At 36.5% G+C, this 72,089-nt stretch overlaps 3 protein-coding genes across 7 annotated transcripts in view; 1 reads left to right on the forward strand and 2 right to left on the reverse strand.

The window, feature by feature from the left end:
* Nucleotides 1–18,256, reverse strand: part of LOC129260853 (protein argonaute-2-like) — a 24,026-nt gene extending 5,770 nt beyond the window's left edge. For both annotated transcript variants that reach the window (XM_064100179.1, XM_064100183.1), the window contains exons 1-18: nucleotides 17,925–18,256; nucleotides 16,799–16,919; nucleotides 16,153–16,334; nucleotides 15,212–15,348; nucleotides 12,807–12,941; nucleotides 12,086–12,173; nucleotides 11,582–11,665; nucleotides 10,633–10,696; nucleotides 10,079–10,150; nucleotides 9,699–9,746; nucleotides 8,861–8,983; nucleotides 8,224–8,360; nucleotides 7,511–7,695; nucleotides 7,169–7,328; nucleotides 4,627–4,717; nucleotides 2,605–2,799; nucleotides 1,910–2,044; nucleotides 541–642 (exon numbers count right to left, since the gene is read on the reverse strand). In XM_064100179.1, coding sequence (XP_063956249.1) covers nucleotides 541–642; nucleotides 1,910–2,044; nucleotides 2,605–2,799; nucleotides 4,627–4,717; nucleotides 7,169–7,328; nucleotides 7,511–7,695; nucleotides 8,224–8,360; nucleotides 8,861–8,983; nucleotides 9,699–9,746; nucleotides 10,079–10,150; nucleotides 10,633–10,696; nucleotides 11,582–11,665; nucleotides 12,086–12,173; nucleotides 12,807–12,941; nucleotides 15,212–15,348; nucleotides 16,153–16,334; nucleotides 16,799–16,837 — 1,977 coding nt within the window. In that variant the 5' untranslated portion in view covers nucleotides 16,838–16,919; nucleotides 17,925–18,256. The remainder of the gene's footprint in view (nucleotides 1–540; nucleotides 643–1,909; nucleotides 2,045–2,604; nucleotides 2,800–4,626; nucleotides 4,718–7,168; nucleotides 7,329–7,510; nucleotides 7,696–8,223; nucleotides 8,361–8,860; nucleotides 8,984–9,698; nucleotides 9,747–10,078; nucleotides 10,151–10,632; nucleotides 10,697–11,581; nucleotides 11,666–12,085; nucleotides 12,174–12,806; nucleotides 12,942–15,211; nucleotides 15,349–16,152; nucleotides 16,335–16,798; nucleotides 16,920–17,924) is intronic.
* A 14,361-nt stretch (nucleotides 18,257–32,617) lies between these two features.
* Nucleotides 32,618–54,382, reverse strand: LOC129260865 (solute carrier organic anion transporter family member 4A1-like). Of its 4 annotated transcripts, none has more exons than XM_064100194.1 (12): nucleotides 53,483–54,382; nucleotides 44,936–45,214; nucleotides 43,767–44,075; nucleotides 43,227–43,425; nucleotides 42,484–42,583; nucleotides 41,688–41,809; nucleotides 40,830–41,087; nucleotides 40,082–40,277; nucleotides 38,444–38,606; nucleotides 36,992–37,170; nucleotides 36,519–36,583; nucleotides 32,618–36,100 (listed from the first exon to the last, which is right to left on the reverse strand). In XM_064100194.1, exons 2-12 carry the CDS (start codon nucleotides 45,152–45,154, stop codon nucleotides 35,790–35,792), a joined length of 2,121 nt encoding a protein of 706 aa, XP_063956264.1. In that variant the 5' UTR covers nucleotides 45,155–45,214; nucleotides 53,483–54,382; the 3' UTR covers nucleotides 32,618–35,789. The 4 variants fall into 4 exon arrangements, with proteins under 4 accessions (XP_063956264.1, XP_063956279.1, XP_063956284.1 ...); XM_064100209.1 differs by having other exon boundaries at nucleotides 53,871–53,958; XM_064100214.1 differs by having other exon boundaries at nucleotides 53,774–53,853.
* Nucleotides 54,383–64,898: 10,516 nt separating this feature from the next.
* Nucleotides 64,899–67,315, forward strand: LOC135155297 (CMP-N-acetylneuraminate-poly-alpha-2,8-sialyltransferase-like). Its single transcript, XM_064104248.1, has 3 exons — nucleotides 64,899–65,422; nucleotides 66,010–66,172; nucleotides 67,307–67,315. Exons 1-3 carry the CDS (start codon nucleotides 64,899–64,901, stop codon nucleotides 67,313–67,315), a joined length of 696 nt encoding a protein of 231 aa, XP_063960318.1.
* Nucleotides 67,316–72,089: the final 4,774 nt, after the last annotated feature.

Consider the following 72,089-nt stretch of genomic DNA (forward strand, 5'->3'; position numbering starts at 1 on the left):
CATCAATTTAGAGCCTCATACTACAACCCTCCAGTCCTTACGTAAATCCACACCAACTTATAAAACTTTCTACAGCATAGAAATGTTCTTTTTATTGTAACCTGGGGGTGTTTCACAAAGAGTTAAATGTGACTAAGAGTTATGCTTAAACACCGACTCACCCACTGTATCTAAACTGTAAGCTCATGACCCTGAACATGATTTGACCAATGCGGTGATGCATTATATACCGCTCGTGACTGGGAATTTAAGTGCAAATTCTACAATCTTAGTGAAACACAATAATTTAACAAGGATAACTCAGTCAGTAGACCAGGGGTTTCAGATTCCGGTGACCTGGGTTCAATTCCCAGTTGGTGCACTAGTGCCCTTTGGTAAGGCATTTACAACTTATACTCATTACCTGGTCCTTTGGGAAGGATCTTAAGCCTTTGTTTCTCTGGTTACTTGATTACAGAATTCATTCTTTCTTGCGGATCAGTTTTAAAAATTATCATTACCCCACCATTTGTCTTAAAATGTAGATGGATAATTTCATACCTGTATACCGGCGTGACTACAAAGGAAGAAGTCAAATTCTAGAGGATGGGTGATGCCACTGTCAACAGTAGTACCTGCTGGAATATTACCACTCCTTCCAATCTATAGAAAGAGAGAAAGACAAGCAAAATGAGACATACTGACAGAGATGACGGACAAAAAACAGGGTAAGAAGAGGGAATGCCACTGTCAACAGTAGTACCTGCTGGGATATTACCAGAACAGAAAGGAAGAAAGAGCAGCAAGATAATACATACTGAATGCAAAGACAGACAAAACAACAGGGTATCGAGAGAGAGGGGGGGATACCACTGTCAACAAAAGTACATGTACCTGCTGGAATATTACCACTCTTTCAAATCTAGAGAAGAGAAGAGAGAAAGACTAGCCAAATGAGACATACTGACAGAGATGACAAATCGGGCAAGGAGAGAAGGCGGGGGATGGTGGTATACCAACTGTAAACAGTAGTACCTGCAGAGATATTACCACTCCTTCCAATATACAGAAAGAAAGATAAGCAAAAGAGACACAATGACAGAGATAAGTGGCATATAAGGTACAGAAAAAAATGAGGGGGGGGGGGCGGGCAAACCAGTGAAAGTAGAAGCATCCAGTGAGATATTGCCACTCTTCAAACTTTTTTATATCAATCCATCCATCAATCTATCATTCTACCTTTCCCCTCACCTGTTCTCTTCTCTCAACACAGTAGAGCCTGGTATGTCTCTTCTGAACCACAATGAACATATCAAATTCCACTGATATCAGCTCTACTATCCTTCAATCCAATCCTTCCTCCATCCATCTATCATTCTATCTTTCCTCTCACCTGTTCTCTTCTCTCTGCGCAGAAGAGCCTGGTATGATGTCTCTTCTGAACCACAATGAACGTTATATCAACTTCCACTGATATCAGTTCTACTATCCATCCATCATTCTATCTTTCCCCTCACCTATTCTCTTCTCTCTGCGCAGAAGAGCCTGGTATGATGTCTCTTCTGAACCACAATGAACATATCAAATTCCACTGATATCAGTTCTACTATCCTTCTATCCAATCCATCTTTCATTCTATCTTTCCACTCACCTGTTCTCTTCTCTCAGCACAGAAGAGCCTGGTATGATGTCTCTTCTGAACAACAATGAACATTATATCAACTTCCACTGATATCAGTTCTACTATCCTATCCAATCCTGCCTCCATCCATCTATCATTCTAGCTTTCTACTCACCTGTTCTCTTCTCTCAGGACAGAAGAGCCTGGTATGATGTCTCTTCTGAACCACAATGAACATATCAAATTCCACTGATATCAGTTCTACTATCCTTCTATCCAATCCATCTATCATTCTATCTTTCCACTCACCTGTTCTCTTCTCTCTGCACAGAAGAGCCTGGTATGATGTCTCTTCTGAACCACAATGAACGTGATACCAGGCTCATAGAAGTCTTCCAAAGAACGGCAGGCATTCCGGATGGCTGTCATTTCTTGAGCTAGCACCTGTTGGAAACAATGATTAATAAAAGTGCTTTAATCAAAACAGTGTCCACTATACCTTGCAGATATATTTGTACCCAGGTCATTGCAGTTGCAGCCTCAGTGATTACTTCACCAGGTCATATTTTTATTTCAAATTCCTCACACTATGACATTCAATACATGTAGTATTTTATCACTCCAAATAGGGTAACAGTTACTTTTTCATTCTCTGTTATTAGTCAAAATGATTATATATGTATAAAATTGAATCTGTTGTGTTCAATTGTGTTTATCTATAGTAGGATATACAAAAAAATATCAAATGATTTGTGTATTATGCCATGAACTGTATAGTAAATGTTTCCAAAATATTAGATATGTATTCACCACATTAATATTTGCAATATAATGATTCAAATATTTGTTCCTAAATTATTTGCATTGCAAAGTAATAAATATATTGTTAATGTTAATTAAAAATAAGATTTGAAATTAACATATGAATGTTCATTTTAGCGACTTAAAAAAATACTCTGTTTTATGGCTAATGACCTCCATCTGAAAAAATAGCTTATACCCACCTGTAAAAATTGACCTTCGCTGACCCCATCCCTGTACATAATGATCCTAGCCGGTTTAAATCTAGTTGACCGGTAGAATTCCATCAGGAGTTCCCTGACCATTCCCATCAGGTCCTGGATGATTTCCACACGGTGATTCTGGACTCGAACGCTGGCACAATAACGGCTTGGATGGCCGTCCATACTACCAACAACCTGTCATGAAAACATAAGGGACATATTACAGCCTCAAATGTTTGCACAATGATGGCTTGAATGGCAGTCCATACTACCAACAACCTGTCATGAAAACATAAGGGACATATTACAGACTCAAATGTTTGCACAATAACGGCTTGGATGGCCGTCCATACTACCAACAACCTGTCATGAAAACATAAGGGACATATTACAGACTCAAATGTTTGCACAATAACGGCTTGGATGGCCGTCCATACTACCAACAACCTGCCATTAAAACATAAGGGACATACATGTATCAGAGACTCAAATACTTGCACAATCACGGGAGTAAATCTGTGAAATCATGCTATTCAAGTGAGGGGGGGTGTGCACAGTAATGCTTGGATGGCCATCTATACTACCAACAACCTGTCATGAAAACATATCAAGGGACATAATTTATACTCTGTTTGCCCAATGGCTTGGATGGCTGTCCATACTACTCATAACCTGTCATGCAAAAATGAGGGACATATTACGGTCTCTTTATGTATACACAATCATAGGTTGAATGGTTGTCCATACTACCAACAACTTGTCATGAAAAGATAAGGGATATATTATACACTCAAATGTTTGCAAGGTAACGGCTTGGATGGCCGTCCATACTACCAACAACCTGTCATGAAAACATAAGGGACATATTACAGACTCAAATGTTTGCACAATAATGGCTTGAATGGCAGTCCATACTACAATGGCCGTCCATACTACTCACAACCTGCCATTAAATCATAAGGGACATATCAGAGACTCAAATACTTGCACAATCACGGGCGTAAATCTGTGACATCATGCTATTCAAGTGAGGGGGGGGGGTGTGCACAGTAATGCTTGGATGGCCATCTATACTACCAACAACCTGTCATGAAAACATATCAAGGGACATAATTTACACTCTGTTTGCCCAATAATGACTTGGATGGCCGTCCATACTAGCCACATTCTGTCATCAAAACTAAAGGGACATATCATACTCTCAAATGTTTGCATAATCATGGCTTGGATGGCTGTCCATACTACTCATAACCTGTCATGCAAAAATGAGGGACATATTACGGTCTCTTTATGTATACACAATCATAGCTTGAATGGCCGTCCATACTACCTACAACTTGTCATGAAAAGATAAGGGATATATTATACACTCAAATTTTTGCAAGGTAACGGCTTGGATGGCCGTCCATATTACCCACAACTTGTCATAAAAACAGATATATATGTATAAAATGAGGATACAGTCTGTGTAGTTCCAAGTAGTTCAATACAAGGAATGACAGACAAAAGAGCTAGGAGGAAGGCGAGGGCAGCATCTTTATCAGCATCTGATTCACTGCCAGCCTCTTTCATCTGTACTTACTGCTCTAGAGATGGCCAGTCTAGAGTGGGACTCCACAGCCACTTTAGAAAATGAATCACCTAGTGCTACATCATCATCTCTCAAGACAAAAGGATGCAGACAATGACAACGAATATAACAGACCTTATAAACTCAAACGTTTGCACATAACAGCTTGGATGGCATTTATTATACCCATGGCATGCTGGAACATTCAGAGAATATATTCAGAATACAAATCAAGACTTATATGTTTGCAAAGTAACCTGTCATGAGAATGTATGGATTGAATGAAGGACATAATCTTCACTGATTACACAATGATTGCTTGATTACATTATTATTGCTCAATTATACTATGATTCATAAAATATTTCCTGGAATATCCCATCAATAAAACTGAAGATGAGCTTTCAGCTCATTAGTGAACCTAAAAGACTATAGACCATGACAAAACTTACAGCAGCAATGGAAGGTTTTTTATCATCACCGGCAGGTGGATGAGTGACGTCTGCTCCAAGGAAGATCACCGGCTCAGCAAATACACGAGGTCTGAAAAATACAAATATCTAAAAACAATTAATTCTGCCTACATAATAATAATAAAAGCTGGATACACAAAGCGCTTTTTGCCTGATACAAAGCGCTGCTATTATAATCCCGGCTTTTATAGCTCGAGCTACCATCACCAGCGCTCAGTGCATGCAAGGAATTACTCCTGCCGGGTACCCATTCACCTCACCTGGGTCGAGTGCAACAGTGTGGATAAATTTCTTGCTGAAGGAAAACACGGCATGGCTAAGATTCGAACCCACGACCCTCTGTTTCAAAGGCGAGAGTCAGAACCACTAAACCATGACGCACCAAAATGTGTTTATTGACTAAATTTTTTTTTTTAATTTTCAAAATCATGTTCCAATGCCAATTCCATGTTATTCAGTGATTAAAACATCAATTCTGTATACTTTAATGACCTGTACAAAAAGCAATAGTTGTACATATAGTGAAGATCTCTCAGAAAAAATATTGAATTTTCCATGCACATAAAGGGCGATTCCACACTAGAACTTAGTGTAATATTTTACTATGATACCTAAATTTTATGAAAATAATGAATTTTAACCAAAAGTGAAGTCAGATATAGTTTTTTTAGGGGGAACAATGGAATTTTCAATTTTCAATAATTTTGCTGATTAAATAGTCAAGTACAAACACTGCCTGAAACAATTATTGGCAAAGCACGAGAAGATTGAAAATATTGCAGGTAAATGGAATAATGTATCATTGAATGTTCCAAATAATATCTACAACATTTCCATGATCCATAATAGGGGCAGCCCTGATTTTTCCGAACTTATTTTTGGCAATGTCCCATACGACACATGAAAGTGCAAAAGTTTTTCCTACAATTTTATTTTTGATGATGCAATTTCACAAAATCAGTTTCTCTATCTTTGACCAATGGGTGATCGATTTATCCCATAAGGATCTAATTACTGCCCTTCATTTTTCAATAATTGTCCTATTAAAAGTTGTCCCGTACGACACACAATATATAATGCCTTTAATTACAGGATTTGGATTCAGAAACTATGAATAGTAGACCTATTTTAATTCAAGTAATTGATTTGACATAAAGTGAACTGAAAAAGTACTTTTTTTTAATCTCCATAGAACATGAAATAGGTGATTCTAACCATTTTAATTGATTTCATGTAGGCGTATTCTTTTGTGAATCCCTCCAGCTAAACTGGTGATTTTCACTGGTCAGAGCAGGTTAATTTCTTTGTCATTGAGCATGAAAAGAAAACCTTTATAATTGATTCAACCTAGCCTGGAAGATGACTTCCTCTTGCATGCTAATGTGGAATTATTATAAGATGTAAAAAAAAATTACATATCGATCATCTATTTGGACTTCCCTTGATGATCACTTACTTTTTTATATACAGTATTGAAACTCTTTACTTTTTTCAAGTTGTAAAAAAAATCAGGAAAATAAGACAAACCATGTTGTTTACTAAAAAAAAACAGGAAAATAAGACAAACCATATGGTTTCATGAAATGCAGAAAGGTTTGAAAAGTAGAACCGCATTTCTTTAGAAAAAAATATTTTGTGGAATTACAAGTGACAGTTGTCATGTATATATACATTTTATATGAAAAATTATAACAAGTGTCCTGTACGACACACAAGTGTCCTGAACGACACATTATTTTGTTTATGATAATTGACAGAAATATTCACCAATAGCGGTTTCTAACATAATGAATGTCTTTAGTTTGATAGGATTATCATTATCATCAGCCAAATAAAGTGATTGAAGAAGTCAAAGAGACATAAAGTAAGAAAGTTTGGCTTCAATTTAGAGATGTCCCGTACGACACATTTTGAGTGTCCCGTACGCCACAATGTTCTCGAAAATTGCAATTTGCTTTATTTATTCATGAAGGTTTATTTTGCTTTCTTTCATAGATGTGTTTGCTCTTGGGTAATTGAATATCAATTTGAGTTCAGTTTCTATGAAAATTATCTGTCCAACTCACAGACTTTAGAGTACAAACTTGAGGTTTCTAAAAAAGCCACTTTTTCTGCGTCTGTACGACACATTACTAATTTAAATTTGTATTATACAGGATGTGAATTCAAGTCATGTTCAGTCTTGGTTTTTCTAACACTCTGGTAGTACTTGATGATCAACATTAGTTACTGGAATATTTTTTTGTTTTTCTTGTAAAAAAACTGTCAAATGTTCTCTAAATGTCCCGTACGACACGTATGGAATCACCCTAAAGCGTTAATGGCATACACATGTTACACACTTGAGCCTGTAATAGTGTAAGAGGTTTCTGCTCCGATCTTCACGTTTTTACACTGTATTTTGTCATAATTCTTCTTTTTTTCTGCCTGAAATATTTTTTTTTCGTTAAAATTATTTTATTTTATGAAATTTCTCAATTTTCTGTCTTGCTGAAAGTTCAGGTTTCTAGAGAGCACCTACCTTATATTGGGAACCAGAATGTTATTGATACCACCCAGTTTGACGTTGATCTTGAGACAGAGATTGGAGAGGGTTTGTGCCGTGGTTCTGTTCACATTCTTGACTTGTACGCACTGCGTTGCTATACCCAACAGAGTGTCACCGACTCTCTTCACTTCAGCTGTAGAAATGAACAACATTTGAATTCACTAAACATTTGGTGATTATTTCAGAGTTGTAATTTTGATGCCACCATTACCATCATCATCATCACCAGCATCACATCACCATCAACATTACATCATCATCATCATCATCATCGTCATCATCATCAACTCAATTGTAAGGGGTACATAAACTCACCATAGACCGGTGTTTTACCAGGCAGCACAACCACAATCAGTTGCAGTCCTTTGTACGTTGACTTGAGATGTCTGAACATGGGTTCCACCTGATCGGCTCCAACAGCATACTTGCAGAAGCATGGCTGCCCCATGATGGGCATCCCCGCATCGTTGGAGATCTTCTGGAGTTGTGCCGTGAATGTCCTGCAAATGGATAAATGGTTCAAGGCGTGTTTAGTTAACTTTATACGCCGTTACTGTGTAAATCAAATCTGATCATGGTCTATGAAAAGGTGTCTAATGAAAGCCAATGTTATTAAGGTGAATTGTCATAAAGCATCTATAAATCTCAAACTTTAAAACTTGTATGATTGTGATCATTTTTAGTATCACCACCATCACTTTCAGCAAAAGAAGTAGCAGTACCGCCATCAATATTGAGAGCAACATAATGGGCATATCATCAGGATTATCATCTTTATCAGCATTATCATCATCATTACCATAATCATCATCACCATCACCATCATCACCATCACCATCACCATTATCATCATTATCATCATCACCATCACCATCATCATCACCACCACCACTTCCATCACCACCACCACCTCCATCACCACCACCAACATCATCATCATCATCATTATCATCATCATCATAATCAATACCATCATCATCATTCTCATTACCATCATCATCGAGGCCACACTATATCGAAGGTCTCACCTGAGAGCTTCTTCCCTACACTGGTGCTGCGGTGCGAAGCAGGCAATGGCCCAGACACGGATCTCAACCCCTGTATGGAACTGCTTTCCTCTCATATCCCATACCCCCTGGGCAGGGATCGCCTGTGTCTTGTTTTGCTGTGACATCAATAGACATAAAACACACCAAGCACAATAATTCTGATCTTTGCCAAAGTGCTGCATTTAGAATGGTGAATTGTGGTACATTTCCTTTGGCAGGGTTTGTTTTAGGAAATCTTTGTTATTAAAATGCAAAGCAACTCTATAAAATAATTAACCTTGGTATTCATCCAAACTCTATTTCTAGTCATTATAATGTACTTCAAGAACTGCTCAATTCATAATGATTTGAGATCATTATGATTTTTTATAAGAAAAAAAAAAACAGACACAAATTATGTTACGTATTCTTTGGATAATCTTCATTTGCTGAATGAATGATGATAGTAAAAATAATAATAGAAATCTTTAGTTTGCAACTGGAATATTCTTCAAATATTATTATCTTCTGTATTACTCACTAACAAAACCTCCACAAGGGCCTTTTTCAACTGGTTTGAAAGAATATATTCTGACTTGTGTGGAATTTCCAAATAAAGCATGTTTTATATAGTTACCTTCCCGCCATATTGGATCTTTGGAGCTGGTAGAACTCTGCCTTCTATGGTGACCATGTCATTACTTATACTAAGGCCAAACTGTCGTACATAGCGATCGTTATTGAAGTTGGCTTTATGCACCTGCAGAGGTGTAACAGAGGTGTAAAAAAGGACACTCAAACATCAAAAGAACTGAAACATTTAAAAGGACAGCACTAAATCATATCAGGGTTTACACTGCACATGGAACTTGATATTCTTTTGGCAAATGACGAACATTAATAAATTATTCAAGTAGTAAACAAATGGTTTATTATTATTATTATCAATATTTATTATTTGTTTGGCGTCACCTGTGCCTGGGAGGCAAAAAGCGAACTGAATCACCGTGACCCGCAGGTCTCTCCTCTCGATATAACTGATTGGGGGAGTGAAGGTGGACCACTACACCAGGGTTTCCCCCTACTCACATACGAATAGTGCAGTGGGTTCTTTACATGCAAAGGTGGTGACTCTCCTCTACACGGGACCTCCATTTAACGTCCTATCCAAGGGCCGGAGTGTTTTCCACTATAACATAGCCTGCATCTATGGAACAGGGGAGAGACGTTTACACACCACGCACTAGCTTCAGTCATCCACCTGGGGTGGACTCGAACCCACAATCTTTGTTTCGACAGGCAGACGCTTCGCTCTCAAAAGCAAAAGTCGAGATTGATCATTCATAGTTCATCCAAAATCACATAGGGATAGCAGGTTGAACCGTCATGTCCAAACTGTGTGGGATAGAATAAGTTTATATGCCACTGTGCATCTAATGACAACAATCATTGCTGTTGAGATTCTATCCACTTACCAAATTCTTGATCTCCTTCTCACGATCTGGAGCAGACCTTGCGGTGGCCTACGAGGAAATAAAAGAGTACAATACTTCAAGTAATAATAAAAACAACGAAATTACAAGATAATATTCTGTACATTCTACAAATCTAAAACGTTTCAAATCTACAAATGTTTAAACTTCCAGTTTTTATCATAAAAATTCACTTCAATTGTAAATGTGTCAATTTTCTGAAAAGGACTTACTGCACAATGTTTATTTAGGGGAGTTTTTAACGAAACATCTCAGCTCTTATTCTCACTGAGAATTCTGCTCTCAGCCTATCAGATACAAGGATTTCAGTAACATGTCAGTGAGTATCAGTGACAAATGGTTTCTGGAAACCCTCCTCATACCTTGATCATTGTAGAGGTCTGCATATCCGTCAATTTCTTGATACAGCGCTGCCCAGCAACGATGTTGCAAACCTGTCCACAGAATAAGAAATATATACATCTATAACTTTAAAAAGCTAAAAGAAAACAGTGGAGTAAACAATTGATTCACAAGAAAGTCGTGATTTGTGACTCTAGTCGAACAAGCGAGCAAAGAGTTAACATGTACCTGAATAATGAAATCCTAGCTGAAAAACAATTGCAGTAATGACACAAACGCAAATAACATGTAGGACAGTGTATTACCATTGCTTGGTACAAGACTTGACATTAGTCTGGAATGCTATGCTTATTTTGTTCATTTCTCAGCAATTACATAATTCCTTCCAGAGTCATTTGGCACATATTTGTTTTATTCAAACACACAAACACTTGAGTGTTCACATGATAGGATTGTATTCGAACTCATTTTCAGACCGTTTTCGTCAACAGGCATTTATCTTTGAGACTCAAAAGTATCCAAAAATTTGGTTTACACGCATTCTGAGTAAACAAATTAGCAGGATATGACATACCTCTAGAGGTAGGTAGGTGTGACGCTGCTCCTGTCCAACCTGCAGACAGGGGAGATGAGGGTATCTGAAAACAAATAATAATGAAAAGAAAAATTAAATATCATAAATATACAAATAATGGATGACTTTATGCAGACAGGGGAGATGAAGGTATCTGACAATAATAATCAAAAAGAAAAATTAAATATTACAAAATATACAAATAATGGATGACTTTATGCAGACAGGGGAGATGAAGGTATCTGACAATAATAATCAAAAAGAAAAATCAAATATTACAAATATACAAATAATGGATGACTTTATGCAGACAGGGGAGATAAAGGCATTGGAAAATAATAATCAAAAAGAAAAATTAAATTATTACAAATATACAAATAATGGATGACTTTATGCAGATAGAGAAGAGGGTATCAAAAAGTGAAAAATTATGCATTTTTATAAAACACTAATAAACAAGTGCTGGCAGATAGAGGGATTACAGCATTATAAAACAAACAATTCATCAGCCAACCTGCCTCATAAAGAATGACCACTATTGAACGATACTCTGAATATTATCCCAAATTCAAGACAATATCAATTCCTATGAGCAGATTGTATGTGCATGCAGCAGACACGCATGTAGCCATATGACCTTGTAATTGCATTGTCTATCTTGATCCAGTGTCTACCTGGTTCTCATCATCTTTCCCACAACTAATTTCCACAAAAGATAAAATAGCATTGATTTCTTAATGCTGCAATTCGTGTTCTTCTGCCAATAAGGAGAATTACATGTACCTGCAAAATTCATAAATGACAAAAATTTGCTTAACTGGAAAATGCAATGGATGCCAGGTAATAGCCAATAGCCAGCTGGCGAAGAAAGACAGACTAAAGAGTTTATTTAAAAAGACCCCACACCCACCAAATAAAGGATAAGATATGACAAATATGAATGACTTACTGCAATATTCTGTTATGTCTTTCTTTGAAGTATTTGGCTACTGTACACTCCACAGTTTGGCCATTCTCCAACTGCCATGGGAATCTATGTAAACAAAACAATAAAGGTGTTAAATGAAATTACTTTTTAACCAAAATTAAAAAGTATGTATAAGATTTCACTTTAATTTTCATTTTATGACAGAGAATATAGAGTATAACATTTCCAGTACAAATGACACATCTTCAAATGCCCTCACATTATAATATGGTGAGAGCTATCTAAAAAGCACAGACCGAATGTTAATGCCAGATTTGAACGCTTAAATATACATGTTCTTGTTGCGTTACTTTCGAACCACGTACCTGGGTGTCATGAATTTATTTGTGTGAAAGAAAAAAGTCATGAATCGTTGCGGTGTGAGATCTCATCACATTAGAGATTTATCACAAAAGATTTCCAGGTGGGGGGGCTTAATAAGCCCCCCCCCCCTCCCGGCTATAGGTCTACAGGGTTAATACTTACGTTTGTGTTTGAGCTGGTCTCTTGGTCACATTGCACACTCTATATTTCCGCCTCATGTTTCCACAGTGCGTTATTTCAATTTTAAGACCTGCAAGATAAATGATGTATATTTTTTTGTATGAAAACTACTCCCTGAAGTGAAAATTCTATGTTAAATTGAATTAAACTTATCTACACCTCCTAGTACTATACAAATTTTTTATTTTTTTTGCATTGACTATAATTATATAGTCGCATCCAGGCTGAACACTAAATATTGTAAGGAATTTGACAAAAACTCATGTTTCAGCAATTTAAATGCTTAAGGTCAATAACTGCATGTAAGGTTCAACCTTTGGCAATTTTTACATAGTAGACATACTTAACTTACGATAATTCCACAATTATTATGAATTTAGCATCACAAATTAATTTGAAACTATCAAATCATACTTGCTATTTTATATTAATTTGACTTCATGAACCTACATTTTATCTTGCAAAACAGCGTTGTTGAATAGAAAGGTAAACTTTCTGCTCATTTTCGTAAATGAGGATTGATTTTCGATCTTTCTGTGACTATACACTTGACGTATTCATTACTATGAATGGTCATTATTTTCTTGACTTGTTATCATTTTTTTAATTGTTATATTTTCAATAAATACTTACATTAATCATAAAGATTTTAAAAATATCAATTACCACATTCTTAATAATTTTTTGGTCATTTTCTCCTCACCTTTGATTTCTTTTGTGAACTTTACCCTCTGTGAGTCCGATAGAGGGCGTCGTTGATCTGAAATATTCTGAATATCCAAAACCTCACATAGGAAGTCGATTACTGACTGGGCATTGTAGAATGCAGTCGCAGATACTGTTATGAAAATAGGGGTATGGAAATACACATTTAATTTTTTTATTATGTACACTTTACTTTAATCCAAAAAAAAAATGTGATGTAATAAAGTAAATATGCACCTATAATGAAGAAATCAAAAGATTACATAGTTTACATGCCAAAATAACAATATTGAACTAAAGAATCTACAGTACAACTGTAGAAAGAAACAATACCATACTAGCTAAAACTGACAGTAAATAGGGAAAATTAAATAGAAAATGTAAACAATATGTAAATTTTCTAAACAGTACAATTTTTATATATCTACAAAGATAAGGACACAGGATCCTCATAGATAAAAATTGCTCTTTCTTTTTCATAAAGGTAGAGACTGATTATGGATAGTGGGTAAGTATGCAATGTGCTCATGCTTTGTACAGTGTTTACCCCAAAATCTTTATGACACATTCCCGCTGTAAAGGAGCCCTGCATCTTTTCACAGAGGTGTACTTGAACTCCCTATTGCTTTGAATATGCAGAGCTGCCAACATTGGGATGATAGAATCCAGTAGATTTCGCGGAGGTATGATTTTGTGAGGGAGCGGCGGAACGTTGTCCCACGGATGGGAGTTTTGGGTAGCAAAACACATTAAGAAACAACATTTGATAGTAACCAACAGCTGTCTAAACCATCAAAAAAAATTCTGATAGATGAAATGCACATTAGAGAGAATTCATGAATTGTCATTGACTAAATATACACTTCAGGCAATACAGTAGATTTTTTAAATAATTCATAAAAGAATGCATTCAACATGAAAATACCTTTGCTTTAATTGGCCAGAGGGGGAAGGGGCTGCAGTAGTGGTAAACATGGTAAATGAGCTTTATATGTGGACTGTTTAAAGTCTCTGAGGGATTCCTGTGAAAACTGTCACACAGTCCCATTCTGCTTGAAAAGTATCTTTATACTTCGATAAGTATTTTGTCGTCTTGGTCTTGGATGACTCCATCTCCATGATCTCCATGGTCACTGGCGATGCGATTGTAGTGTGGATGAATCGGGACGGGGCGTGCTTCGCACAGCTCAGCCAGCCAGCGCCAGGCTAGCTCACTCACGAAAGAGAAAATGTTCGAATCCGATCAACCCAAGTGAAAGTAGGCGAAAAAATCTCCACTTTGCTTCTAATTCTTCAGGATTGTCAATAAAATTATTCCTGAAACTGAAAGTCGAGGTGTAAAAGTAATCCACTTGTTAATCCCATCGTTGATCCACAGTTTCAGCTCGAATAAGGCGCAAGCAAGCTTACGAAAAATGCCTTGCAGTGCTCGTGAACTTTCCTTCTCGGAGTTTCCTGGCGCAGCGCGGCCGGCTGGAGCCCCGCCGGGGCGCAGCGGGGGCCATGTGCATGGAGTACCGCTGAAGAGTTTTCATCACACATTGCAGAACCCGGAAATAAAATGGCTTGTTAGACTACTTCACCAGTCGTTCAGTAAAATTATCTTCATTTACATGGGAAATCAATGTACGATTATACAAAAACTAGTAGAAGTTACTGGGTAAAATGAAAATGTGATAAGGAGGTTCCACGTGGGTGTTAGGGAGTTGAACATGCTAGACTCGTTAAACAGTCGTTTGTATGAATTTTACAATTTAACAGCTAAAAATCCTGATTATCCGGGAGATTTTGGCATGGGGTCGGGAGAACGGGAGATTGGATCGCAATCCAGTATTCTCCCGCAGGATCCGGGAGACTTGGAAGCTCTGAATATGATGAAATGTGAGAATTAGTGATGAAGAGTTGCTTGCAGGATAAGCATTTTCACAGTTGTAACTGCACATGAGTAGTACAAGATCATTGGGATAAACCATCAAGGTGGTTTTCAAAGTCACTATTAACAGCATTTGTGATATGATGATTATTCATACATTCCATAAAATATTATTTTCATCATATCACAGCTGAAGAGTAACATAGTGCTCATAATCATTGGCATTCCAGTCATCCAAACAAGATCCAAAAGGGACAATACAACTAACGATTTCCAAACTTGATCACCAATGTACTATTCTAGTCATCTGGTCTATACCATGCCATTCTTTCTTAGAATTTGAAAGCTTTGATGGGGAAAGCCAACATAACATCTTCATTTGAAAGTATTAATAGTGCTCATCCTAAATGACAAATGAGAAAGGTCATTTTACATAGGTTGATTATGAGCTAGCTGTGAAATGGCTTATTACTGAGGGAAATATCTGACTCTGGCTTTTGACAATTAAGGTGCAAGTAACATTCACTTACCATCTATATTGAGCATCATTTTCCACATAGAAGGCCTGACACTCTGATGGAAACCAAACCACACCTCTCTTCCGCCTCCAAGGGGGTGAAAGTATTCCTCCGGGGGTGAGAAAAAAGACCGCCCTACTGGAGTATACCTACATAAGATTAGTTAGTAATACCCAATCAGATTTTTTATTTACTCTTTTATATCGGGGCTATAATAGCCTTAATCAATAAGCTGGCCCGCTGTGTTGTTTTAAGATTTCTTCTCATTTGTTGAAATGTCTGTCTTAACTTCACATTGTTTACTTTTCATATGTTTGTTATATTTGTATATATGTTGCAGGGCCTCCAAGGAGAACAGTACATGTATATCAGTTACTGATGGAACCACTTACTAAAAGACGACTAATAAGTCAATGAATAAATCAAATAATAAAGCTATATGATTATGAATAAAATGTATTACATGTTCCAGCTTATTGGTAATTTTCTGAAGTTACGGTGTTAGTACAATGTATATTATACATATATACATCATGCCAATACCCCTACTTTAGAAATTACCAGTAAGCTGGAATCTGTAATACATTATATTTATATAATCATAATCTATTGAAATTATGGACTGTTGAACATACTGGTCCATATTCTGAAGTTCAGTTTAACTTTACTAGACCAGGGTCTAAGTACTCTGAGTTGACATGGGAAGCCAAGAATGGAAAAATTATAGAATTTTGGCTTGTATTCTCAAAATAGGTTTCAATTGTACTATGGTTCTATGTTCTTTTCCCATTCTTTTAATGTATTGCATTGTGTGGAGTATCCTTTATCTCTCTCCCGTTAGAGCATCTACTGACTTTCACCCCTCCCTCAGTAACAAATGGTATACCCCAATGTACTCTACATTCACCACACAGTAGGGCCTATTCCATTCAGGAGCAGAGGGGGTGTCTTACCTCATTGATGGGAGATGTCTCATGATAACATCCAATGCCTGTATTGCATCGTACGGCATGTGTTCTATTTCTCCCTTCAGTGCGGATTCCAGTAGGGACAAGCTCACTTTCCCCACATATCTGATTTGAGTCTTGAAAACCCTGTCCTTCCCCTCGCCAGGCAATGTAGCTTCAAGTTCAACCTGTAGAGGGCGACATTGCACTTCATGTCACTCACAAATACAGACAACAGTAATTTCAATTAGAAAAGGCCTAGGAACCTAAATATCATAACATTATCTATCGATTATCACATTCGAGTTCAATTTCATATTTTAAACATCATATTTTTTTGATTTTCTATTCATTAATAGGAAGAACAAAATTGTTAAAATTAGCATCCAAGTATATTGTTACAGAGTTTAATTTCGACAGAGGTCTCAAAAAGTAGGTATGTAATTCTTGCAATACTTTTGGGAAGAGAAAAATACAAAACAGGATTAATGGAAATATAGAGAGAAATATAAGATAGAGCAAAGATGACAATGGACATCAAAGCATGAAATATGATAATCCTCATATCTTAAATGATACCAAAGGATGTTTCATACAAATCAAAACCTGAACAAGAGAAGTAACAATTACTTTATAAAGAAAAGAAACATACCCTTTCATTCTCTAGAGGTAGCTGTTCCTTGCAGTACATGTTTCTTCTGCCATCGAACACTGGAAGATTGTTTTGGAAGTATCTAGCCTTGTATGCAGTCACCAGCGTGTCGATCACATCCCTGTAGCAACAAAAGTAAATCAAAAGTAATTGTGGCTGGGCTGGTAAAAATTTGACAATGTCGAGGGCTGCTTAGAAAAAGCTGTATTTTAGAAACATGTTAATGTTGGCAATCTTATATTGTGTGAAAACATTTTCTGGATACCTGTCAAAAACTCTTTCTAGGCAGAAGAAGGCTACAACCGATGTTATCATAAAACCAAGCTTATTTTGAGCTGTCATCAAAACATTTTGATTTCAGATACAAGATTTTAACAGCATTCTAGACAATTGTGATCTCCAAACCAGCAGCTCTGTAAATAGCTAAAATAATAATTTGGTCTTCAAACAGTAAAATGAAATCAGCTTAGTAACTGAAAGAGCAATTTTTTTTTTGTTGCTATCAAAATTCTAAGTTGTAAAGTTTAATAAAAAGATACAACTCATACAAGAGTTTCCTTGACACCATTTTTTTCTGGACTGCTTGGAAGTTTCACACATATTGAACAGTGATTACATCTCACTGCTCTCACTGAAATTCTTGTGAAGTTTTGTGTTACAGGACCCTGTTTTGGGAAAAATTAAATACAATCATTGTATTAATTTTGAAGTTCTTCAAGATCTTTTATGATAACAAATACACTTTGAACAATTTGTATCAAAATCTACTCTGGCAAACAATTAACAGAGCTGCCAACCTGAACAAGAACATTTCAATATTTTGAAAGGTGAAAAAAGTGAAAATCAGTATTTTGATGAGGAAATTATTATTTTCAAAGAAATACCAAAGGATAAATTGTGATAACCAAAAATGAAATCTGTATTTGCATAAGACCATCAGTATTCTCATTTTTCAGTACTAATTACTGAAAATCAGTACTAGTTTGCAGCTTTATAATAAGCTAAAAAGTTTACGATTCACTGCTCAAAACTGCTCATTTTTTCCCCAAGACTTTCCAGATAAATAATGTTGGTATAACTTTTCAACATATATCATGAAGAAAGAAAGAGCTAAAAGATTGCTTACCTATTGACCCTACGAGGGCATTTATCAGGTGTGATGGTGACATCGTAGTGAAAGATCTCAATTGACGGGATCTTGACCTGGAAGTGGTTAGCCCTCAGCACGATGGGACGCCCGTCCTCTCCGAACCCCGGCCTGGACGGCAGGGCCACCAGGTCCGAACGAGGGGCTTGCGGGCCCCCTGCAGGAGCAGGCGGGGCAGGCGTACCCGGTGGACCGGCAGGGATGGGTGGGAGGGTGGTCTGCTGGGGTTGGATAGGGGCGGGGATGGCCGTCTGACGAGGGGGTTGGCCCGTCTGAGGCCGCTGGATAGGTGCCGGGGGGAACTGTGGCGGCACTCCTGTTTAAAAAAGATTATAAACAAAGACTTTAGATTTAGTATTTAATGATATAACCTTGAGTACCTTGACTTTATACATGTAGGCCTGCATTCTATTAGGCCTATCATATGGTTAGGGATAAACTGTAGTGTATCCCTAAATTGGCTTCATGTATACAGAAAAAAAGTAGCATTCAACTAGGTGATTTGTGCAGTTATTATTTTCTACAAAGTTTTAATGTTGTTCAGTTAACGACAAGAGGATTCATATATGATGGTCATTGTTCATAAGAAATCTGAAAATGATAACTTAAACCCTACCAATGGGCCCTGACAAACCAACATGGCTTCAAACTTGAGCAAATTTGAGCAAATTCTTTGCCCAAATCTGACATTTTTTCACAAAAATATTGCATTAGTATTCAAAACCTGATTTTAAAAAGCCTGAAAATCATTGAGAATTACCCCTTTTCTCCATTAAAAAGTGCTTTTTATGGCGGATAATATGTTGAAAAGTCTGAATTCAGATTTACAGGTGTAGTCTAAAAAATGGCACCCCTGATAATTTGAGTCTGCAAAAAGAAAAATAACATTAATAGTAAAAACCATTAATGACCCAACACATTACAGAGGGTCGAATGAGGATAACATAACTGTTTTTTAAGGCCCATAGTATAAAAGATATTGGTTTGCTACTTTCATAATGGTGCACAATAGCAATACATATATCTCAACCATTTCCTTCCTCAATCAGACAAAGAACAAAGGAGATTACGAGGAACTAATTGGACACAAGTAAGAAACATGTACTGTTATAATCTACAAAGCCGTGCATTGAGTACTTGTTATAAAAAATTGACAATAAAAAGTTGAATATCTGCATGCACCTCTCATGTAGAGGCAGTTAATCGACATTTGCCACTCCATACACAGGACATGATCTTGTTCTCGTCATCTTAATATTGAATGAGAGTAGACCTTTATAGCCATGACAGAAATATTCCTCAGGGAATAGAGAATGTTGGTGAGTGTTGACCAGTGCACAATTGCACATACTGTCATGTTTATGACTTCAATCTAAAGAAATAGGCTACATACATGTATCAAACAGTACGTTGACTATTAAAAAACAAGTCAAATTTTGGACTAAAGAAAGCAAAATGATGTGAACAAACTTATGGAGTATGGACATTACGGTACTACACAGGACCTACAAACTGGTATACCAATGATAACAACAATGATTTATTTGTCAGATTTATGGCCTACAATCAAAGTGTAACAGAAAAACACCTCACCGGCCACCCCTGCCCCCACACCCAAAATGAAATTTGGGGCCCTTTATATGCATGCAAATATCCATAAGCCCATATTCTGAAGTAAGGTTTATCTTAGACCATGGTCTAACTCTGTGCTAAAATTATGGGAAGCCAAAAGTGTCAAAATTTTTATTAAGTTATACGTTTCTTATATTTACTGTGCTCTTTCCCGATTCTTCAATGGTGGAGACAATCATTTATTTATGCTTCCTAGACAATTATGAATGATTTGAGAGCCAAATGAGCTGAAATATGATATCTGTACTGTTAGTGATTTATGTAACGATTGGCTATCCATACTTAAACCAAAACTTTAAACCTGAGTTTAAACCCGACTTCAGAATACGGGCCAGTGTCTCGTAAGATGTGACCTTGGTGTCTGCATAAAGCTGACAATATGGGCAATTCTTATATAAATAGTGCAATGCCATGACTATATTCATCGCTCAATTGCACTCTCTTTTTAAAAATATATCATCTAATCGGTTATCATGGCAACATATTAAAAAACTTTGCCCACAATAATCTCTGACCTAATTCTGAGCTAATTCTGTACATCATTTTATGAAAAACAAAATGATCATTATACTACATGTACTTTGTATTTTTAGGGACCGACATATGTAAGAAATACAAGTTCTGCTTAGATTCCACCATTTTTGTTTTTCACAGAAACTTTTTTTCCAACCTGTAGGACCTACTTAATCATTGAATACTTTACTTTTCTAGACATATACATGTACACTTTTCATATACATAAAAATATCATCATACTGGTACCATTCATATTTTTAGGGACCTAAGAAATTTAACTCCTGCTTTTAATATGGTTCCGTTTTTGGCAGAAATCTCTTTTCCAAATAGTCATTGAATACAGTATGTACTTTGTTATTTTTCTAGACGTTTTGTAAACTTTTTCAACTTATTATTACCGTGTTTACACGTGATCGGCTTTTGGTTTATCTTGGCTCGCGTGGCAAAAACCTGAAATGATCCGCGCACCAACAATATACGTCATAATAAAGACAACGCTGGATCCGTGCGCTTACAAGTACGTCATAATGGTAAAGTAAATGAAATGCGCGCCAATTGCCGATGCAGAATCGGCTTCCTGTTTACACATAGTAAAAAAGCTGATTCTGCATCGGCTCGCGGTTCTGAACCTACTACTTTGGTGGTGCAAAATTGCCGATTCTGAACCGAGAGCCAATGCAAGTTAATCGTGTTTACACGCAACAAAAAAGCCGATTCTGCATCGGCTCGCGGTTCAGAACCGCGAGGCGATGCAACGTGTAAACACGGTATCTGTAATCCCCAACTATTCTGTTTATCAGGTATGTATTAAAAATATGAATTGTAAATGAAAAAAGAGTGGAAAAATATATTCGAATAAAAATTAAATCAAACCTTCATACCTTCCAATGTAGGCCTACATGCTTTATAACAGAGTTTCGTGTAATATTTCACAAAAATGTTTGTAATGTTATGCATGACTGAACAACTGGAAAACAAATTGTACATGTAGGTGCTCAGTCATCTTCGGGGGGGGGGGGCACTTCCATTGTAAGTGGATACCATGTGCGACCATGGGGTCTCGAAAAGCACCCTAAACAAGTATTTTCCATATTCTGAAAACGCAACCCTTAACAGGCATGTGAAACCCTACCCTTAACAAGTATTGGCATTTAAACAAAACTATACCCTTTGCAAGTATTTTTTTAATTGAACCTCTAAACAAGTACAGCGGTATTTTAATTGTTATGTCACGGGTCCATCAGTCATCGGTTTTACCTTTATACATCATTGGGTTTAGTACGACCCCACCTCGCGCAAATCGGACTCTAAACACGTAGTGTTGGGGCAAAAAGGACATCCTTTATAAAACATTTTAGTCTTTTTTATACCCTCGCAAATTTGACCCTAAACACGTACCTTTCCTAGCGAAAAAGATACCCTTTTTTCATTATTTTAGTGTTTTTGACAGCCTTATTACGTTACGTACGTACATGTAATGTGCCCTGTCTTGAAATAAACATCCTTTTTACATGTGTTTTTGGTCGTGCATGGTATCCACTTGTCAATGTAAGTGCCCCCCCCCCCCCCCCCGGAGTCATCTATAGTCATATACTTTCATTTTGCACGAGGGTCACTAGGGTCTTGACTCTTGAGTAAAGTCATTCTACAAGCAGGTTTATGGAAAAGCCCCAGATATTGTTATTACACGAGACAATGAATGGGCCCTAAAAATTTATCACAAAAATACAAGTCTTTGAATCTGTTCAATCTCTCCAATATACAATAATGTTCAACATGCCAGTTAGCAGACATCTCAGGGAATAATTTTCCTGGTATCGCATTGCAATTTGCTCCACATTTTTTAAAGACTGCTACGCATAAAGTCTTTTGTATAGTATATTTTTACATAGGACTGTACACATAGTTGAGAGCTTTTCACTTATGACCAAAATGCTATTAAAATTTGTAAAGCAAAATTATTCCCTGCATCTGATCAGTTCGATGATATGATCAACAAACTGATCAAGAACATGAACTACATGCACAATGAAATCTCAGTAAAGGCAAAGATGATATCATATTATTGAGAAACTTCATTAACAATAATCTGTGTAATCATAACAGCATCGATTCTATGCAAGTAATTTGACACCTGTAAACAAACAAGATCAAAATAGTGAAAATACACAATATAACCTGAAAAAAATACCTGGATTGAACACAGTCGCCGATTGTACAAACGCCATGCTTTTCTTGAAAAGTATACTCCGGATTCACCTGCAACACGTCTTGCCAATTTTTAACATTAATGTATGATGTAGTAAGCATAACCATGCAATAATACTTCACTGGCTACATGCCAACATTACAGGTATGGCAATCATGACAAGTACTGTAGTGGGGAAAACCCAAACAATGGAATATATAACACGGGGCCGAGGGTAATTTACCTCCCCTTAGTGTCCAATAGTAATAATAATTTAATAAACAGTTCTTGTATAGCGCATATCACAATTATGAATAATGTCTCTAAGCGCTTCCAAAGGACTTGGATACACATGTATTATTACCCCAGCTGTAGCTTGGCAGCCAATTTGCCCCGCTGAGGCGACATGTAGCCTCCATATTTGGCAAGTTACATGGAGTTCGAACTGGGTTAAATATTTTTTTTTCAAGTATTTTTAAAAATGAACAAAAGAATAAAAATACCCCCATGTAGGAATTTACATCCCCCATACCCCTGAGGTGAACTGAAGAGTAGACATTAAGATTTTTCAGTCGATAGTTTTATGGGTAATTCCATTGAGTTGGGGCCCATTTTACAAACAAAATGTCCATATTCAAGTAGTCACCTTTCATTTGATTGATCATTTATTCCATTCTCATACAACATATATATATTCAGCTTCATACAATTATTACAATGTACATGTATACAAAAACTAAAATGCAAGCAGTAATACACAGTGGGTGCTCATTAAACAGTAGATTAATAATTGAAAAAGAGAACCTTTGGAAATGCCTAAATTGAAATAAATGTATGAATACATGAATTTTTATTAGAATCTTTATAATTAAAGTTCTCCTACGATAGTAATCCACATACAAGTGTTTGAATATGAAATCTTAATGGATATTTAGTTTCACATTATTATTTTTTTTACCGTTTCATCTATATTATTGGCAATACACTTTCAGGTGTATTAAAGTTGGACCTATAAAGTGGGACATAACATTTTTGCTTATTTTGAGTTCTAAACAGATTTTAGTTAGACTGGTAAATGTCACAAGTTACATGCCATGGCCCTGATGGGATGACTGATATTAAATTCTCATTACGCTTTCTGGAAACCGATTCAGGAAACCAGTTTGGAGGATCGCTTTGCTAGCGTTCCACTTGATCACATGAAAGTGGTTTTCAAAATCACTTCACGTAAAGCGATCTTGTTGCTATTAAAGGAAACGCTCTCAGTGGGGTGGCACGTTTCACGCAAAATTCAAAACCGCAGTGTACGCATTCTACACCTGTCGTGTGGAGTAGCGCGCTCAAAATGTGCGAAGATCGCTTCCCAAAGAACGGTCGTGTCCTCATTTACACTAAAACCAGTTTAACAAGGCAAAACGATCTTGAAAACTACATTGCGAGGTGGTTTTCTGACCCGATTTGGAAGATCGCTTCGACCGTTCTCACTACACGTTAAACTACATGTAGTTTCCACTAAACTAGTTTTAGGAAAGTAGTGAGAACTGTGTCTGAGTTGCACTGTAGGAAAGCCGAGTAGTGTTGATCGAGAAGACCAACACCAATCATGGTATATTGAGCTAGATAGATAAACAAGGTCAAAAGTTGAGAGATCGAGGCAGCATACACCTGTTTCAGATATTGAAGATTGTATGATCTCAATGTCACAGAAATTTAGGACTTACAAATAATTATACGGGACATAATCTTATCTAGAGAATCTTAGTTCTACCTTTCCCAAGACTAATAAGGCTAAGCTAAGGCAGACAAAGAAACACCATACTTGACACTTGGTACCAGAACTTGGTTCCATTAAATGCTTTAATACTGAAATTTGTATTTAGTTAACTAATATTTGATTGAACTTTTCAGTGAGTCAAATACCAGTCTCAGATAAAACTGAACTCATTTATCACAACTGTATTTTCTCAGCTACATGTATTTTGTGGACAGCGTCATATCATAGAAGCATTGTGACGTAGCAGTTCGGAATCTTGTCTTGTAATCAGAGGGTCGCGTGTTTGCATCCAAATGGGCCTAGTATTCTTTGGCATCAATCCACACTTTGCCACTCTCCACCCAGGTGTTAAATGGGTACCTGGTAGGATGCAAAAGCCTATGGTACCGTAAGTAACGGTGTATTAACCGCACCCGTGTATTAACCGCACCCCCAACTTTGGACTTAAAAAAAAAAAAATCCTTCTCACAACCTCACAATAACTTTCAGAATTTGTCTAGCATTCGATGGCTTAGCATGAATTTTGGATACGGGATTACAGGAAGGTTCAAGAAACAAAGAAATTTGCATTTTTTTCCAGTTGTTTTACGGCTTCGTGCCGTCTCTCTCATACGTGGTGCACGGTGTACATGGTATCTTATGAAAAGCAAACAGGAAAGAAAAAAATAAGCTGGCGCGAAACGGGACTTTGAGGGGTTAAAATGAATAGCGCCAGCTTAAGTCGCACTAAAACCACAATACAACGCAAGTTAGCTCTCGGCTCTTGCTCAGCTGTGACAAATTATTACCCAGAATGCTTGGCGTCTCTTTGAACTTAGCCAGGGAACTTCGCTGCTTTGAATCGAGAATAAAGTCGAAATTAGTGTCATGAAGGTGGGTGCATTTGTTATGGACACTATTTGATTAAGATCGTAATAATCGCTTCCCATTACCCGCGGCTCATACCCCTCTAAACGACATTGCCCTGGGCGGCTACGCCCGGCCACTCGATGTGTTGTGTACTGGCAGACTTCTTACATGTTCGGGAGGGGTTACGTGGGCGGGCTCAGACCCGTCACCGTGTATTAACCGCACCCCCGACTTTTGCTTATATCCCGCCGAGAAAAAGGTGCGGTTAATACACCGTTACTTACGGTACTCTATAGCAAACAAGTTGTTTGAATATTCTTCAGGGAGTGGGGAAATTGCATAAATTGTGTGCGGGCATGCCAGGATTCGATGACTGGGGTAATAATTGCAAAATGAAGCGCTTAGAAACAAAGTTATTACGTGCTATATAAATAATAGACCAAAAGCTTCAGGCTTGATGTGTTCCTGGAGTTTCACTGGGACTACATCTGTCTTTACTAGCCACCTCCATATTTAAAAACTCCTCAAAACAGACAGATTTTTGTGTCTATTGAAGTATAAGAATTTGAAAGAAACAAATTATAATACCATAGTTACTCAAAATGATGTGCTAACAATTTTATGAACATCATTTAGGCCCTATATTTATCATAACGCCTATAGGCTACATGTATATCCTTGTGCCTTGCCTTTCAGAAAAAAAAATATTTCATCTCTTTAGTAAAACAAGAAATAGACTCTAGATTATAAGAGCATCTGAGCATGTATGAAAGTGAATAAAAATCCAGTTTTATTTAAATTCTCATAAGCAGGAAAGATACCATGTCATAAGCACTGGTATTGACCAAAAGGAATTTATGATCAACATGAATTATTGGTAAGGTCCCACAAGTCTGCGCAGTGTGCCCCTTGTCTGCGCACACACACACACACACTTATCTGCACAATTCTAATAAAAGAAGATACACAACGATCACAAATTTTATACATAGAAAATTAGAAAGGTATTCAATTAAAAATCTGACTCAAAATGGTGGGGGAAAAAAGAATTTCGTGCATTTCATGAGACAGCCTCAAAATCTGCCTTTTTCATCAAAATCCCTGAATCGTGTGTAAAGTGGATGAGTGCGCAGGCATGGGGCACTGTTAATTTATTCAATCTGAAATTGACTGGCCAAAGTTTTTTTCAAGAAAATCATCTTTCAAACTAGAACTGAACTTGTCACTGAGACAAGTTAAGTGATACGCCATCGGCGCCATACAGACGCAGATACGATGGATGATTAACTATGCAGTTGACTTTTAAACTTGGACTGGTACATGTAGGTTGTTCCCAAATATGATTATTATTGAGTAGACCGATTCTGACACTATACTTTTTCAAGGTCATCTTCACCACAAAATTGATATTTGAAAGTGTGAAAAATAACCCTAATTTCATTAGTGAAGTGCATAGTCTCAGCTACAAAATATTCAAATTTGGAAAAATTAGGAGCAAGGATTACCGAGATACTGCTCAAAGAACATTGTCATGTAGATTCATGTTTTGAAAAAGTTCACCTTCCATAGACTTAACACGCAAATAGTGAAAATTTTTACACTTGGCCTTTAATCGAATCGTATTTCGAAAGAGAATTGACTGAGCTATAACATATCAAAATTTGGGAGAGAATTGACCAACAATAAGCGAGATAACCGCAAATGAATTTGAAATTTGTGACGTCAAAATTTGAAAATACATTTTTTTAGATTAGAAGATGATATGATGACGTCACAATGTACGATCAGCCCATTTGATGCATGAATTCATATAGATCTACAACTCATAGGCTTTCAGCAGGGGTGTGAGTGGTCAGAAATAAAAAGATCTGAAAAAAGCTGAAGAGTGTTGAAAAAGTCTAAAATAGAAAGAGCTCCCATACTTTTTGTACAGAGAAAGGCCCAAAATAAGCTGAAATTAAGCTGAAAATCAAAACAAAAAATCTGAAATCAGATAAAAATCTTAACTCTCACACCCCTGGCTTCCAGAATATGTAATACAATTTGAAGGTATCCAGGCGTTCTGAGGAGCTATGGCGGATTTAAGATAGGCATGATTTTGTGTATTATTCGCCATAGACGCGCGCGCGGATTTCACACTTTGACGCGCGCCTTTGACATAGTCACTTCAAATTGCAAATTTTTGCAACTTGTTAAGAAAAGTATCAGGATTCCAAAAATGTAAGAAAAACAAGGTTTCTGTGTTTCATACGCGCTACGCGCGCACAAAACGCGGACGCACGGAAATTTTCAAAATGCTCAAAATTGTCTGAAATGTACTCTCGTTTGATCAAAGTTGAATTTTGAGCATTTTTAAATTTAGACGCGCACGCAGTCATGAATGCAACTCGGCGGTAGATATTAACCTGAAGTTATTAAATGCCTACCAAAAGAATTTTGAAAATGACGTTTAGTTAGGAAGATATGGTCAATTACATGACTCAAGGTGAAAAACACAAAATGGCGCCAACGTGACGTCATGCATTACTGATTATCATGAAAAGCTTGACACCGATTCTTCTGATGAATGTCATTGATCATGGAAATTTTCATGTTAATTGAATGATGAAAACTTAAAGAAAGTGGGCGAACAAAATCAGGAAGAAAGAAAGAATAAATAATAATAAATAAAACAGATTCTGACAATCACAAGAGGTGATACGCTGATGGCATATCACCTAATTATTAATAGTTTTAAGAGATTTATGGCACATTCACTCATATCATTATGAACTGAAAACTTTTGTGAAATAAAACAAAACGGATGATAGATCTTACCGTGCCATAAATCTTATAAAACTATTAATAATTTGAAAGATTTTCTTGGATAAAACTTTGGCTAGTTAAGTGCACAGACATGCCCCACCCCCCCCCCCCTTCATACTACACTAAAATTCTGTGTTTTGCAATTGCCAAAATAAAAATGAATAGACTCTATCTGTCATCATAAACTCTAAAGAGACGAACATTAAGTTTTTGTCATCTAAACTGCCTGAAATAATCACTAGCTTATAATATCAGTTCCATTCCTTTCCAATAAAAGTCTTAAGACACTAGAAAATCAGATTGATTCATAAATTTAGACTCAAATGGCTGAGTGAGCACAAAAAATGTTCCCTTAAAAAAAAATTGAAATTTTTAGTGTAAAAAGGAGCGGAGCTCAACCTCGTAAAACTAAAAGTAGACAGAAAAGTTGAGTCTAATTCTAGACTATATTTTTTTATATTCTACATGTACCTAGAATAGATCTAGTCTGTCTACAGTCTAGATTAGATCTACAATACATACACGTAGGCCTAGATCTAGTCTCTAGATCAAAATCAAATGGTCCAAAAATTAATTTGGAAAATATACTACTGATTCAGATCTAAAGATTCGGTAAACATGGTATTTGCAATTGGTAAAGAGATGCATCCCGCATCATGCATCCATCCATGCCCAAAAACCATTCGCATTCTCATGCATGCATGCACATGCACTCTAGTATCAGCTCAGTCAATGAATGATCTCACTATGACTGTACCACACAATTCATGCTACTGTACTTGTACAACTACAGCGCACGAAATCAGCTGCTTCACTGGACACTGCATGCTTGCCGTGCGAATCACCAACTCAAGTTCATCAGCATCACTGAATTCTCTCTCAAAGCTATTGAAAACGACTCACCATATGGTAAATTCGGATGCGGCGGTGGCTGGTACATGTCTTAATTTCAGTTGAATGTCGCTGTTAGGCCATAATAAACTGGGCATTGAGTTGTATTTTGAAACAAATTCACCGTTCGGTTCTTCTCCGGTTTGTTTCTTACTCCATCTTCGCGAATCTCATATTTGTTTACTTTCTTATTATGATTTTTAGGCGGAAGTAATAGTAGTAAGCCAAGGGTCAGTCGGTCTCAGACAGTTTCAACTGCGCGTGCGCATTTCAATTACTGGAGTCAGAGACATGATACAAATGAAGTCCTTGCTCCCCTCTTCCTTTATTGGGGTGCATGGCGGGGTTAATTTTGTTTCAAGTTTTTTTTTTTTTTCATTCATGTTTTTATTGATAAATCATCAACATACAAATCATTTACATCAAATTCCACTATAAAAGTAACATAAAAAAATCAAAGATAAATCAAAATATACACAACAAAAAAAGTAAGTCCCCCCTTAAACAAACATCAATAATTTCCGAACCAATCCGAGTTTTTAATATATTTTTACATGAGCGTGTAGGTAATTTTATAAGCTATCCTCTGAGTAAAAGTTATGGACGTATTTTACGTCATGCTTCAGTGAGCACCGTCAGAAGGCGAAAATGTCACTTTTCATAAGTCACAAGCCAAATATCATTACTTTGATTCCATTTTATTGGAACTAATTCCACATTCTCATCATGAAAAATAGTCAGAAGACTTGTATAAAAGGTACTTTCTAAAAGACGATAAATTTCACGGTTGAATAAACACAAGTCCAAATTTGCTATAATTGGATGTCGGTTTTACACATTTCTATCAATAAAAATGATAGAATATGATGACAGTTATTTTTGGGAAGAGTTTCTTCAACAATTTTCATCGTTTCACGGTTCAATGAACATTTATTGAAAAACCAAAAATACGATTTTCAAATATCATAGGCATGTGTTGTTTCATTTTGGTAACTGAAAATGATCTTTTCTCAACTTTTTCGTTATGTTCATGACCAATTAACACGCTTCAATGATTCAAAGGCGTTTAATTAAACATTCACGCTTGAATGAACATGTGGAATGTGATTAGCTCTTTTTTACGTTATTGGAAAAAATGCAATTTGTAACTATGGATATCTGTCACAAACCTCCTTGCATAGTTCATTTGATTTGATTTTTATGAAAATCCCGATGTTTAATGCATCCGTCAGTGAGCACACAATATTAAAAAATTATGCAAATGAGAAGAAAGTTCAAGGCCTTGGCCCCACTCTGTGCCGTATCGAATGGTTATTTTGGTGTGCGCGCCTTTTGGATAGTGTTACTCTGAAACCATGTGCGAAGTTTCATGAAATAACTGTTGGCAGAAGTAACAAAAACCGTCCATGAAACAAACCCTCATTTCATATTTGTTAAAATTTTGACTTCCTCTCTCATAGACTTGTGTACATTATGGGTGCATATGTTTAAGAATAAGTAATCCCTTATTCAATATGGTGGAACTTTTTTTCAAGGCTGTCTTTAGCAATGTCATTTGGCAGTAATGTTTATCAACCTATGGGCAGAATTCTGTGCAGAAATGAAATCTATTTGTTTATTTATGGATGAGTGAGCACGCATTAAAGAGGGAAAATTTGTATTTTCAATGTCACAGACTCATTTTAAAGGGTAATAAAGTGAATATTGGGGGGCAAATTCGGTTTCAAATGTTACTTTAATTGCTGTTGTTTTTATCATCCATCATTTCTATCACCACACACTTTCCGAACTTTAAATATTTTCATGGTTGAGCGAGCACATTCGAAAACTTAGGAATGAATACTCTTTATTCTGCATAAATGTATTCTATTCCTAACAATTTCTCATGATCAGTTTAATTTATAGACAAATCAGTGGTGGATCCAGAATTTTAAAATGGGGGAGGGGCCTACAAACTGGGGAGACAACAACATGTTCAAACTTTAACATGATCTAACAAGTTGTAGAGGATACTTACATAAACCCCTATGATGATACGTCACAATACAGGGGCCGCAGAACGGTTTTCAAAGTGGGGGGGGGGGGCTGTCCATGCAAAAAATCACAATCATATGGTCATTTTACATTTTTGTACATGCTTTTGGAAAAAAGTGGGGGCTGGGGGGCTCCAAAAGCACCCCCACTTCCGCGGCCCCTGCAATACATTGTGCTTATATACTCAACCATGATCACACGATATGAAAATTGTGTGTGGAGTGGCTAAATGATGGATAGTAAAACTGCATAACACCATAAAATTCACCTAAAAACAACTTTTGCCCAACTTTGTATTTGCACAATCTGAAAAACGACTCTTGTGACTTTCACAAATGGTCATTTTGAATTCAATCTTTAATTACTCATGCATGACTCAACCGATCAATTTCATTTTTAAACAGGAGTTGCTTAATGAGTGTAGAAAACCACCTACGAAATATCATATCTCAAAATAATTCCCTTCAAAAGTTACAGCAATTTGATTTAGGGGGGACTTACTTTTTTTGTTGTGTATATATACAAAAGATTGGATACCACAGTCTCACCATGCCGGAGCTTGCTCTATGGTCTCACAATCCCTTCCCTTTAGGAATTTTTCCTTTTTCCCCTCAAGTATTAACCCTCTTTTATTCATTTTGCATCCTCTGTTCATTTCCTGTATATCAGTTATCTCGATTTGCATTTTTTTCGATGGATGTTGATAAGCTCTCGTTCCTGCTGTCTAAAATCCTCTCCTCTCTCCTGTCATAACCATCAATTAATCATCATCATCATCATCATCATCTTCATCATCATCAGAAGCAGCATCATCATCATCATGGGCGGAAATCCCAGGGGGGACAGGCGGGACGTGTCCCCGGCCCCTACTCAAAATAGTATGGGGGACACAATATCAAATGTCCCCCCTACTATTTCTGATCTTTTATGATGGTAAGAAATTCATCATTCAAAATCGAAATAAAACATGCATTTTAGGACGAGATGACCTTACTTTTGTGATGATAACTTTTTTTTTTTTTTTTCCTTGTCAAATTTATTTTCGTCGAAAGAAATGACCTGAAATTTGGCGTGGTAGCCTTTTTTTTTTGCTTGTCAAGCATCCAGCCCCTTGTCCCCCCTACCTTTTGGGAGAGATTTCCGCCCCTGATCATCATTATCGTCGTCGTCACGGCGTCGTCATCACATCATCGACTCGATCATTATCATCATCATTACCATCATCATCATCGTCGTCTTCATCATTATCATCCGCATCGTCGTCATAATCATCACCATCATCGTCATCACCAACATCCTATCATCATCATCTTCAACATCATCATCATCATTGTCTTATTCACAATCACATTGTCCAATCCTGGCAGTAAAGTCCTTAGGGATTTTTTAAAATTGAAATGACTGAATTGAATTGTTGAATTGTTGTGTGTGTTTGTTATCGGAAATTGCAAGAATCGATGAAGAAATGCAAAATGTTCAAGGGCAGCATGAATATTGAGTGTACGCACCCAAGGCAATTGCCTACGTCGCATCAGTGCTGATGCAAGCCTGGAACACGGCCCCGACATCATATTTGAAATCATCATCATTTACATTATAACTTGTATCACCATATCATCATCATCACCATCGCCATCATCATGATCATCGATCATCATCATCATAATCATCACCATCATCTCCAATACCATCGCCACCACTCGACTACTATTCCAATTTGGGTATCATCACTATGACATGTAAGTCTTTCAAATGTTTTGTATTTGCAAATTTCTTGAATATGCTGAATTTTTATTCACCATTAAATGACGTTAGTAATATAAAAAGAATACCCCCCCCCCCAAAAAAAAAAGCTAGGGTGGTACAAAAAATACATTTGGGGGGGGGGGTAGCGGGGACGAACCAAAGTTGACGAACTTTTTTTCTCTGTGGGATGAAAGGCAAATAAATTGAAATAAAACCGAAAGGGAACACATGTGGCGGTCTAATTTAAGATGTTATCTTTATTCCGTATATACATAAAAATAGATCATCATAATAACATGTATCTACTCAGAAATATTCATAAACATATGCAACAAATAGAAATGTGATCAAAATGAATACGGTGTTTCAAATACAGTTTCAATGGAATTTTTAGTGTAAATCAAGGAAGCTTAACTATGTCGGGGACATTATGAAGAAAAAAATATGACACATTGAATTAAGAAAATTGTCATCTGTTAAAATAAGTAAATGTGTTGTACTACCGCGATGTATGAAATAATCCGGCGACTCGTTCAGCAGATTTGCTGAATTTCCTATTACTCGTCACCTCATTTTGGTTCTATATCGATTTTTTTTTTGTATAAAAAACTGCTCGTCATCTCATTTTAAATAATCTGATTTGCGAAATTCCTATTTCTCATCGCCTCCTTCCTTTTGATTAAGTCAAGTTGTTGTGTTAAAGTTATTCGGTACCTCATTTTAACAAGTTGATTTGAATTTTGCATAATTCCCATTATTCGTCACCTCATTTGATTGGTTCAATGTGTTATATTGTAAATATTCGGCATCTCGTTTTAAACAACTCAGTTTTCTGAATTCCCATTAGACATACTCGTCACCTCATTTCAATTAAATTGTTTCAAGCAATTCGATTTTTAGAATTCCCAGTACAGGAAACTCATTTTAAACAAGTGAATATGGCAAATGAAAAAAAAAATCGTTATTTCGACGTGCCATCTGTGAATACCTGTAAGTGACTTGCCAAGAAACAACAATCCATCTCTCATTAATGTTTGAACTTGCCTAATTTTTATGACGTCTTCTCTTGTGTTCACGCATCTATAAAGATTTGCATAAATTTATAAATACCATGGCATATTAGTAGTGAAGGAATGTCGTCATCAAATAGATAACCAGTATTTCGAACTGCATCGACCGGATATAACTAAAAAAATAAGTTAGCAGTTAAAACTGTAATACAAGGGAAATATATTGTAAATTGATCTTTATCAAGGCACATTTGTATTTTATTCCATTTTTTAACATACAAGAAAATTTATCAAATGCATAAAAAAATACATGATTATTCTATAGAGGTAAAACCTCATACAGCTGCCAATGCAATAACAATACTCTCTCTCTCTCTCTCTCTCTCTCTCTACAAGGCACCTAGTACTGTTAAAATACAATTTACATTTCAAATAATCTGTCCCAAATATAATATATTATATATTGTGCATATACTCATGCTCTTCCCCCGACCATTAAAACTTCAACTGCGTTCACCCTAAAATGGGAACTACATCCTGGCATCAAGCTGGTTTTACTAATGACATCAGAAAAATAACGACAGCATCAAGTGAAGGTGCGACCCAAAAATCTATCAAAGAATAATTAAATTATGATTGGATCCTGTGACGTTGCATATGGGAGCAACTAAGCCATACATACACGTAATTAAACAAAATCCAAAAATTAGATTTTTAATGGCCAATATTCCATGAAGACTATTTTTTCTTTGCTCTTAGAGGCGTTCGTGCAATAATGTTCCTGAATGATGTTTCTCAATTTTCTGAGAAAAACACTTAGTCTGTAATTTATATCACATCCGGGGAACTGCTTGCGTACGACGATACAGAACAAAACGTTTCACAACTTCGTTTATCTGTTAAAAAATTTCGCCAAACTGTCATTGGGTTATTTTATCTCATCATTTTTTTGTTTTACTAAAAACAGATTTACTTCAGGGTTAACGTCCCCTTTAACGGTACACATGAATAATATAGTACTTTAAATTGTAAATATAGATTTGAAAGACATCTAGTGAGTTGTTCAAACTTGTGAACCGACCTGCAAAATGAAGTGACATGACAATTGTACTTCATTATAAACAGAAAATAGAAATAAGATAATAGATAAATCCGCTTTTATATAGCACTTAATACATCTGAATGACGTCTCTCAGTGCTTTATAGATATATTTCAAAACGGATGCTATTTGTAAATGGAGAGTGGATGTAAAGGAAATTAGGAGAAAGACAGCAAGGAGAAGACAAATGCCCTTATGGAAGAATTATATGCGTGTGAATGAAGCGAGCAAAAGCGCAGCAAGCCTTTCTTCAAAATGTTTTTTTCTCTCTCTCTTTAAGGATAGTTTTTTTTATTTTCATATTTGGAAGTGACTAACATCCCCTATCAAAATACGGTAGAGTTAAAGGAGATAAATACCGCCCCACTCCCCTCACACACACACACACACCCCCATAATGACAAAATAATTGGGGTCCCTTTTCATAAAAAAAATTACAATGAATTCACTATCAGCCAATCAAATCGAATGATTTCAGTAGCGTAAAACAATAAGGCAAATTTGTTGAAATAAGTTCTATGAAATGGGCCCCTGAAGATAATGAAAATGATAAAAAATGAGAAGGAGCATATTATGAAAGAGGTCGACGTAAGACACAGAGGAGGGACTGCAAGAGAAGGTTAAGTGAAAGAAACAGAAATAAACAAGAGGGAAAATAGTTGTTCCATTATAGAGGGAAACGATATTATGAGAGAGAGGGGGAGGGGGTAGAGAACCGTTGAGATGCATTAAAAAAGAGGGGAGTGACATTTCATTGCAGAAATAAAATAGCCTTGAAAATACGAAATTCAATACATATCATTTCACATTAAGAAATAACATTTTTGAATACATCAAAGCAATGGAAAGACTTTTGATTGCGAATAATTTTGAAGATCTTTAAGGCCTTCGAACTGTATCAATAGCGATTGTGGCATCATGGCAAATCTACGATTTGATAGGCCTACTTTGATAAATATACAATAGAATTTACTTATGAGGTAATTTGTATTGCGACAAGTTCGTCTTTGTCTTGGCAGAAATACAAATGATTATCATCTGCTATATATAGGACTATACAAATTAAATATTTCCACCCGCCGGATGGCGTAGATCAAGCATGATATTACACAATAAAAACTATGTTTCAAATCTTTTATACAACGATGTTTTAAACTGCAAATTTCAATTTTCAATATTCAATCATCAATAATTTATGCATAGTTTTTTTTTAAACTATTAAAAAGCTGTTGTAAAGTATAGTGAACAGCGTTGAATATTTTTTTTTATCGGCGTTTTTACTTTTACTGTTTCGCGTCTTTACAATTTTGTTTGGTAACCGTTCCCATTTTCCAGAGTTTCTCCAGTCACCCCATCCTCGACCTTGACGGCGGGTTCCTCGTCGTCGGCCCCGGGGTCCGCTCCGCTAGGGCCGGGCTTATATAGACATAGACTTACGATGAGGAAAACGATGGAGCAGCATCGGAGGGACATCGCGAGGATGAGCGAGGTACGACTGAAGGCTTCGTTGTCGTACTGCCAGCATTGCCGGCCGCCGCTGTCGTCCTCTTCCCAAAGGATACAGGTCCGGTCAATAAGAGCCCCGAAAACAACGGGACTTGGAACAGTACCTATACAGTAAAGCGATGACAATATAAGTGGAATATTAAACTCAAGACTATTAAGAAATTAGTTTTACCTTCATATTTCAATTTTTTTTTCATTTCCAACAGAAAAGGAGTTGTGTTACAATGGCATTGCACGTGATACAAGTATACCAACAATATCAATCAAGATATATCCATGTGTTTTTTTTTTCATGAAAAAACATAGCAAAATATAATAGCAAATCATCATACATAACAAAGAATAACGGGTCAGACGTATAAGATCGATTGACCATGTTGGCTATCTTATGAAATGCAAATTAGCATTCAAAATAGGATCGAGCATAGATAACAGTCGGATTACTATACATGAAGTCTGTTTCTCTGACGAACCTCTGATATCTTTCGATTTATCTGTCACTTTGTCTTTGACTTGACTTACCGAAAGCTCTGAACAAGACAGACTGGAATCCCAAGGCAAAGCTCCTTTGACCATGAGATACACATCTGTATGTTGTGAAGAAAAAAAAACGTAAATATCCTGAAAATAATTTGTTTATTCATTAGATAATTGATTATATATATATATATATATATATATATATATTTCTGAATCGGATACACAACAACGTAAATATACAAAATGAGTAATAACACATATTCAACTAATCGGAGGATAAAACAAAACCAGCGATGTTAATAAATATTACTTTGTAGCTTGCACATTTTTTTCCAGTTAAAAGAAAAACAAAACAAAGCATAAAATTGTGTTTTAAAAATATGACAATTGAAAGAGAAAAGGTTTCTTCACTTGCAAGACCAAAAAAACGTGTAGTTGAAGAATATTTGATCATTTGATAATGTGATACTGATACGTATCTAGAAGGTAAAAAAAACCAGGTGGATTTGACCAACCTCATTGTTGCCATGGTAAGAGGTACTGTTGCCATCAGTGTGAAAGCGAGTAGTATGAAGAACATGATGATGAATAAAATTTCGTATCTACAATTCTGAGAGCATTTCCCTGAGACGGCCCATGATGGCAGGCCATTGGCGGCATCCGGGGATTCGATGCAAGAACAGTTACTGTAAGCCTGCATAAAATGAGAAAGAACTTTTCAATTTTAGCGTTAAGACTCTTTCAACTTCACTCTCCGGTGGTAAACAATATCCACGGAATATATCATTTGTTCATCCATTCATTCATTCATCCATTCATTCATTCATGCATTCACTTATTCATTCATTTATCAGTCGATTCATTCATGAGGAGTCCCTTAAGGCTTAATCTTGGGTCCGTTTCTTTTTCTAGTTTACTTTTATGATTTCTATAAATCTTCAAATACTTTATCATTTATCCTTTTTTTTGCCGACAACTCAAATATAATATTTTCCCTTCAGGACCCAAACCATTTACCTGACAAAATCAGCAAAGAAATAATATTATTTACAAGTCTGAAAATAGATCAAAGCCAATAATTTATCGCTTAATCTCCCCCCAAAAATAACTACATGCTTTTCAGCATTATCATAGATGAACTCCCATGTAACATTGTTTTTGAAAATGATAACATACAGAGTTTTGCGTACAAAATTTCAAAGGATAACTACAACGATAAAATCTATTTATACATTTCGATAATACATGAACAATAATTTCAGGAAACATTGAAATCATAAATAAGGTTAAATTTTTACTTCCCGACCCGTATATTATCACATTTGTATTGTAGATTGATCAACCCGCATTTGAACTATGGTATTATTGCATGGGAGTGGGGGTTGTGCTGATTATCATTTTAATATACTTTTACTACTCCAGAAAAAAATAATCATGATTTGTCATTCTCAATATCGAGTTATCGAGCTTACACAGGAAGTTTTTTTTATTCACGCTATTCTTAAGATCTAAAAACCTTTATCATTAGATTTTGAATAATTCGTGTACAACTTTAACAAAAAAACACGAGTAACAAAATGTATTCAACACTATGTTTACAAAGAAGTCTACCATTTTTTTTCCTATTTCCCAAGAGCAAGGACATTGTTAACCAACAAACTTTTCATTATCTTCTGGCACCAAACTTTGGAACGCTTTTTCAGAAGCTTTACGCAGTAAAACAACAATTCATATTTTCAATCGATTATGTATATTTGATTTTTTTTTATTCAGTTGAATGGTATTCGTTTAGCAGATTGATTCTTTGCCTTACTTTTATATATACTGTAATTATGTTTTGGCGAATTAAATGTTCAGTTAAAGGTGATTTTGGGGCAATATGCTTCCTTCTTTTCGTCACCCTCTTCAGATCAGTAACTCTGTGTTGTTGGAAATAACAATAGTTTACTCTAACAAAAGAATATTACCTTGATACTTGAAGTTGTATTGATGACGTCACAGCCGGCGTGGCATGGCGTGTAATAAAGAATGCCATTGCTACCGCAAACTGGGTCAAATGCTGATCCACATCCACAATTAGTATTGCACGCTGAGTTTATGTCAGCTTCATCACCTTCGAAGACCAGCGAACTGTGACAACGAAAGAGACATTTTCAAAAACCAGACAAAGTATATTATGTCCATTTTCGCCTTCAAGTATATTTTTTTTTTTCCAAAACCATGTACAAAAACGTAAAAATGACCATACGATCATGATTTTTTGCATGGTCAGCCCCCCCCCCCCACTTTAAAACAGTTCCGCAGCCCCTGAATATATATATATATTTATATATATAACTTTTTGAAAAGCTAATTGGCAACTTATTATTTCTCTTCCCTCTTTCTGTTATATTCATTCATTGTATTCTGATTACTTCAAATTTGTCGGGATGGGGAGTGTTTTGAACAGAGAAATGGGAACTGACTGAATGGAAGATTTAACTTTGGTGTGAGTAAAATGCTCCTGTATCCAATACCATGCGTGTATATTTCACAGCCCACGACAAGTACCGTTGCAAAAAAAAAAACTTTACCATGAAAATACACATCTACGATGATTCTTTATGAAGAGAAATAATATTGGTTTTATATGAAGATTCCTTATCTAAAAGAAAGCCCTGTACCCCGTCTCACAAAAAGTTAATACTGATCCGATCAACCACAACTATGGATAGCCAGCCACGTCAACATCTAAAATTTTCTGGATGTGATGTATAATCATACATTCATCTTTTTTTTTGAAAATCCAGTGTTCTTCTTTTTATTGCAAAGGACATCATGCTAATTTCCTGCAGACTTAACTATGACATTGTCGGATTTCCATATAGTTTAAGATGATCGGATCAATCTCAAGTATATGAAAATCCACCAATGTCATAATTTTTCTTTAGGAAATTTGCTCAATGTCCTTGAAAACAAAGAGAAGCATACTGAATTGTCAAGAAAATGCGTGAATATATTTATGAAAATACATCATTTCTAAAAAATATTTCGAACAAACATGTAATTTTAGATGTTGACGTTGCTGGCTTTCCATAGTTGCGATTGATTGGATCAATCGTAACTCTTTGTAAGACGGGGCCCAGATGTCACTTTTATGATTAAAAGAGTGCAATTTTATTAATGCCGTTATGCATTTCAAAGACCTCATAATTCTGCCAGTTTTTCGAAAAGTTGTAGAATCCTTTCCACAAACAAGATATCCCGTTCGAACTTCGAATGCATGATGCACGGCAAAAACTGTGAAATTAAACGAGTGCACAACCACCGGTCATTTTACTCCACTGTTAAATTTACAGTGTTAATTCAAAACTCATGAGTGTTATCAGAACACCTTTGAGCGTTACTTTAACACCAATGAGTGTTAATCCAAACATCTTTGAGTGGAGTGTTACTTTAACACATATGAGTGTTACTGTATCACTCTTTAGTGTTATGTTCACACTCTAGTGTGTTATTTTAACACCTCAGGATGTGGTCCTCATATAGGGACACCATGCACCAACTGGTGTCGGTTTTAGCACCCCATGTTTTTTAAAGTGTAACATGATAATGATATTTCTTACGTGTTGGTGTACTGTACGGTGACACCGGCTACCGGAGGGTTGCCACAGCTTGCCAAGAAAGATGGAATGGTGAGGACAGAGATGAAGAGACACAGCAGAGCCATGGTGACCATACCTTTAAAATGAAGTTTTAGTTTGGAAACTACGATGCCCCCGATGATAGTCCCGGCTAGCCCAGCTGGAATGATGACATAACCTGAAATGTGGAAGGAAGATTGTTATGATGGCGGAATAATCACTTTGGTTTGGGATGTGTGAATAAAGTTCGAACAACGCTCATCATCACGATTACTAAAACTAAAATCATCATCATCCTCTTCGTCGTCATCATCATCACCATCATCATCATTGTCGTTGCCGTAGTAAACGTCATCATAGTCACCTTCCTCCTCCTCCTCCTCCTCATCATCATCATAAAAGCCATCATCTTCATCATGTCATTGTCTTCATCATCATCCTTCATCACCATCATCTTCATCACGGTCATTCATTATCATCATCACTATGATAATCATCATCATAATCATTATCATCTTCATCGTCATCAACATCATCATGATCATCACCATCATTATCATCATCATCATCATCATCGCCATCATCATCATCTTCTTCACCACCACCACCACCATTAGCATCATCATCATCATACGTCATCATTATCATCATCCATTATCATTATCACCATCGTTGTCACCATCATCATCGACATCAAGTCAAATCTAAAATCATGAGAACTCTAACAAACCAGCTAATAGTGCGGCATCACTGGACGTCATACTGAACTGGGTCTCCAGGTACTTTGGCCCAAACGTTGCGAAGCTAGTAAGAAGGAACCACTCGGTAATCACTCCAATACTCATAAAAAGAAACGTCAGGTTTTTGACGAGGCACCAGATTGCTTTCGGGAAATCCTTGACGCCATTCTTAAGACCGGACCGTCGTTTGAATTCGGAACCTTTCTGAGCCTGTGATTCCTGTGATGCCTGTTTAACTTTCTTCTTCCCTAAATGTAAAGAACACCAGCGATGTGAACTCGTCAAAAAGAGGTCTCATATTGATAGCACTAAATCATCATCAGTAATCCGAACTGAAACGAGATGATTAGTCAATCCTTTATATGTATATATATATATATATATGTATAAATCACAGCATAAATTTGTAAATTAGTAGCGATTGATACCTCACAGATGATGACGGAACTGCAATCTGTAAAAATTGTTTTAAATAATAATGTAAAAGATGGGCTAATAAACATCCAGTAATATTGACGTGACGTTTTCGAAAATAAATAAGTGCTACCGTGCAGACAAAGGTTGCACACTATCTTTTGTTCGAACATCATAATTTTCAATGTATAACGAATATATTGTTACTTTGCCACTCTTCATATTGACATTGTATAGGAGTGAGAGGGTGTTTTTGTTTGTTTGTTTGGGGTTTTTTTGGGGGGGAGCATTTTCAAATTCCCTGGAATTGATTGGTTTTCAATCCTGTTATGATAATTATGTCGTCGTTGATGTGATCAATATTTTGTTTCTAACTTGTTTGGAATTAGAAGAAATAACTCAATATTTTGAGGGTTTTTTTATGGGGGGGTTACCTGGTAAAGATCTTGGAAATGCCATGAGCGGGAAAGCAACCAGAAAAGAGATGGCGGCGGTCAGAAGAAAGCCAGTCCACCACGCACCAACCCAAAGTGGGCTATCTGAAGTAATACCTAACCTGAAAAAAAAAACAATTATGGAATTATATTCTCCTTTTCTGTTTTTAGAGACAATTATAGTCTATCGATTAAAATAAGATTCTACTATGATTACGTAAAAATAGTTCTCTCAAATTATTTACTATTTCCAGTGTAATCCGGTTATGTAATTGTGATGTTTTATCAAGAGACGGTGCCCCTTTTCTGCTTACATTAAACATGGACGAAAACAAGTATGAAAGACAGTTAAGAACACAAAAACCGTGGAGATGAAATTTTCCGAAATTTAGAGCATATCCGTTTGTAATATAAAGGTATTATATGTACGAAATAAGGAAGTATGTTCTCCGTCACGGAAAGAAAATAAGAAACAGATTAATAGAAGATAGGTCTAAAAAGGCTAGATTATTCCACTACAGTTTGTTTTGCTTTAACTTCTTCACGAGTCGTATTGATAATGCACAACAAATTCGGTAGTAGTTTGCCGTAAAACATGTATTCATTTGTTTTATTTTAGGTCTATTTATTTTGCAAGCTGCAATGTGCCAATCTGTTTTGTGATATTCCATTTGTGTCATTTCTTTGGTTCGTTTATGTAGTTCCTTCATAATTCATTTTGCTATTTTTAGGGGGGTCGTTATGTTCCTGTTGTTTGGTTTATAGTAGTTATAACTGGAATCAAATATGTACTTACTGAGAGATGTCAACATCAAGGTCAGTATAGATCTCGAGTATAACACCACCTATTAGATATCCACAGGCAGGCCCGAATAAGGAAGATGCTTGAAATATACCTGAATAACAGAACAAAAACGAGACGAGGAACAAGGATAAAAGTAATATTTCGTGCTTAACAATCAATTTAAAATGTCCTAATATTCATTATTATACAAAGCAAAAAAGAAAAACAACAACAACACGCACACCACTGAATTGTTCACATGATAAAGTGATATGGGGCCCGTTCCAAAAAGTGTTTCAATTAAACGCATATCTTCAAACCAAACGCAATTGGAATTTTCAACTAACCAAATATCGCAATGGGACTCTAGTATGATTTTCTTTTTAGTGACAACATACCTCTGATCTGGTTCGGATCTGACACTGTCTTGCACTCTGAAGAAAGTTTGGATGAAACTTTCATATGAGTCTTAAGACAGCGATAAAATCCTGACAAATTGATTTTCAACCAATCGGGGACCTGTTTCACAAAGACTTGTTCAGTAGCAAAGGCATAATATCTACGTAAGTTTACTATCAGCCAATCAAATTGATGGATTTCAGTAGCTTTAAACTATTGTTGCAAATTTGTTATTATAACAAGTTTTATGAAACGGGCTCCTGAAGTATTGATTAGGCTTTTTTTGGTCACGCTGAACTAATTTCATTTGCATGTATATTTTAATTAAAATTGCAAAGGTTGATAACAGTTCATACCAATATAAATAGATGCTCTACTAACTGGAGTATTTTCATCGAGGAATGTATAGCCCAGGGTATATAACCCAGAAGCACTGATGCCGTGAATGAGCTGGGCGACGATGAAGATGATGTAATAACGGCTGAGGCCTGGTTCGAGCTCCGTGCTCCCACCCGGCATCGTACTATTCAGATCACAAGTTGGAACGTCGACAGACTGAAATATATGATAATAATAAATAATAATGATGAAGATTATGATAGTAATAATAATAACATCAATAATAATAATAACAATAATAATAACAATGATAATAATAATAACGGTAAAAATAGCAATAATGAAAATAATTATTATAATAATGATACATTGTTAATTGCGACCAAATGGATATCAAATTTCGTTACGGATTTCAATCATATCTTGTCAGAACGCTTGGGAAGATATTTTGACAAACTCATTTTTCGGTAATGACTTCCCTTTTCCCCTTTTGAACATAACTCTTATAATGTGATTTTTTATGGAAATAAAATACATTTGAATTGAACTAAACTGACCTCAAACTGATACGGCCCGGTCAAATAATGTGGTACACTGAACAGCACAGAACCGCAGGAGAAACCCAGCGCTCCTATCCCGATCCACACCGGCTTGTGGGCCCTCTCCCCGAAGTACGTTACGAAGGCGACGACGATCAGCGTCCCGAAGTCGTAGCAGCTGGAGATGAACCCCGATCGGACGCTGGGGATGTTGAAGCGGCGTTCGAGTGTGGTAGTGACGACGTAGACGAGTCCGTTGACGGTCATCCCTTGGACGAACCCGAAGATGGAGACAAAGACGAGGAATCCAGCGGGCCTGTTGAAGCACTGAACGAATTTTTGAAAATACATTTATTTATTGCAACCATGGCAGTTGGATTATTGTCTTTAATTCAAAATAATGTGTTACACTGAAGGGTAGAGAACGTTGATTTATTTAATTCAGACAGTATTCTATAATTTAGATGAATGAATGTCCTTTTCATCTATTGTTCTACGCCTCTGGAACTCCCTCCCTTCATCACTCCGTGAAATTAACATTGAACTCATCAAATCGTCTTTTAAAACTCACTTATATATTTCAGCAGATGTGTAGTAACTAGATTAATTAGATGAGCCTGCACCTATGAATGTTTATAAAAGAAATATGGCGCAATATAAATGCTGTGGATCATCATCATGTTTATGCCATGTTTGGATTATCTTGATTGTGTTGAGTCATCTGATATTATATATTTTTATTATGTTTACTTGTGAAAAATGTAAATTCAAATGCATTTTAAGAAATGGTGTAGAAATGCTAAATCACCAATAATCATCGAAAGATGATATTATGAGATCTTCAGCAACGTCTCTTACCCGTTTTTTTATAACGCGGACAATTATTACAAATATTTCACCAAGATAGGAAATGAATAACGTTATTCAAATTTTCCTTTATCATGTTTATAATATCGTATTTTAAGGGTTATTTGAAATGGTAACTGTACACTCTCAGTGATTTTTTTAAACAACCTGTAAATTGTTAAAAAATATGAGCCTGCCTACAGTTGGTTAAAACAAAGTTGCACTCACAATGAATTGTAATTTTTTAACCAATAGTTGGTCGGTTTACATTTTAACCAACTTTAGGCTTGGTCAAACAGATTCTGAGAGTGCACTTTTGCATTCGAATTTCATACACTCACTTGCAAGCATTTCGGCCTTAGCGGACCCCATCCGCATGTCAACGAATCGTCCGCATCTTCCACTTCAACGTGACTCGGCTTCGCGTCGTCATCCGCGGCACCCTTCGCTTGTACCGGTCTGACTACGCCGACGGGTCGAGTTTTGGAAGCCGAGTCTCCTAAGGACTCGCCGCTTTCGAAACCTGGATTTTGTATGCCGTCATCAATTTCGTCTGGCATTGTTGTTGAGAGTTTCGCGTGGTATTGTCTCGTGTAATACAACTAACAGTTAGTTTCATTCTAAAATGAAACATAAAATACAAGGAAATGATGAGTATTGTACAATATATATGCAACAAGAACGATTACTGCTAAATGCTCATAGAACAAAAATGGTCACCACAGTACACGAAAACATGCAAGCAAAGTAAACTATTCAATTTTAGAAATCAAATGATGCCATATTATTATTGAATAACATGAAATGAAGTTTAAAAAATTAATATACCAAATTATTACAAAATTAATCGAAATCAATATATACTCCCACAGCAGAAAAGAAATGAATATATCATATTTGATATCAGAAAGCAATACATACAAATATTGTATCCTGAAATTTTCATTCCATTGTACGCGTTGGAATGAGGTTTTATATCCAAATAAAGAAAAAAAGTTTTATATTGATCAGGTAGCCAATCCAAATAAATCTTAATGCAAAACTTATAACAGATTAATGAATTAAGAGTCAAGATTATTTTGAATACGGCATGCAATGAAATTCATCATCCAATGGCTGTCAAATACATTCACAAAATATAGACATTACGATGTATCATAACGATAGAAAATTATACATAAGCAAAATAATCTAATAACTTTCTGCTCTAACTTAATACCCCTTCAAATTCATAATTACATGGTAAGATATTCCCTAACAGACATTTTCATTTCATATCCTCCATGCACGTCGTATACCTTTTGAGGATACTTACTTTCATCTGATGTAGTTATGAATTAAAATCGCAATATACATGGGGGTACCTATGGGCTAAATACAGGCTAGCATTGTTACACATTTTGGCACCAAAACATTCTTTCTTTCTGCATCGCTTGATAGACCTAGTGATGAATGTTGCTTACTCTAATTAATCTTTCCTGTAAATGAGATTGTGCCAAATGAAAAGTTGTGTTGGTCAGCAAATAACATGTACATGCATGTAGGTCTACTATCGCTTGAATATTTCGTAGAAGTAAACACCAGGGAATAGAGGAATGGAGGCTGAAAATTTGGAGGGGAAAGAATGTTCAGCTTTTAGGTTATCTCATTAATTTTTAAGAGACCTGGTGTTCAGTGACTTTTAGAAGCCTGTCTACCTTGGTTTTGAACCCCAATTAAACCCCTAAGTTGTGATATCACCACGGCCACCACAGAATCATCCCGAAAAAATAAAATCCCCAAGCTCAATTATCAATATAAACATACATCGAAAGACACCATCACTGCAGCTATTACAAAGAAAGGACAATTCTGTTTTCCCTTCCAAAAATAAATCACAAAAGACCGTGCTGTTTGCTTAGCACTGCTTTCTCCTCGGCGCTATATTCTTCTTTACATGAAACAAATATTGGATCTATATCCAAATCAAAATAGAACCTGGCAAACCTTTGGACCTATTCTTTGTCATCTTTTATTCCAAATTTATTTAACCCTGATCAACCCGCAGACAGAAGGTTACGTAAAAATGCTGTCTCTACAAAGCTTTTACTGTCTCAATATAATTGTTTGGGAAATGATGATCATGTATATAGGCTTATACATTTAGACATAAACTATGTCTATATTCTAAATCAACTTATAGTCATCAAATACTAAGATTCTAGTCAAAGTTAGTTTTTTATCTTGTGAAAATTCGCTAGGTCTATTTCACAGGATGTAGGATAAACTCTGTATGCACTATCTGTACAATCTTGATGATAGTGACCAGAATTATTTTTTATAAGAGTTTTAAAATTCTCGAACGGCAGCAACGTAATAAAAGCCTCAATATAGCAGTAAAACTGCAATTTCTTGACATTTAACAACTGTTCGCAATCCCAAAATGGGTCCTAAAAGTCAGTTGCGCTTTGATACGATGCAATATTCTCATAGAATCTGCAAGCCATGCATTCAGCTCAGAAAAGTATTTTTATGCCAATGTTTTGCAAAATATGTGCTTTGTGAATTTGTCGAATCGACCATATTCTACATGAATTTCGACAAGAATTCTGACATTGTACTAGATTTAATACAAAGGTAATTTATATTGCTACGAGTTGTGTGGAATTCTCGGGGTCACTAGCTATATAGCCCAATGCCCTGTCCGGGTGCCCTACGCGTCTGTATCGATGAAAGCTCGTAAACAAAAGCAGACTCGCCGATTTGTCATCCGAAGTAAAAGGACAGGCGTTAGCCATAGAACTACATCTTGATTATAATAAAAGACAAAATCTCTATCCTTTATATTATGCTCATTGGTCAGGGGTGAATCCATGATTATACAAAGGGTATGAAGCATTACAGAAATTGAAAAGAAAGAAACCGGACAACGCACACAGCAAATTCTATTGTGATTGACAAATTCAGGTAGCATGGATTGTGAGGGAGGGGGGGGGGGGGAGATGGCCTCTCTGCAAAGCAAGTTTGTGATTAGCTCTTGAACATGTTTCAGCAAATGAACTTTCCCTATTTCAGTTCGATAGGTTCTCAATTAGGCCCTAATTGTTATTCTTTAACAGATTAAATTTTATGTACGCTTGCCTGGTTTACCAATATACAAACGGGAAAGCTTCTGTGTAATGCAATGTCCACTCTCAACTAATTGATTATCATTTGACAGGTTGCCTAATATCAAACGAGACCTAACAGTTTGTTGTTATTCTTTAAATAAAATAACAAGCATATTTTGAAATGACATATGAACAATCATGCTCATCTCATCAGGTCTACGGCCAATGACATTCACCTGCTCATGTACAAATTGTAATTACGAAATGGCTCAGAAAGGGGATCGGGAAGAATATTATCTACTACCATCACTACCTGTGTTTTATAATCCACCCCTACAACAATATGGTTTGATTGAAAAAGAAAAGAAATACATATAACAGTTTATGAACATTTTTCTGTAATGTTTTCATATCTTTCTTATTTTTTCTGAAAGGTTTTCTATTTTTTCATTATCACTTCTTCTTTTTTCTCAGAATTGCTGACATTGTGATAAGAAAAAAAAACGTGGCGGATACCGTTATCAATTGATGACGAAAAAAAAAAGGTGTATGCTGTCCAACAAATTTGAGATATTGATGTCTCTTAAACATCCTTTGTATGTTGCACGTGCAAGCAAAATTTGGGAAGAAATTATCGTTCTATGGAAAGATATTGAAGAAAATATGCTGTTAAGTTACATTGATGCCTATGTAAATGACGAACACACATTTACAACAAATGATATTTTTGTAACTTGCTTCCTTTTGCCAAAGTGCGGCAGACGTCGCGTCGGCAGTATGGTTGCACGGTCACACTGGCAAAGGCGAATCGATACCAACAAAACGATTGCATTATTCCAATGGCATAACGTCAGTCGTTTGGTGTGACCGTACTAGCATATATATCAAAGTTATCACTGGGCCTGATGTGACTCGCAGAAAACATTTATTAGGGGCATAGTCATCAAAGTTTAGGAGGGAAAACACCTCTTGTAAATATGGGCAGACGCATATGTCTCCTGTCAGGTAAACGCCCATTTAGATCAGACCTAATAAAAACAAGACATAACTGTCTCGACACGAAAAAATCATAGAATAGGCCCATATAATCAAATTCCAATTTTATGCACTAACATTTAAGCAATACAATGTCGTTTGAATTGATCAATGGGTTTATTATTTTGTCTATTACAATGACAACCCATTATGGTTCTCACTAACGCAAGAAAAACCAGCGGGGCAGAACTACTCCTTACACCTCCGATCCACCCCAAACATAGAGATATAGTGTTGACAAATTCCAAAGCTCACCATGCCATCTGGTGTCAGCTCATTAAAAATGATGTCAATCACTGCAGGGATTTTTTTATAGTCAGGTTTCCTTCATTCATTCTGAAAATAAAGATTTTGTTGCTTCAGATATATTTGGGATAAACAAACAAGGGCTATTTTCCCTAAATTAAAACTAAATGGGGCTCGGTTGGAGTTAAAAGTCCCCAAAACGGGTAGGGTGGGTCCCGCTTGTCATCTGCACCAGCTTGGGTCCATGTCTGCACTAAAGAAGGAGCCCAGGTTCCACATTGTAAGACGTCTATATAGTTTGTGTAGAGCTAAAATATCGACATTTTATTCAACGACTTTCTGTCAATATTGAACGTTTCACACAAATCCACTAAACATGATTTATTCTAAACGATTTGTGGGTGGACATGGTGGAGGGAATAATGAATCTTGCTTTTTTCGCCGAATAGTGATTAAGAGGCAACGATTGCATAAGCCCCTCCCCCCTACAAAAAAAGTTAACATGACTTGGGTAATTGGTCCATACATTCAGCATATTCAGAATAATTATATTTCTGATTTCGATATTTGTTTGGTATGGCTGCCGGGACGAGTACAGTACGGTACAGAGTTGCAGTTTTGTGTATTTTCTCTTCCCTGGCTGGCTGGAGTGGCTGCCATCTGTTGCACAAGGGAGATTGATGCAAGTTTTGTGACCAAACATCATTTAGTGTGTTTAGATTGCTTTTAATAATTTCGGAGAAGTATTGAATTCTATAATATACATATGTTTACATCAGTTGAACCAAACAAATCATACACATCATTAAAAGATCATCATAAATGGAATGATATATGTATACATTTCTTTATATTTACTCAAAAGTATATTTACAGTGACTGGATTATAGGGATGTTCAGTTTACATAATTATGAATACTTGATTATGTTATATAATGCGATATCTGTATCTTTTTATTATTTATTTACCACTCGTTGGATGGAACACCTTATCAGCAGGTGCTGTTTTTGTGGCTCGGTGTAAAAATGGCAGAGGTAAAAATGGCAAAGGTAAAAATGGCAGAGGTAAAAATGGCAGAGGTAAAAATGGCAAAGGTAAAAATGGCAGAGGTAAAAAAGGCAAAGGTAAAAATGGCAGAGGTAAAAATGGCAGAGGTAAAAATGATAACACTTGAGTTGTTTTTTTTCCTGGACTTACATGCACGACCTTCTCATGTCCAATTTCTCTTCTAATATTCAAATTTGAAGAACACTTTGGATCCCAAATATTCATTACAGGCGAAATTCACACTGACATAAAGTTTATTAGAATGATATTAGTGAGGGATTCAGGGAATCCATCGAAGATTTAAAAAGCTACTAAAGTTATACATAGTAATTGGGATGTCATTTGCGAGCAGTTTTCCCATATATGGTGTAATAAAAAATATCAATGAAATGTCATTTTCTAAAAAAAAGAAATGGTTTTAATTGTACCTTAGTATATTAGCATACAAATAATTTCACATCCGCTCCTGAAAGATTTTGTTTTAGCAATCATGAACCACTGATTAAAAAATTAAAAAGTATACATTTTGGTGCATAAAATACGGGGTAGTTACTAGTATACGACGTCACAGATCAAAAACTCAAACTTCTAATATTTTTCTTTACCTTTGATGGGTTTTCCGCAAACCTTCACCAATATATTTTTATTTTTACAGTAAGCCATTTGTCAGGGTGAATTTCCCCTTCAAAACAGGTCGATAGAATGGTTCCTAAGAAACACTTATATAAATTTAAATCCCTGATTCGCTACACATTTCAAAATTCATGCGGCACCCGTTACCACAGAAACTAGTTGAGGAACCTGATATCCACTTGGACTAGCTGCAATGAGGTATTACTCTGAAAAAATGAGCACTAGTTGCTATCATTTTATCATTTACATTAAACTATATACGTATAGTATCAATATCTATTTGGATCCATTATGATGTTGAAATATGAAAAATTACTTATATTACAAAACGTTTTGTTATTTTTCTGTTATCAAAGTTATGCAAGTGGTTCAAAGAAATTCCGAACTCGTCTATTTCAGTGGGTTAATGGTAGCGCACATTGGTATTACATACAATTCGTTTTGGAAGTGTGATGAAGTGCTGTTCTTCTATACGAACTGGACAAGATAAATCCTTTCACTCACTAATTGAAATCATTTTGGCATGAAATTGTTTGAGTTTAATCATATCAACGATAAAGTATAGACCTAAAATGATGAAGAAAAAAATCCAAATAATATATCATCAGTTCATAATACTCATTTTGTCGATAGGAGTCCATTCAAGGTCGATAATTATGACTGATATTAACTGGAAAGGCTCTATTTTTTCCTTGCTGATCTAGCATGTCATGATCTTTACCTCAATTCAATTCAATTCAACAATGGTTTATTAAAACATGCCTCGCAGCCAAAGGCTGAATAAAAACATGTGAAAAATATACAATAACAGAATGATACTCAAATACAAACATGAAATGATATAAATTGAATAAAATTACTAGTACTTCTTATTATAATACAAGGATTTTTTTTGGCCTCTGCCATTTTTACCTCTGCCATTTTTACCTCTGCCATTTTTACCTTTGCCATTTTTACCTTTGCCATTTTTACCTCTGCCATTTTTACCCGGCACCGTTTTTGTAGGGGTTGTAGGGGCTCTTAGGAGCGGAATGTGGCGAAAAATTCTGAGGGGGCAGGCATGGCGTATGGGGCAAAAATTGTTCAAAGCTGCGAGCGGGCGAAGCGAACAGACTGTAAAATGCATTTAGAGTCTGAAATGCCCTAATAAAAAAAAAAACTAATTGTCAGTAGGTCTATTACTGGAAATGCCTGATCTGCTTCAATGATTCAATCGATGATGACACCTCAAACTGACTGACCTTTTTTATGTCGCAAATGCATGATAGATGAGGGAACACTGCATGAGTAGGCCCATTATTCTACACAGATCGACATTAAAAGAAAGATCAGCAACAATAATCCTAATCGTTATAGGGGTCGTTATACGTCACTGAAATTGTCTAAAGTTTGTGACGACCTGTATAGCTCTATATAGGCCTACACTTGATCATGAAAAGAAATATAGAGGAAAGTGGCAACAATAGTAGGTGTATGCTTAAGAATAAGATCAATGTTTGTATTTTTCAAGTGTAAACAAAACTCGTTTAAATGGGATTATTGACATTTCAACTCTCGCAGTGCAAAACAAGTGTGTGTATATAAACTAAATGATTTTCACACGAACAGGCCCCCTATATATATATATATATAATAAGCCCGATCATGAGACACTGATATATACCAAGGAGACTGCGATGCGATAAAACCATGGAAATGGGGAAACTTGATTTTGTTCGCAAGGCACTGACAGCCCCTTTAGAAAAGGATGAATGATACCGTACCCATTGACTTATACTAATCTTGACTGAATTTGGATTCACAGGGGCCGCGGAACGAATTCATATGAAAGTGAGGGGATCGAGGGGGAACCTGCATAAAATCATATTTGTGCTTACTAACAAAAGATGGCGAGATGATTTTAATGTAATGTAAAAAACTGAATGTCTAATCACTCAAATATTGGTGGGGGTGTGGTCGCTCCCCATGCATCCCCCTCTCTCTTTCCTTCCCCCTCTCTCTTTCCTTCCCCCTCTCTCTCTTCCCCCCTCTCTCTCTCTCTCTCCCTCTCTCTAACATGTCTAAGGATTGCTTGTGCATAACAGACCACTGACTTATTTTAACCATTCAATTCAATTCATTAATTTATTCAACCCGCAATGGGATAAACAAAAACAAGATTTAAAAAAAAATACATAGATGGCTAGGAGACCACGTGAAAAACAATGCTGAAATAATGAAATTATTCCAATATCCTAGATGTACATAGTTTAAATAAAAAATAATAATACAGTCGGAGAAGTTTAATACTCACGACATCAGTAGTTTGCTTGAAAACATGCACTAGCTCGCTTGTTAGTCGCCATGGAATTCGCCATTCACAGGCCTATACATGTATAGCTGCATTGTGCAATGTATAAACATAATGCTCTCAAGTCTCAAACCTCCGTGTATGCACTCGCGGATCGATTTTTCAAAACGACTTGCTGAATTTCGCCTGAGCGGCAAAATTCAATATTAATTGGATCAATACTACCACCCAATTTAGAAATGTAGCAATTAATTCAACGTTCATTGAATATTAATAGTAGTATGTTATACTCGCGCGGCATTCCTATTACCATGGAAACATATAGGCCTAGCTAGTAGCAAGTAAATTTACTTTAAAGGCAGAATAATCGCATTCGTTTCAATCATAGATACTGTATTTTTCTTTTATTTTTGTAATCTTTTATTCATATTGATGGTTATTGTGTTACTTGGATGCGTTTTGTACTACAAAATGCATAATAAAGAGATATAGGCCGATATATGTTAAAAATATATACCGCTTTTTGCGGGCAATAGTATATACTTACAAACAAAGTGGCTTTTAGATCACAGTGCTTGACGGTAAACGATGGGTAACTGAAGATACAACATAAGATTCCAATGTGGCGAACCGGGTATATCATTTCAGCACGAATCGAAAAAGTTTAATTTAAATCCATGTCGGAATGATCATACATTTTCGCTCTCTCACCACTTATTATAGGTCCGTAGCATATCGTTTTAGAAACATGAACTGAAAACGAACAGCCTATGATTCAATTCCTTTGACGAATGACTCCAAATAAATTCAACTGTCCTTGTGTCAATCATGTACTTACTTACTAACCCATGCAGGTATAACACACACAAGTTCAGGCGACAAACAATTCCGCGTTCATTTGTGAAAATTTGCATTCATTTGTGAATTATATTTACCCGGTATGCCGTGAAAGCGACTCTTCTCTGAATTCCGACGTAAAATGGTCATAAATGCACAATGGGAAAAGCTCATCCGTAAACGGCGATTCGCGGGCGGGGTCAACCCACGATTGTTTAGTCCAATGATACCCTTTATAACGTGCACCGCAAAATTCTACTTCTATTGACTCAGGAACCCCATCAAGTCCGTCACCAATAGAAGAACATAATTAAGGGTAATTTTTATTGTAAAGGGGAATATGAAGCGAGATACGGTATATAAAGATAAAGAAACCGGACATAAGATAAAAAAAAGTAAAGAAAAGAAGGTTTAGGGAGAGTAAGAGAGAGAGAGAGTGAGAGGGGGGAGGAGGGAGGAGGGAGGGGAGAGAGAGGTTGATTGGACTGAGTGGAAAGGCGAAATGAGAAAGAGAAAAAGTGTGGGGGTGAGGGTATTATTGTACTATAGACCTTCGTGTATCAATATGCGACCACCCCCCCTCCCCCCCCAAAAAAAAAATCCTAATAGTATGAGCTAACAGTAAGCACTCTTTGGAACAAAACTCTTTTTCTCTCTCTCTCCGTACGAAAAACATTTTTAATTGCACAGACATTTTTTCCTCTCATAATTCAATGAAACCAAAATATTCTTTGATGTCATGACAGTCATGCATGAAAAAAATGACGTTTGTGAGATTGGAATTCGAAATGCAAGAGAGATAGAGAGAGGGAGAGAGAGAGAGAGGTAGGGGAGAGAGAGGGGGAGAGAGGGGGGGGGAGATGGGGGTATATTGCACCCTGGACCTGTATGCGTTTATTTTTATTTACACAGTAATCATTCTCTCATAATTCAATAAAACCCAAAATATTACTCGATGTCGATCATGACAGTCATGCATGAAAACAATGATGTTTTTGAGATAGGAATGCGAAATGCAAGAAAGAGAGAGAGAGAGAGGGAGAGACAAAAAAAAAATCGTTTTTTTTCTGCAAAGACCAGTAGTCATGTAAAGATTTATTAAACGATTCAAATATACTACATCTTTGATAAATCACTCGACCATGCTTAAAAAAATTGTTATTATAATAAATGATGATGTTGATAATGATGATGTTGATAATGATGCTGTTTTTGTCAATGATAATGAAAATTACAATATTAAGAATAGCATCAATTATGATAACAAATAATACAAAGTAAGTTTCGAATATTGCGTTTTTATTTTTCATGATTTTACAAAACATTCCATATTTCATGCTTTCTTCCATTATCTTTTTATGTTTACTTTCTTATTCATAATCTTCTTTTTTTAATCCGTTAAAAAATCTAATTCCATATATTTGTTTTTTAGCAATTTATCGCAAATATTGTTTTGTATTTTCCTCTCTGTTTACGACTTGTCTTTTAATTCGTTTATTCGCATGGTATGTTTCTTACTCGCAGAGGCAATTTTATTAGTATCATATCACGTCGATCGACTATCCGTCTCAAATTTTTGGTCAAATAAACACTAGGCTATACCCCCGAATGAACGACTGAACGAACATAAATGGGCCCTCAGAATGAACTACACAGGGTCCCAACTCCCTGAACCAGTGGCGTACCTAGGATTTTCCACAGGGGGGGGGGGGGAACCGTTCGCCAAAAAATTTGACAAGCCAAAAAAAAAAAAAGTCTTCAATCACAAATGAAGGATTTCGTACCAGAAAAAAAAATTGACAAGCAAAAAAAAAAAAAAAAGGTCTTCAAGCTCGTCAGGGGGGGGGGCAATAAAGGTCTTCAAGCTCGTAAGGGGGGCAAAAAAGGTCTTTCAAGCTCGTCAGGGGGCAGGGATACGTCCTTTACATGGGTTGTGGCTCGTCAGGGGGGGCAGACTGCCCCCTCTGCCCCCCCCCCCGTAGGTACGCTAGTGCCCTGAACTATATAGACCCATCCCATTCCCCTTCAGTTGTAGCAAACACGCCCTTAATACAGGCCACAATATCGGATGAGATCCTGCCCAAAATAACAACTGACTTTAAAAGTAAGAAGAAGTGTGACAGAATCATGGTGCAATTTTGCACATTCGTCATTTTCATACAATTAAATTCAACGGTCATGATAAAAAGTCCCCCCCCCTACCTTATATTAGAGAAGCCAATAAATGTCAATAGTTCTTGGATAACATCTATTTAATAATCATCAGCATTAATAGTGCAATATGGAAATCTTGAGTAAAATAAAAACATTAGAAATAATAGTCATTATTAAAAATAATAAACTAGCTTGCAACTGTGCAAAGAGTTAATAAAGACTCGGGCTATCTAACGTCACCCATCTTTTGTATAGTGATCAAGAGAGTTACAGATCTCAAACAGCATAAATTATTATGTGCCACCTTTGTGTGTAACTGATCACTTGGCTTGAGAAAGTCCACAGGAGTAAATGAAACCTGTCAAAAATAATGTTGAGTTTGACAGAAGCTTGAACACTTTTTTAAATGGGTACTCCAGGCTGAAAATAGTGATTTGAATATATTAATAAAAATCAAACAAACATAACCCTGGAAATTTGATCAAAATCGGACGAGGAATAGTATTGTTATGGCGTTGTAAAAATATGCATTATCCCGGTGAACAGTTTTAAGTATGTCTTCATGAATGTTCAATGCGCAAACTATGGATTAACAACTGATTTGATGCATTAGATATTCATTGCTGCAACTTATTTCATCGTAAGGGAAACATAATCATTCACACATGTATGAGAAGATGAAACAATGATTTCATGTAATAGCATAAGAAAAAAAAAGGAAAGTAGGGATATGACATCATCAGCCTATCTAATGAATATTCATGACGACGTGCATATCACTGTTTTCACAAAATATCGCTAAACTTTAAAATTCATTAACTTTGGTATTTATTATTAGATTTTGATAGAAATTGTATGTATTTTGCTCTGTGAATTTTACTCTTTTTATCTAGATATAAACATTTTCAAACCGGAGTGTGGCCCTTTTAAGTAAAGTATACTTCTCTAACCGTAATAGGTAGGTTTATGTAGGATATTACAGGCCCACTATAACATAAAACAACACAAATCTGATTACAATAATTGCAGGTCCATGGCAAGGCGTGTAAAATGATCGTTAATGGTTAAGACAGGGAAGTGTTATAGATCAGTTGTTTCTATATAACCTATGCTATATACAGTCACACCCACGAAACCGACTCCAAACCGATCGATGATATATCCATCATTGAAAATAACGTAATATCTTTGATCGGTCTGGAGTCGGTTTCGAGCCGGTGTGACTGTAACCGAAACCGACTCCAAACCGATCGATGATACATCATTGGAAATAACGTAATATCTTTGATCGGTCTGGAGTCGGTTTCGAGCCGGTGTGACTGTAAATACCCTCGATTTAGATCTGAGTCAACGGTAAAACATATCCGGTTGATTTACTAGGAAATGGCGCGTGAGCTTTGCGAAGAAATATGGAATATGATTATACACCTTTGTTCCGGCATTGCTTCAAAAAGAGAGAAGTAGAAAACGCCCGCGATAAAATTACACTCCGATAAGGGGAATTTCGAGTATCAACAAATTTACCCTCATTTTTTCGATTTATTTTGTTTGTTTTTGTGATTAGAATAAAAGCGCCATCTAAACTGTAAAAAAAAAAGATTTTGCAGGAACCCCTCTCCCCCCCCCCAAAAAAAAAAATAATTCTGTAAAATGTTATATCAAAAGATGATCCGCAATTCAACAGAACATGTCTTCTTAAACAAACGGAGAGATTAATTCATTACGCCATACACCAATTTCCTGTAATTTTACGCAATGTGAGAATAATAATAATATGTCCACTTATATAGCGCAGTTACTATGTGCATATACTCAACTGCGCTTTGATACTTGGTATCATATTATTACCCCGGCTGTAGCTAAGCCGCCATATTAATAGGCGCTAAAGCGTTCAAGGAATAAATCCTACCGGGTACCCATTCACCTCACCTGGGTCGAGTGCAGCACAATGTGGATAAATTTCTTGCCGAAGGAAATTACGACATGGCTGGGATTCGAACCCACGACCCTCTGTGAGAATAACAGGTGCGTTCTCGAGACTCTGCCGTGCGGGAACTTTTCTGTTTCTTCAGGATAAATTTTTATTCCATCCATTCCATTCCTTGTGTTTATTTGGCAATAAGTCATGAGTGACTATTTTTGCCACACACTGTATGTTAAGAAGGATTAAACAAATTCTTCATTTCTGATGTACTTTTTTTCCCTTTTTAAATCAGTTTTCTATGATGAAATACTATTTTAATCAACATTAAATAATGGGAGGAAAAAAAGTCAACACCAACAATAAGCTTAGGCGAAACAAAACACTGCATCAGCAAACTATAAGGGTGATACTTCACGAAAACGAGGTTGTTGATCGATGAAAATAATTATAAAAGAGCACATTCTGGCTAACAAAAGGGGATAGCATTTCAGCGATCCCGAAGCCCTTAAGTAATTAACTCATTGTAACAAGTATCACTCATCTGTATTAGTAGTCTAGATTTCGATATTAAAAAAAATGTTTATCAGGACGAGTAATGGAGGCCCAGTTGGTTTACATCTGAATTGCTGAAATTAGAGTAGTTCTCAATGATCTGTATAAGCGTGTGGGGGCTGTGGCGTCATGTTTGATTATATTATGTTACCTACGATGTTACATAATCAAACATGGCACCACTGCCCCTCATAAATGATGATGATGATGATGATGACGATGATGATGATGATGATGATGATGGTGATGATGACGATGATGATGATGATGATGATGATGATGATGGTGACGATGATGATGATGATGATGATGGTGATGATGATGATGATGATGATGAATATGATGATGATGGTGATGATGATGATGATGATGATGATGAGGCTGGTGATGGTGATGACAACGACGTTGAGGTTGCGGGACGTAGCAAATACAGGTTCACTCTCCATTATTACCAAACATTCGATCGTTTATCTGGTCTTCTTCAGGACTTTAAGAGGAAGGGAGGATGTCGATGCGTTGTGTGTAGTCTCGTTTTAATATTGATAAGATGCTGTACCCAACACAAACGTGTGTCGAATTAAATAATGTTTCGTTTTATTCCGGTAAGCTTTCGGTCATATCGACGGCCTTCATCAGGCCTATACAAATAACAAAATATAGTAAACGTCATAATAATTTATAAGCAAAGTATTATCAAAACTGTAATCAATTTTATTACTTGCTATAAGCTAAATCATTATATTTAAAAGTGATTTCACATTAAATTGATAACTGATTTCCATGATTTTGACGATGATCATAATGATGACGCCGATGATGATAATGATTATAATCATGTGATATTTATACTTTTGCTCATTATAATAATGATTATTGATTATCATAATGATGACGTCAGGGAAAGTTGTGATTATGATGTTTATATATATGCTTATAATCATATATAATTATCAATATAAATCATCAATAATTTAATATATATATACAGTGCGTATCAAAAAAAAGTTTACACTTTGAAAAAGCTCTGGGAATTAAAAAATATGTAATATGTGGGTAATTTTTTCACATATAATCTTGGGTTTGGGTCTCATCTATCCAACAAAAGTAAACTTTTTGACAGAATGTTACACTTGAGTGAGCACTGTCCATTTTTGTAAAGCTCGCAGAAATCTGTTTGCGCAGAAATGCTCGTTTTCACGCTGTGTCAAGGGGAAAGGGCGAAATCAAACTTATCCTGCGAAACATTTCTCATACATTCCCTGGCACTCTTAGTCAATTGAAATAAAACGGATACATTCAAGCATATTGTAACAGTTTTGCCACCCAAATTAAAAATTCAACACTTAGTAAGCACAACCTTTACCCTTTTCGTGCCAGCTGGATCTGAGGACATAACTGAATCTGAACAAAAGTTTATATCAGATATCTCCAGCATTTTTCCACTAAGTTTTTATAATATAAAGTGGGTTTACATTTTATTTTTCATTAAATACTTGTTTCTCTACACTTTTCTCAAGCTTGACAATGATTAACAAAACGAAAATCAAACCTAAGCCATTTCATGTAAATCACAGCTCAGTGTAAAGCAAATATCGTCACGATGGCCTCGGTGTGTGGGGGAGTGAGGTGGGGCTCAGTGGCACTCTTCGGAGTGTTTTGAGCAAGGAAACAAATTTAAAAAGGTAAAAGATATCTTCAAATCAATTTTACTAGCTAAATTCCATGTGTTCTTCATGATTAAGGTCTACTTTTATTCGCAGAACTATTTCAAAGTTCTGCGAAAATCATTTTCCACTAACTTTTCAAAAGTAAGTGGTGCTCACTCAAGCGGAAATATTTTTCGACAGTTATATCGTCATTTGCTTAAATGGATCTGTACCAATGTTAAAATGTGGAAAAATCTTCGGGATATTACAAATGTATAATTCTACAGGATTTTTTCTAAGTGTAAACTTTTTTTTGATACGCACTGTATATATATATATATATATATATATATATATATATATATATATATATATATATATATATACAGTGCGTCCCACAAAAAACGAAACCGAGATTTAGCGATGATTTATCATAACCTAATCATAAATACAATAGACAAATGACCTACCAATATAAAGCTTAGAATCTCCTCTTTCATCTGATATTACTTAGATTATTCCTCATTCACGCATGAGTGAGCAAAAACAACTTGAAGAAATGATACCAATAACTAATTTGGCAGGGGGTATCTGAATTTCAAAAAGAAAATCACATGCCTAAAAAGTTCAATATATGCTCTTTTATTTGATACCTTAATCACAGAAAATGGTCAAGAAATAAAAAAGTTCTGTTCCCTCGAAACAATGCTTGTATTTCCATAATTTCATTAAATAAACGTGTTTTCACCGGTCTCCCACAGAAGCTATCGCATGGTTAACAAAAGACTTAATGCATGGCTGATCGTCAACAAAACGGAGTGTCGAGTGAGTTTGAACGCTAGCCTGTGAAACCTCTTCATTTTATGAAATTATTGAAATTCAAGCCTTATTTCAAATAACCAAAACTTTGTTATTTCTTGACCATTTTCTGTAATTGAGGTATCAAATTAAAGAGCAGATATTGAACTTTTAGAAGTGTGGTTTTCTTTTTGAAACCCAGATACAGCCCGCCAAGTGACTTTTTGGTATCCCCTCTTCAAATTGTTTTTGCCCACTCATGCTTGAATAAGAATTAATCTAAGTAATTTAAGATGAAAGAGGAGATTCTAAGCTTTACAATGGTAGGTCATTTGTCTATTGTATTTGTGATTAAGTTATGATAAATCATCGCTAAATCTCGGTTTCGTTTTTTGTGGTACGCACTGTATATTAATAATCACTAGGCGCCTCGGAATAGATTATTTCTAGATAGATGGCGCTATTATACATGTATATGCACTGTTCTCATGGCGCTGGGGAGTGGGAGTGCTGGTGCTGAAGCACCATCCAAGATTTTTCAGGCGGTGCATGCTGCGTATGTTATTCTTTTTTTACCAAAGGCAGCACCCCCTGGAATGCAGGTTGACGAACAAAATTAAAAAAAGAGAAAGGAGTATTAACCCATTATTTAGGGGTTTTTGCTGACGGCAACCATCTGAACAAAACCTCCAGCACAGCATCGCCCCCCCCCCCCATTTAAAAATCGTTCCCACGCAGGGCCCCGACTGTTCGGCAGTATAAGTAGCAATACAAAGTAAGGTATTAATAAGAAAGTCGAGCTACGTGCTGCACAAATCGAGCACGATGGTATCGCCAAATAATTTTACTAAACAGCAGAATCAGAAAACGAAAATACTGACTGCTATGTTTTATATTCTCGTACTGGTCGTGCTGGTTGTGATTTCTGGAACCGTTCTCTTCAAGAATCCTAGTATAAACATCTCACCCGTAGCTAAAGAGTAAGTATATCACTCATTGTGAATACATAAGAGATTTGCCGCAGTTATTGCGGGGAATGGATAGACGTGATGGAGGGGGAGGGGATCAATTTGTTAATACCGGTTTTTATAAACCAAATAGAGCGGTTTAGTTTTTTTATACAAAATCTGATCTATCAAGCGAAGGTGCACCAGAATTGTTTCGGCATCTTTGATTTTTTTTTCATGGGAGGGGTTAGAGTTAGAGGGAACACTCTAAAATTAGACTCACCATAAAAGCACATTATCATTTGTTTGTAGCAATGGGTAGCTTGGAAGTTAGACATAGTAATCATTGGCAATGGAAAGATATATTAATGGCCTATACGGGAACATGAACGCCGGAAGGCCGACCCCTATCTAAATAAATAAATTAGGTAAATGAATAAATATATGAATACATACATGAACAAATAAACACATAAACAAACAAATAATTCAATAAACATTTTCGTCAGAGTGAGAATATTGAGCGAGGATTTTAAAAACAGTATTTTTGCAGAAATTTTAACACAATTGTCGACTCATATATGTGTATATTTAACTTAAATATTTCCTTTATTATAACATTTCACTGCTATTAAAATGCCTCGTATAAAAATAATGTGCCATCATGCGAATCAAGCACCTGGCACCAAAATCGAATTAGCATTGTTTCATTAATTGAGTATACTCAATAAACACAGTTATAAATGTGCCATCATGCGAATCAAGCACCTGGCACCAAAATCGAATTAGCATTGTTTCATTAAATGAGTATATTCAATAAACACAGTTATAAGCTAGAAACGTTATAATGTTGCTGTTCACGAAATATAAATAGTACATTGCATCCGGCTTGCATACACTGAATGCATCATACCTTACATACCAGGAAATAACATGGACCATCATTATTTTCCGTATATCATGTACATGGAACGGAAATAAAATTACAGTTATATTCCTTATTTTCCAGTTATTTTTCCTAACTCAGAAGACAAGAAGTATGGTGAAAGATTAGTATTTTATAACGACATCAAATGGACATTTCCTATCGATGCTTAAAAATAAACTATATAATAAAATTATGTTCTTGATTCTCCCAGAATTTCATTTCATATTAGACGAAATGAAAATGACTCTAAGTCAGACGAGGGCGATCTCCTGCATACTGCGGCAAGTGCAATCAGGTAAAAAAAATGTATATAAGGAGCCTTGTTTGAACAAGATAACAAAGTATTTACCATTCAATAAAAGGCAAGGCTCCTCACATGTACCCCTAGAAAGAATATTGGAGTTGATAACTTATTAATCATTCATTTGTCTCATACCATTTGATAATTAGACCAAATTATTGACCAAATTGGTAGTAGAGGCTAGACCTAATGGCCATTGGACGGATTTAATAAATATTTATATAATGAAAAAAAAACGCGCGCATTGGACAATAATGGAGTGGGTGGGAGCTCTGGCCGTGCACAGCCAGGGGGGTGAAACTCCGCTTCTGCATCCGGTCAGAATTGAAGAAAATTTCGGAGGGTCAAAAGTGCACACTGCTCCCATTTTTCGTATACAAGCCTATGGACACCGCCACTGTTTTGGTACACCAGCGAAATGAAGGCGTGGTCACGGAACGTCCTTCGCGCATAGCGTAAAAATATGTAAATTAGTATTTTGTCACTAATTAGCATAATGCGCGACCTGATTAATATCGTTTATGGTGTCTGTCAGTGATTACATCATGTCAGATCATTCGTTTTTTTCCTCCTCAGAGTTTTATTATTCATCTATTTTAATGATCTATTTGTTATTGCTTGTTACGATTATTACTGTATCTTTGCTTTGTTTTAGCTGCAAATGGCCAGGATCTTTGCTAAAAAATATTACAGAGGAGGTTCCCAAAGAAAATGTTTAATGCATGAGTACATGAATAAAACATTAGCGTTTAATCCAATCATACAAGTGCATTATGCGTATTTTGACGTCATTCTCATGAATAAAACATTGACCCTCCAAAATCATCCTTCAAATTGTCCGCCGGCAGCCATGTTGGCTATGTACAAAACCTATGGGAAATAAAAACGCGCGGAAAGAGTTCCCTCTCTAGCTCCCTTCGGGAGCTTACGTATACGTAAGATCGTATCTCTGTGTGCACAGCAATCTAAGGTAGATGCTGACTTACCGGTATAGTGTGACGATGAATGCATAGAGATGTATACTAATTACGCTAATTACGCGTTATTAGTATACATCTCTATGGATGAATGCCACTCTTAGCTTTGGCGCTGGCCCTTTGCGCTGGCCGCTATACACCGGCGCGCCGGTGTAGCGGCGGATCCCCTACTAGGCAGATACGGTTCATCTGCTGGCGGATCGTGTTCCAACTTCGGCGGATTCAGAACCAATTTATCTTCGGCACATATCGTTCTTGCAATCGTTTCTCTATCTGCATGCACATGGTACCCATTTCCTTCAAAATTATACAGGACCTACCATTTATTTGTATTTATCTATTTCAATATGAAAATAAATAATAAAAAAATCAAACGACGGCAACCCAACTGAATGGATCCGAGTAAACAACGATACCTGCCGGCGGATACCGTAGCCGCCGATGGAACCAGATCTGCCGCTACATCGGCAGGCATCATTATAATTGCTATCGCTAAATGCGACTCGAGTTCGTGACTAGTCGAACTGGTACGCTTTTTTTTCCTACCCTAGTTCTTAACAAAAACATAGCGATATGATATATATTTCGAAATTCAAGGATAGGCCTACTTGTGTTACTTCGATTTTGAATGATGTATTTTTTTCATCATAAATGACCACAAATAGTGTGGGGGACATTAATATTGTGCCCCCCCCCCCACCTTAACAAAAAAGTGAGGGACGCGTCCCACTGTCCCCCTGGGATTTCCTTCCATGGTCGACCTTAATTTTCCGTAATTTTTCCGCAAAATATAATTATTTTTAGATATTTTTTACAGTCGCTTTCGCAAATTTATCTGTCTCCTTTTCGATAATTTCCACAGAAAACAAATTCATTCTAATTTATCGCTCTGTGAAGTAATGCGATTCCTACGGATAAACACATCAGAGCAAGTAAAGTCTAATGAATCCGAACCAAACAATACTCCAACCGGCCGATTAAAACGACCTCGAAAACATTCTGATTGTGTTACATGGCAGGAGAACTGCGCAATCGTCGGGAACTCGGGCATTCTATTGGGCAGCGAGTGTGGTGACGTCATCGATTCTGCGCAGTACGTCATCCGACTGAATTTGGCTGACGTTGGCGAGAGATTCCAACATGACGTTGGCTCCAAGATTGACGTCATGACAATGAATCATGAGCAGATGTCATTGCTAACATCATGTATACCATCATCCCGTGGAAGAAAACCATCCAAGAACTGTAATGATCTGATGAAAGGAATGAACATATTCAAGCAACATAACAGAACCCTTTGGTTCTTCAAAACGTGTTCTTTTATTGAGGAAATAAAGGAGGTGTTGGGTCTAATTCATGTGAAGAAGGGATGGGATTTTAGGTTCGCATACAGTCCGGGATTTCCCATGAAAGCAGCGAAAAGGTAAGATCAAGAATGAGACCCATGGGATTTTCATGATTATTTCGGGATCTTTCGATTTTTGTTCACAAATATTGCTAATTCAAGCTGGGAAAGCATACGATCTTTCTTCCTCAAAGTCGTTTGAATGATCTTCAAATTGCCACCTAAGATGTTTCGGCTTACAAATATTTCAACTCAAGTTTACCTTCACTATGTACTGTGGCTGGCTCAAAGACAGAGCCTTGGGCGTCTATAGTCTTCAATCTAGACCTGTTATTGGTTGAAGTGTCAAATATGAGTATGTGCTTGCAGAATAGATTGAAATCGCACCTCTGAATATTTTTTATGTTTGACGGGGAGCTTCCTCAGTTGTTGATGGCTAAACTTTCAAAAGAAAATCCTGTATTTTTGTCTTCCCTTTCTGCCCTTTACTTCACCCTTTTACCCTCCCCCATTTTAATCTCCTTTTTTGCGTCTTCTGAAGGTAGTGCTAAAAGTATGCACCCACTATTCCCTAAAAGATACATCGCAGGCAGACGTTACCCGTCATCAACCCCTTTTGTTGCTTTTTCTTTTTCTTATTTGATTTTTTTAATAATTATTCCTAGGTTACTTGGAGTGCGAATCCCATCATCTGGCTTTGCTGCGTATGTCGCAGCCACCCAATTCTGCCGGGAGATCTCTCTGTACGGGTTCTACCCGTTCAACCAGACAGGAGGAGCGTCCATCTTAAATCATTATTATGACAAACAACGTAGATCAGGCGCGAAGGTGAAGAAAGTCGGCCCATCTAAAAACGTACATGACATGCCGTTGGAATATAAACTTCTGACTGATTTGCATAAGCGAGGGGCAATACGTTTGCGAAACGATTGCAAGTCCCAAAATGTTTCTTGATGACTACCACAAAAACCATAAGAAGTCTCCGTTGGCGGCGGAAGTCAAAACATTTAGGGGGGACCACCAAAAATTTTTGACAAGCAACAAAAAAAAACAAAAAAAGTTTAATATCAACTAAAATTTTAGGGGGAGGCCGACAAAAAATTTTGACAAGCAAAAAAAAAAAAAAAAAAAAAACGAAAAATTTAGGGGGGGAGATCGTCCCCCACCTGAAATTTAGGGGGGACACGTCCCCCCCGCTTCCGCCGCCTATGGAAGTCTCTACTTCCCGCTCCTTAAGCACAAAAAAACAGAGACAAACACAGATATCAAAACACGAATGAAATTAATTTTGATATCAGAATGTGAAAAGAAATACACCACGGTTGGATTGTTATGTATACTTGGAGTTCCACAAGAATGTGCTTTCGTTCCCTCATCTTTCTTCAACATACTGCTGATATAACATACGACGGGCAATTATGATATGAGCGATTGTATTGACACTTAGCACGATACTTTAAGTTAAGTCTGTTCTCGGGTAGTGAATGACAAATTGTCGTTGACAAATTTAGCCAATACAAGATACTAGTAACCCATGTAAAATACTTGTTTTAGTTAACACTATTTAAATGTTATTTATAGTATTCTTTATCAAGGCCCATATATTCAGGGTATATCTTATTCAAACAATCTTTTGATGTTATTTTCCCCGGTCTTTTACCATGGGATTTTCTGTGCTTCTCCTTCAAACGGCAATTTATTCTATTATCAATTCATCCGAATCACCGCACTCATTTAACAAGTGGAACGTCTCTGGAAGTCTCGCCTGCATTACGCGATTCAATATAGCAGCAGTGCTGACTATATGAAAACGACTATTGAATAATTATTCACAAGAAACACCGTTCATAATTATGTTAATAAAACACTATATTCATTTACCCTAAATAACCTTTGACGTTGATCATGTTACAAAAGACTCAGAGATACTTGATTACCCTTTCATTCTTGTTTCATGAACAGGATCCATAAACTTTCAGTTATGATGGCTGTGGCGTGTGATACGTCGAATAATTAAACAAAACCCAAGAATCAGACCGAGTCCAGTGTGTTGATGATTGTGTGCACAATGCGACTGGTTCAATATGCAATTTAATACAGAATAAACAGTAAATGTATAAACTGAATCGACAACATGTCATATCATATTACATAATGTCTACATATTTTCAAAAGCGGCAAATAATGTTGACTTGCATTACAACTTTAAATATTCAACAACCAAGAATGACCTGACATGCTTCAAGGTCATATCAAGTATTAGCATACTGTAAATGCCATGTATTGATTAATGTATCCTAAATTCACCTTTTTTTGTAAAACAGCTTTCATAATATCAACTACGACTTTAAATGCGTTTCTGTTTACTTCTTTATGTTTACGTGGTATATGACAATGCATTCATCACGTGCCCGAAGGCGCCAAATTCAAGTTTCTTGCCTATGCACAACCACGCCACGTACGAATGTATATGCTCTCTATTACGTAATGCATGCACGTACACGTACTATGCAGTGTTTTCAATCATGTGAAATAATTCACTCGGCCTATGATATCTTTGACACATTAATTTAATTTCTTAAAACCATATTTCACCTGACACTCATTAAATGATAACATAGCTAATAAACATGAAGATAACAAAATAATACTCACGTCATTGGGTTCGTATCACGAATTTGAACAAATAAACGGCAACAATGGAAAAGCAACACGCTTCCCATGACCAGACATAAAAGCAATATGCCCTCAATCGGATAAATTCACATCTATATCATCGATTTACAAGATGAAACAAAGAAAGTCATCTTAACAAATTGAGAAATTACTAAAAACTTCATTCTGTACACAATGACAATTTATCAATACCCCTAACATGGCCATAGTTCATTGACCTTAAAGGACCTTCTACCATGATCATGTGACCGGAAACTCGCACAGGATGTAGAGGGATATTTGATTATTCTTATACCCAAGTTTCATTAACTAGATCCATAAACTTTCAAAGTTATGATGGCAATTCAACAATTACCCCAACATGACCAAAGTTCGTTGACCCTGAAAGACCGTTGACCTTGATCATGTGACCTGAAACTCAGGCAAGATGTTCAGTGATACACCATTACCCTTGTGTCAAGTTTCATGAACTAGATCCATAAACTTTAAAGTTATGACGAAATTGCAAAAACTTAACCTTGGTTAAGATTTCGATGTTGATTATCCCAACATGGTCCAAGTCCATTGACCCTAAATGACCTTTGACCTTAATCATGTGACCTGAAATTCGACAATGATATTCAGTAATAATTGATTATCATTGTGTCTAAGTTTCATTAATTAGGTCCATATACCTTTTAATTCATGAGGACATTTAAAAAACATAGGCTTGTTTAAGATTTCAATTTGACGACGCCGCCGTCGCCGCTGCCGTCGAAAAGGCGGTGCCTATACTCTCGCTTTGTTATGCAGATGAGACAAAAAACGATTCTTCATTATCTTTAAATCACCTACCAAATAATACACAGATCCTTACCAAATATATTGCATCACTAGGTCTGCTACTACTACGTACGCAGGATCTTTGAAAGGAGGTGGGAGTTCAAGCTGAAAGAAATGTTGACAACCGCCCCCCCCCCCAAAAAAAAAAGAAGGGGGGGTTGGGTATCAAAAAATGTATGGGGGATGAACACCTGTCACCCCCATCGTACGCCACTGACTACTTCTACTACTACTACTACTACTACTAATACTACTACTACTACTACTACTACTAATATGGTTTATTTCTGATACGTCTAATGCCAATTCGTCCAATTGCCAACTCGTCTACTATCATTTGGTCTACCATCAGTTCGTACACTCACAACATGGTCTACTTTCATATAGTCTGATGCCATTCAGTCTTATTAACAGCTGGTCCGATAGCCATTTAGTCCATATACCATTTAGTCTAATTGGATTAAGTGTTATTGTGCAAAATGAATGAAAATAAAATAAACTCCTAAAAAAAAGTTTGGAAATCTGACTTTGATCGATAATTCCTCCTCGGTTTTAGTATATATCAATGTGTAATTAATATCAATGAATAGATCATTTAATTTTCTTTAAAATGATACCCTACATGATATGATTATGGTTCACATGGAGGTGTAGTGCCTTGAAATGTGGGGCAAGGTCCAAATTCAAAAGTTGCAAAATGTCACAATAATGAAAGTCACTGTTCTTTTTTCCGTGGTGATGAGTGAGTTTCTCAGCGGTTTCTTTTGACTTTGATCGATAATCCCTCCTCGGTTTTAGTAAATATCAATGTGTAATTAATATCAATGAATAGATCATTTAGTTCTGTTTAAGATGATACCCTACATGATATGATCATGGCTCACATGGAGGCAGTGCCTTGAAATGTGGGACAAAGTCAAATATTCAAAAGTTGCACAATGACACAATATTGAAAGTCACTGAGGGAGTCTCTCAGCGGTTTCTTTTAACTGTTTTCATGCACCTTAACATCCACATTAACATGGAATCAATCAAACACACCTCTGCACAAGCAAACACACAGCAAACAAACAAACATGCATGGGTTTTTCAAACCACGACTCAAACCATGTTATCTCACAGAACCATCACAACATAAACCACAACAAAACATATAAAATTAGGAAGCAGGGGCTTGATTTTGAATGGATTTTCATCTCTATTGACACAGATAAAAGAATCATGTTCTGTATTGACCCGTCATCACTATTTCTGCTTGTTTTGCAGCTTTTCAATTCAGACCTCACCCAACACTTTTGAATCCTGCTCTTTTCGTAATGGTATGATCATAACAAGCATAGTATCATTTTAAAGAAAATTAAATGATCTTTTGAATGATATTAAATATGCATTGTGTAAAATTGGGAGTTGGGAGAAATTAATGGTCAAATTCAGATTTCCAAACTTTCTTTGCTCGTTTTGCAGCTTTTCAATTCAGACCTCATCCAACACTTGAATCCTGCTCTTTTCATGATGGCATGATCATAACAAGCATAGTATCATTTTAAATTGTGTGGAATTGGGAGTTGGGAGAAATTAATGGCCAAACTCAGATTTCCAAACTTTTTTTGAGGGGTTTAGATATTAGACCAAATGGTAATGAGACGAAATGGCCATGGATGAAATAGTGATTAGACGAACTGATGATTAGACCAAACGGTTGTAAGACGAAATGTTGATGAACGGATCGGCATTAGACTAAATGAAAGTAGACCATGTGGTGAGTGGTCTACTTGGCAAATTACCACTACTATTACCACCACCACCACTACTACTACTACTACCAGTGGCGGATCTACAGGGTAGGGGGTCTAACCCCCCCCCCCCCTTGTGCTGCCAAGTAAAAACAAAATAATGAGCTACATTTTTTTTTTGCTTGTAAAAAAAAACTTATGGGTACTAAAATGACCTTCATTTGGTAGTGAAACCTTTTTGATTGTCTTTTTTTTGCTTGTCAAATTTCTCGATCAAACCCCCTCCTTGGAAAAAAAGCAAGATCCGCCCCCTGACTACTTCTATTACTACCCTACTACTACTACTACTACTACTACTGCTGCTGCTACTACTTCTACAACTAACTACTACTACTACTACTACTACTACTACTACTACTGCTACTACTACTACTACTAGAGCAGGAGCCAGGAGGGGTCAGCATAGCTGAAAAGGTAGACAATTTTCATGTTAATGACGTGATTCCCCATATCACACAATGCAATGTATGGGGCGTCTGCCGTGTCCTAAGTGGTGGATGTGGCCGTAGGGGCCCTAAAAAGAGGCCCCAAAATTGAGCTAGATCAGCTGGAAAAGTAACCACCTGAAACCAACAGGAAAATGTTCGACATAGTTCACTTGTACATGAATGATACTTAACTGACACTTTAAGTGGTGGGGCACCCCCGGCAGACGCCCCCAATTGGGGGCCCCAAATTGAGCTAGATCAGCTGGAAAGGTAACCACTTGAAACCAACAGGATAATGTTCGGCATAGCTCACTTGTATATGAATGACACTTAACTGACACTTTAAGTGGTGGGGCACCCCCGGCAGACGCCCCCAATTGGGGGCCCCAAATTGAGCTAGATCAGCTGGAAAGGTAACCACTTGAAACCAACAGGATAATGTTCGGCATAGCTCACTTGTATATGAATGACACTTAACTGACACTTTGAGTGGTGGGGCACCCCCGGCAGACGCCCCCAATTGGGGGCCCCAAATTGAGCTAGATCAGCTGGAAAGGTAACCACTTGAAACCAACAGGATAATGTTCGGCATAGCTCACTTGTATATGAATGACACTTAACTGACACTTTAAGTGATGGGGCGCCCCCGGCAGACGCCCCCCAAACCCCGCCCCCTCCCAAATTTAGCTAGATCAGCTGGAAAGGTAACCACCTGAAACCAACAGGAAAATGTTCGACATAGTTCACTTGTACATGAATGATACTTAACTGACACTTTAAGTGGTGGGGCACCCCCGGCAGACGCCCCCAATTGGGGCCCCCAAATTGAGCTAGATCAGCTGGAAAGGTAACCACTTGAAACCAACAGGATAATGTTCGGCATAGCTCACTTGTATATGAATGACACTTAACTGACACTTTAAGTGGTGGGGCGCCCCCGGCAGACGCCCCAAACCCCGCCCCCTCCCAAATTTAGCTAGATCAGCTGGCAAAGTAACCACCTGAAACAAACAGGAAAATGTTCGG

Source organism: Lytechinus pictus, chromosome 1, assembly GCF_037042905.1.
Source record: "Lytechinus pictus isolate F3 Inbred chromosome 1, Lp3.0, whole genome shotgun sequence".
Classification (NCBI taxonomy): domain Eukaryota; kingdom Metazoa; phylum Echinodermata; class Echinoidea; order Temnopleuroida; family Toxopneustidae; genus Lytechinus; species Lytechinus pictus.

Bases quoted from the DNA above. Each gene is read 5' to 3' on its own strand.
- LOC135155297 (XM_064104248.1), top strand. From the start codon at position 64,899: ATGCGATTCCTACGGATAAACACATCAGAGCAAGTAAAGTCTAATGAA. The intron at 65,423-66,009 runs GTAAGATCAAGA...AATTATTCCTAG, and splicing joins CCCATGAAAGCAGCGAAAAG to GTTACTTGGAGTGCGAATCC.
- LOC129260865 (XM_064100194.1), bottom strand. From the start codon at position 45,154: ATGCCAGACGAAATTGATGACGGCATACAAAATCCAGGTTTCGAAAGC. The intron at 42,584-43,226 runs GTATGAACTGTT...TCTGTTATTCAG, and splicing joins TAGAGCATCTATTTATATTG to GTATATTTCAAGCATCTTCC. The intron at 36,101-36,518 runs GTAAGTCAAGTC...TTTACTGTATAG, and splicing joins TGTCTTGTTCAGAGCTTTCG to GTACTGTTCCAAGTCCCGTT.